The 72,089-nt window shown below is 42.3% G+C and overlaps 1 protein-coding gene across 6 annotated transcripts; it reads left to right on the top strand.

Annotated features, from left to right (window-relative positions):
• Positions 1–20,734: 20,734 nt before the first annotated feature.
• ANKRD50 (ankyrin repeat domain containing 50) lies at positions 20,735–51,487 on the top strand. Of its 6 annotated transcripts, none has more exons than XM_066384933.1 (6): positions 20,735–21,002; positions 22,493–23,431; positions 40,067–40,296; positions 46,288–49,841; positions 50,819–50,864; positions 51,158–51,487. In XM_066384933.1, exons 2-4 carry the CDS (start codon positions 22,920–22,922, stop codon positions 49,836–49,838), a joined length of 4,293 nt encoding a protein of 1,430 aa, XP_066241030.1. In that variant the 5' UTR covers positions 20,735–21,002; positions 22,493–22,919; the 3' UTR covers positions 49,839–49,841; positions 50,819–50,864; positions 51,158–51,487. The 6 variants fall into 6 exon arrangements, with proteins under 6 accessions (XP_066241030.1, XP_066241039.1, XP_066241021.1 ...); XM_066384942.1 differs by lacking the exon at positions 50,819–50,864 and adding an exon at positions 21,711–21,954; XM_066384960.1 differs by lacking the exons at positions 20,735–21,002; positions 50,819–50,864 and adding exons at positions 21,331–21,642; positions 21,737–21,954.
• The last annotated feature ends 20,602 nt before the right edge of the window (positions 51,488–72,089 follow it).

Below are 72,089 nucleotides of genomic sequence, written 5' to 3'. Positions count from 1 at the left end.
GATGAGTTTCCTGTAGGCAGCATACAGTTGGATTTTCTTTTCTAATCCATTCTGCTACTCTGTGCCTTTTTATTGGTGAGTTTAATCCGTTTACATTTAGTGTAATTATTGATACTTGTGAGTTCCCTATTGCCATTTTATATCTTGCTTTCTGTTAGTTTTGTGTCTTGTTTGATCCTTCTCTTTCGTTTTTCTATCTTTTGTTTTTATTTGGTTGTATTCCATACATCTTTCCTCTGTTGCTATCTTTTTTAAATCATGTGCTTCTGTGGTGGTTTTTTCAATGGTGGTTACCTTTGAGTAATGAAAAGGGTCCCTAACCTGTTCATTGTAGTGAACTATTTTGTGAGTACTTTTGCAACTCATCGTCCTTTGCTACTGTTAATCTCCGTCTTCTCCCCCTCTTTCTTTTTGTTGTTGTCACAGTTTAAATTTGGTTTTATTGTGTTCTTCTTGGAGCTTTTACTTGTGGCTCTGTTTTTTTTTTGTTCTTTGTATCTGATTGGAGAACCCCCTTTAGTAATTCCTGGAGTGGGGGTTTTCTGATGATAAATTCCCTCATCTTTTCTGTATCTGTGAATGTTTTTATTTCTCCTTCATATTTGAAGGATAGCTTTGATGGGTATAGTATTCGTGGCTGAAAGTTCCTCTCTTTCAGGACTTTAAATATTGGGGTCCACTCTCTTCTAGCTTGTAGAGTTTCTGCTGAGAAATCTGATGATAATCTAATGGGCCTTCCTTTATATGTTGTATTCTTCTTTTCCCTGGCTGCCTTGAGAATTTTTTCTTTGCTGTTGGTTTGTGTCAATTTCATTATGATATGCCTTGGAGTAGGTTTGTTGGGGTTAAGAAAACTCGGAGTTCTGTTTGCTTCTTGAACTTGAGGCTTTAGTTCTTTCCACAGGCTTGGGAAGTTCTCATCTATCATTTGTTTGAGTATGTTCTCCATTCCATTTTCTCTCTCTTCTCCCTCTGATATACCTATTATTCTTATGTTATTCTTTTTGATGGAGTCAGATAATTCTTGTAGGGCTATCTCATTTTTTTTAATTTTTGAGTCTCTTTCTTCTTCTCTCTGTTGTGCCTCAAGTTGCTTGTCTTCTATTTCACTAATCCTCTCTTCTATCTGACCTGTTCTATTAGCTAAGCTTGTTACTTCGTTTTTCAGCTCGTGAATTGAGTTTTTCATCTCTGTTTGATTTGTTTTTATAGTTTCAATTTCCTTGGACATATATTCTTTGTGTTCATTGAGTTGTTTTCTGAGCTCCCTAAATTGCCTTTCTGTGTTTTCTTGTATATCTCGGAGGGTTTTTAGGATTTCTATCTTGAATTCTCTGTCATTTAGCTCCAAGGTTTCCAATATATTAAATTTTTTCTCCATAGATTTTTCCTCATTAGCTGTGTTACCTCTCTTTCTTTTGTATCCATGATATTTGATTTTCTCTTCCTTAATGGCATCTGAGGGTGGTTTTGTTGATAGTATTAATGAGATTTAATAAAGAATAAAAAGTTAAAAATAATAATAATAAAAAAATTAAAAATCGGAAAGAGTTTTTTTTTTAAAAAATTAATAATGAAATAAAGAAAAATAAAATAAAATAAAAATTTTTTAAAAAAGGAAATTATTTCCCCCTCCTTTTTTCCTCTCCTATCCTCTCCCCTCTTTCATGAGAAAAATCTTGTGGTGAACTGTGAATTATAACAAACAATGCCTGTGATGGAGGACCTGAATTGGGGAAAAGTAATAAAGGGGCAAAAAAAAAAAAAAAAAAAAAAAAAAGAAAAACGAAAAAAAGAAAAAAAAAGAGCGTATGGACCCACAAAAAGCAAATAAGGAAAAAATTTGGGTCAAGAATAAAATGATTTGCTTTTAGGTGTTGGTTGTCTAAGAGTTATGATGAGAGGAATAAGAGGAAAACGGAGAAATGGGGGGACAATTTAAAAAATTACTATTGTATTTAGTGGAACAAGAACTAGATAAAATGGAGAGCCAGGGATGGGAGCACTGCTAGTGAGTTAAAAAGGTGAAGTAAAAACCGCCCAAAATGCCACAAACATAAGTTTGGGTCCCAGATAAGATAATTTGTTTGTTATTGAGGTTTGAATGAGAGGAGATGTAAAGGAGAAAGGAAGAAACTAATATAGAGGGAGAAAAGAAAGAGAGAGAGAGAGAGAAAAAGAGGGAACCACTAAAAGAAGAAAAAAAAAAGGAGAGAGAGAGAGAGAGAGTTAAGGGTTTTGGAGTGCAACCCTCATAGAGAGAAAGGAAGAGAAGAGAAAAGATAATGGGAGATGTAACACTTATGGGTAGTGTAGTTCAAGGAGAGGAGAGAGTAAGACCGGTAGAGAGTTAATCGGCCAAATTGGAGGAGGAAAAAAAGTATCAAGAATGAAGATAAGAGAAACAAAGGAACAAATATAATAAGATGGGATAGGTTATAAAGTCTGCAGATTATTCTTGATTTTGAGAGGTTATCTTCTTGCTTTTTCTTTTCTTTCCCTCTTCCTGGTCGGTGACTCTGTACCCCGGGTTCTGCCCCTTTGGCACGCTCAGGTAGAGGTTTGCAGTTGATAAGTCTCTATGGCGATGTCATGTATTGTGCTTTAGTCTCGTTGGCAGTCGAGGCTCATTAGCATTTATAGGCTCCGCCAGTGAGAGAGTCTGCGTTCCTGGAGCCTTTCTCCTAGTCTTTCCTTCCTCAATTAGTAGCCTGATAATCCAGCTATGGGGTTGCTGCTGCCTCTGCCTGGATAGTAAGAGGCTCAAAGAGCTGGCAACTCCCCACTCTATTTCCACTCAGCACAGGGCTCTGGGTAAGGTTCAGTCAGTCAGAGCTGCTAGCATAATCAGGCGGGCTTTCTGCCCACTCAAACACCTCTGGCTCTGTCTGCCACTCTGTCCGGTAACACAGGCGGGCGCCCACTTCCGAGGCGCTTGGAGGAAACTCTCACTCACTGGCTGCGCGCGCAGACCAGGATATCCTGCCAGCAGTCTCACGCTCTGAGTGAAACCCCCAACCGCAGGGAAAAGTTGCAGCGTTGGAATTGAGTCTCGTTCCGTCCCCATGCGCAGCTTTTGCAAGGCGTTGGGGTGGCCCGAGATTCCGCTTTGGCCCACACAAAGGCCCCTGACTCTGCCCCTCTGTGCGATAACACGGGCGCGCACTGCCGAGGCACTCGGAGGAATCTCTCATTCACTATCTGCGCGCAATCCAGGATATGAGGCCGGCCGCGTTTTCCTCTGAGTGAAACACCCTCCAGCACGGAAAATTTCCACCGTTGGAATTAGTTCTCACTCCCTCCCGTGCGTGGCTTTCCCAGGGCGCTGGGGCTGCCCAGAGACTCTGCCCTCGGCCCACAGAAAGGCCTCCGACCCTGCCTCTCTGTGGGGCAACACGGGCACCCACTCTCGGGGCCTAGGAAGAAATCTCTCGCCCACTAACTGCGCGCACGCCGACCAGGAGACCGGGTAAAATGGCCGCCCCGCTTGTCTTTCTTTGTTTGGGTTTGGCGCAAGTGTTAGCTTGTATTGCCTGGGTTGCCACAGGATCAGTTTTTTCTCGGCTTGGATCTCCGTGCCACAGCCTGGTTCGGCCGTTTGTGCCGCGGCCTGGATGTATTCACCCCCTTTGCCCGCCTCAGTTTCTATATTCACAGTTACCAGAGAAAGCCGCCCTGTTTAGGTTAGTGAGGAAGGCGCAGCGTTTCTTACTCCCTATTTCCTTCGGGGTTTGGTTATATATTTAGCCAATTTTTCACTCGACCATACCTTTGGGTGTATTGCGAAGCATCTGGAGGCTCCAAGTATAGGTTTTTCTGTTTCTGGTTGAAGATCTTGTTGAGTTTGGGGGGAGATTTATCGGTATCGCTTCCTACCCCGCCATTACTCTGACGTCATCAGAGAACATTTTGATAGTTGCCAGATGGGAAAGGTGTTGGGAGATGGTTAAAAAGGTGAAGAGAGAAAGAAGTACAAATTGCTAGTTATGGAATAGTCATAGCGTATAACAGGGGTCCTCAAACATTTTACACAGGGGGCCAGTTCACTGTCCCTCAGACCATTGGAGGGCCAGACTATAAAAAAAACTATGAACAAATCCTTATGCACACTGCACATATTTTATTTTAAAGTAAAAAAAACAAAATGGGAACAAATACAATATTTAAAAGAAAGAACAAGTAAATTTAAATCAACAAACTGACCAGTATTTCAATGGGAACTATGGCCTGCTTTTGGCTAATGAGATAGTCAATATCCAGTTCCATATTTGTCACTGCTAGCCGTAACAAGTGATATGACATGCTTCTGGAGCTGTAACGTGTGCATCCCGTGTCACCGGAAGTAGTACTGTACGTGAGCGATGCCGCGCTTTGTATCCGCATCCCGTGCTCCTCTCACTGACCACCAATGAAAGAGGTGCCCCTTCTGGAAGTGCAGTCAGGGCCAGATAAATTACCTCAGGGGGCCGCATGCGGCCCGCGGGCGGTAGTTTGGGGACCCCTGGCATATAAAGCACAGCACAGGGAATACAGTCAATAATACTGCAATAACTATGAATGTTGTCAAATGAGAACTAGATTTATCGAGTAGATCACTTAGTACTTTATACAATGTCTAATCACTGAATTGTACATCTGAAATTAATATATTATTGTATATAAATAATAATTGAGAAATAAAAAAAATATTTAAAATAAAATAATAATTCTTATAAAGAGGAACATGGATTAAATTGATATCTCGAAAAAGAAACCTAATTGTCTTGGACCACGTAGTCTCAGAACATGGGAATGATCTAAGCAGCCTCTAAAGAGAGGGATTTGTGGCATTGATTATACCCAGTATGGGCCCAAGGAAACACTCTTGTGTGGTGTCTCGCCGTTTTATTCTAAAGTTTCAATCCAGGGGCTTTTGAAGTTTTATAGTCAACTTTTATTTAGTTCCACCAATAATGTCAAGGCTAATTTTTTTCAGACTTATCTCAGATAGCCTTCATTCCATGCACTGAGAGGAACATCTGTTTCAAAGATTCTGAGACATCCATCCAGCCATAATGGCAAAAAAAAAAAAAAAAAAAATGACATAAATTTTATTCTTACAATTACCACATCTTATTAACTAAATCTGTTACTTTAATTTTACTCCTTTTACCTGTCTAAAAAATAAGGATAATAATACGTTTGTTAAAATAATGAGGATAGCCCTGGCCAGTTGGCTCAGCGGTAGAGCGTCGGCCTAGCGTGCGGAGGACCCGGGTTCGATTCCCGGCCAGGGCACACAGGAGAAGCGCCCATTTGCTTCTCCACCCCTCCGCCGCGCTTTCCTCCCTGTCTCTCTCTTCCCCTCCCGCAGCCGAGGCTCCATTGGAGCAAAGATGGCCCGGGCGCTGGGGATGGCTCTGTGGCCTCTGCCTCAGGCGCTGGAGTGGCTCTGGTCGCAACATGGCGACGCCCAGGATGGGCAGAGCATCGCCCCCTGGTGGGCAGAGCGTCGCCCCTGGTGGGCGTGCCGGGTGGATCCCGGTCGGGCGCATGCGGGAGTCTGTCTGACTGTCTCTCCCTGTTTCCAGCTTCAGAAAAATGAAAAAAAAAAAAAAAAAAAAAAAAAAATAATGAGGATAATAATACACTGTTAAAATCAAATGAGGAAATTAGCATAAAGAGCTTTCCAACTGCAGAGAACTTTACAAACTTAGGCAATTATTGTGATAATTTTCACCAAAGTGCTATGAATAAAGGCACAAGCCTAAAGGATTTTGCTCATAAAGTTGTCTAATGTGTTAGTGGCGGGACCATTATTCCCCACTTTTAATAGTCTCCCATTATGACACTCCTGGCCTCCTGCCACTCTCTCGTTCTGCTCCAGGAGAACCGGGATCATGGATCAGAGTGTTGAGTCTGGCCTCACCATCCTCTCTTTTTTGTTGGTGAGTTCGGTGAAAGTCAAGCATTTTCTCTACTGGGTTCGCCCAGTGGCAGGTCCAGGGACTGATGCAGGAGGCGGGCCCCAGCTCTAGACCGCCTGTGATGGACGGGAAGGTTGAGTAGCCAGCACCCAACAGGGCCACCAAGGATCGCTTTCTCTTAGCATCCTTGCCTTTGTGTAGTCCCCTCCCACACCGAATCTGCCTGACTTGTCTGATCAATAAAATAATGCAGAAACGCACAGTGTGTGACTTCAGAGGCAAAGCTGTGGAAGAAATTCTGGAATTTTCTTCAGTTATTCCCACTGGGGGAAGCTACTATCTGCCAATATCCTGAACACATTTAAATATCCCAATGGAAAGAGACCGAGGCCTCCTGCCCACAGCCAGCACGTCCTTGTCAGAGCTGTGAAAGAGCCCCTGCCCCCCCCCCCAGGGGAGACAGACCCTCTGGTCCCAGCCACTACTCCCGCAGCTGCCCAAGCTGACATCCTGGGGCATCCTCACAGAGGACTCTGAGGCAGCACCATCCGGCCCCACCTCTCCTGAATTCCTCAGCACTGAAAATGGGATTCAGTAAGTAAGGGTTTATTGTTGTTTGAGCTGCTAAGTCTTGAGATGTTTGCACAGCAACAGATAATTAATATAAGAGATTAAGTGCTCTTAAACTTTACAGCTGTTGGCAGACATAAACACCATTCCCTAATATCAGCTTGAAATATCAGAGGTGAAATTTTACTTTCCAAGCACTGAATCTCCTGTCTTTATTGCATGACTTCAGAACTTGAACAGGGAGGTGTGATTCTGGTTATCGAACCCTCTGAAACATCTTAATACTATGCTTTACATTTTCTCACTTGCCCGTCTAGTCAACAAGCCTGCTATGGAACGTCTACTAAATTCCAAGCACTATACAAAAGCTCTGACTACGGAAAGACTTAGAACTTGAATAAGAACGTCCCCTGAATCGGAAGATTCCAGAGTCTCATAAAAAAAGGGGGGGAGGGGTTGGCAGAACTACCATAAATTACTAAATAATGTCACAGAGAGTCAAATTTTAATTAACTCAGCAATGGAGAATGAGGACAGGAAGAAACGTCAGCACGTATACAAATGATGTGCTATCTTTAATTAAAACTCACTCCTCTGCGCATACAGCACGTGTCACCTACTTGAAGAACAAAGTGCAGTGTTGAGAGAATATAGGCTCCGGGGCGCCACTGTCTGGGTTCTGCCTCTTGGGACCTATGTGATCTGGGGCTACTCACTTAAACTTTCTGAGCTTCCTCACCTGTCAAATGGGGATATTTGAGGACTTCAATGCTTATTACATGTGAAGTATAAATATTAATATTTAGCAGAGTGTCTAACACTGTATTATTGTTTTACTTCATTGTCAGGCTTTATAAAAATAATGTAATCATGTTGACCTGAGTTAGTCTGCACTTCCTCCCACTGGCTGATGCAGAGGCAAGTCCCTCATGAAGGGGGTTCTCATCAGTGAGTTTGCCAAAACATCTGTGAGCAGATGTTATCTCACACTCCATGAGTTTTCACCTCTTCAAACTGTTGTAAAACTGGATAAAAATGCAGAGGAAATAAATCAATCGTTTTACCTTTTTCCAAGTAAAGAATAAATCAAGCAATCTTTAATTCGTATTCTTATTCAAGTTGTTTGGTAGTCCCTTATTTGTATAGTTGCTCTTAACAATTACTTTTTTATTTTTTCGGAACATAATACACCAGATATTTTCTATTGAATCAAACATTTAAATCACTGAACTATGTAGCTGATGGGCAAGAGAGAAAGCTTTCCCACTCTGGATTAGCTACAATACTGCATCTTTTGTTCATTATCATATAAAATATTAAAAGTTTTTACTGTTCATGGGAGTATGAGATGTTTCACCGACACACTCTCTGTTCTTTGACTTCGTGTAATCCGAAAGCTAGTGCATCTATCCCTGAATGATCAAGAGGGGACAGGGCCATCAGCCAGGTGATGGAAAAGTTTTCTCCCTTCCTCCCGCCAAAGAACAGCGGTCTGACAATCACTCATGAACAAGAGTAGTTGTAGGGGTACAAGAGTCCTGCTAAGAAGTTCCCGCACACCATTGCAGAAAAGAAAATCTGAGGTTAGAAGAGGGTCGTAGGTGGAGTTTCATGTTATCCGTGTCACCCCACGTAAGGCAGCACAACTCAGCGCTGAGAGGGATTCTCTCCCGAGGGGAAGTGAGAAGGTGTGAGCACCCGGCTCTCCAGTGTGTGGGGTCCTGACAAAGAGACCCACTTCTCTCCTGCCCCATCCACAACCCTGAGGGGATCCACACGACTGGGGGCCAGGCAGGGGTCAGGAGCAATGCCTCAGCATCACTGATTATCAGAAAAGTGCAAACAACTGAGATGGCTGTTGTCAAAAAGGTAAGACATAAACCAGCAGCAACCTCTGCTCTTTGAGACAATGCTCTCACCAACCAGACTATCTGGCCAGTGCAGAAAAAGAGTTCTTCCAAATAAAAATAACTTAATACAATCATCCCCCCTTATCCTTGAGAAATACATTCCAAGACCCCCAGTGGATGCCCGAAACGACAGGGAGGACTGAACCCTGTATATATTATATTTTTCCCCCTATACATACAAACCTATGATAAAATATAACTTATAAATTAGGCACAGTAAGAGACTAAAAACAATACCTAACAATAAAATACCTCAATTGTAACAATACACTGTATTAAGAATTATGCAAATATGGTTTCCCTCTCTCTCAAAATATCTTATTAGAGGGTGTGCATCCTTCTTCTTGTGCAGATGAAAGATGATACAAAATGAAGCCTCTTCCTGTGTCTGTCTAGCTATCCCTTGCTTGCAGCAAATGGCCTGGTGTCACTGGTGTCAGGGGCTCCCTTATGGAAGTTTCTGTGCGGGCTCAGTGGTTTCTAGGGCCACACGCTGCCGTGCCTCGGAGCACATCCTCTGTGCACGTATCCCACCCACAAACGTGACTCCTTCCCGTTTTCACTGAGCACCAGGCATGTACTGTGGCCATGGCTTGGGCAATGTGAGGTGTGACAGCAAATTAGCATGAGCTTCTTTTTGCTTAATCACAGTTTCACAAATAGAAGATTCACTCTTATCACGGACCTTAGCATTCTCAGCACACCTTTTTTTTCTTTCTTTCCTTATTAAGTAGAAAACTTTTCGCTGTTCCCTAAAAGAAGCACTTAACAGCTTCTCTTTGGTGTTGTGGAGTCGCCACATCATTGTACTTGAATGTTGGGGCCTCCATGGAGTAAAATAAGGGCACGGCCCTGCCCTCCGGAGACGGTCCATTTGATAACCAGACGGCTCCTGTGGGACTATGGGGTGGCGCGGGCGGGAGGGGTTACATCCCAGCAGGTCATGTTAGGTTTCATCACACTCCTGAGAAGGGTGCACAACTTAAAACTCATGAATTGTTTATTTCTGGAATTTTCTGTTTACTATTTTCAGACCTTGGTTGACTGTTGAAACTGAGACAGCTAGAACACAAAACTTTGGACAGTGGGGAGGGGTTTTATACATATTATCTAATTTAGAGTAAATATTATTTTATAAATCCATGACCTTAGAGTAGATAGCATCTTAACCATCAGCTAAATGTGTGTGTATACATATATGTGTGTGTGTGTGTATATATATATTATATATATAGACATTTACTTAAACAAAATAATTAAGATAATGAAGAAATAAAGGAGACAAATCATTTTTAGTGGCGAATGAACTGGAGAGGCGGCAAGGTAGACGAGCTGGAACACAGATTACTCTTAGATGGGCCGGTGCAAGAGAGTCCGGAAGAAGCCAACAGTCACTACCCAGGCAGAGAGAAAAAAATGAAAAAACAAAACAAAACAAGAAAAAAAAAAACGTTACCTATGAAAATCGGATGAGTTATAGAAAGAGGGAGGGTGTCGAAGAAGAAAAAACCACCCACGTCACAATTTTTCCTCGCATTCTCTCTGGGCTTACTGGATACTTGGATGCTTGAAAGAGCCGCCTATGTAACAGCTGCAAAATGTTAAAATGAATCAACTTGTCGAGGGCTGATGGTTGTGTTCAGTTACAACAGGGACAGCCCTAGTTAGCTCCAGTGTCATGAAGAGAGAAGGAAGTGGACGAATCTTAAGAAACCTTTGGCAGGAAACTTGAGAAGCGTGTCGGTGCGGCTCAACACGGCATGCCCACGGACAGCTTCCACAGAGACGTCCCCGTGAAAGCTGAGTGCATGGAAGGTTGATGCTTATTATTTTTTATACTTGAATGATATTTTTATTCCGATAATAATAAAAGCTTTACCAATGGAAAGTAGCTGACTATGAGCGAGAAAGAATTACAGCACCCAGAAAAACTACCATTCACATTTTGTCCATGGAATAGCTCCCCTCATAGAAAGAGTGCACATTACTGAAAAATGAAGAGGGGCGGAGCCTCCGAAGGGCTGTGCTCAAGCGAGGGGCCCTGGAGCTTAAGGATCATGAGCTTCCACCTGTATTTACATCACTCACCAGCCGAAACAAAGATTCCATCAAATTATATCCTGTGAAATCTAATTTTACAGAATCCACCTAGTTCTGGTTTCTATTTAAATGGTGTTCATGGCACCATTTGTTACAGGATGAGGATAATTTCCAATAATGATTTTTAAGTTTAGTTTTATTTGCCAACAAGATGGGGAGAAAGGAAACGTTTGCTCAATCAAGTTTGCTCTTGGCCAGGAATTAAAAGGAGAAATCAGTGGGAACCGGTGTGTGATGGTTTTTTCTTCCCTTTTCCAAACACATTGCATCATTCATTTAACCCCGTTACTAATCCTCTCTGAAGTGTTTTCTTGATGTGATGCACAAGGGACTCTGGGTCCCTTTTTTCTAATCTAGAGAACGGAAGGTCTTTGATGATGCGACGGGAATGTTTTCAGCAGAGTTCTACAGTCCGATGAGATCAATGTACGCGCTATCTCACATGGCACGGCCCTCCCTATGTGAAGGCCTCTCTCTGATAATATGGAAATGTCCTGCAGTGACACAGGACCACGGGAAAATAAGAAAACACAAACCACTGTATATTCAACCTTTTCTCTACTATATATTCAAGTCAACTAAAAAAGGTTATAAAAAGAAGTCTCAATGGCCTATCTCTTTGAAACAAAACAGAATAAGCTATTGGAAAACAAGAACTGAGCCTCGCTACATTCAAAATGGGAATTAATGTTTTATAACACAGTCCTTGAAAATAAAATGCTAAAACTATTTTGAATAATCAGAATACAACTTGCCACACATACACACACACACACACACACAAAATGATTGTCCATCTGCATTTATATAGATCAGCTACTACTACTAAGCTTTAAAAATAAACTAACCATTGTCTTGGTAAAGTAGATAGCAATCCACATTGTAAACTTTGATAATTCCCACCTTCCTCAAACTGTTTTCCCCATTATTTTTCCTGGTTCCCCCAAACAACCTAGAGGACTGGAAAGTCCTGGTGTTGGACTGATGAAGCTGATGTTACTTGAATGGAGGTTGGCACAGAGGCTGATCCTCTGTACCAATGTTTGTTTCATTTTCCCCTTTTGCTTCCAAAAACCACTATACAAATGGACGCATTGTCCTGGGGTAGAGAGAGATATATAATATGATAACCCTAGTGATATTGGATGGCCCTCATTTTTCGGCACATTGGTGGCAACTTTTTAAATGTTATTCATTTAATAACAGCATCCAGACTGTTACTGTAAGCATCCAGACCTTAAAGAAAGTAATTACAAAGCAAAATTGTTTATGCCACTAACTGAAAAGTACATCTGCCCTAGGATAAGAAGATTAGATTGTAGACATGAGAGCACCCTCAGAAGTTGCTTGGGCCAAAGAGGAAGAGGAATCATGAAGACCAAGTGGGAATTGTATTTTTATCTTTGAGTGGCTGTGCTCTTTGTGATGACCTCGCTTTACAATGTGTTCTTAAAAGTTTAATTGTATTTATCGTGTGTGGACCATGTTTCACATGTTTCTTTTGGAGACAAAACCATGCTTATTGACTTCATAGAAAAGAGTTCAAACACAAGAATAAAAACATAAAAAGACTGAATTCTTGTTTTCCTGTTAAGTAAACACAAGTCAGAAAACTTCTCAGGGAGTCAAGAAAACACCGGCATGAGCTCCGGTGTTTTGAAAAGTGGTTATCGCGGAGCGCAAGCAGTCAGTGCCTTGCGGACCTGTTGTTTTCCAGAGCGCTTCCTGGGAAGAACAGCTTTCGTTGTTTTATTTTCTAATCCCCTGATTTAATTAACTGCAACTGCAAGCTAAAGGGAACTTGAAAATTATAAATGCACAGAATGCTGAACACTCCAATGGCTCATCAAGCACATTTTGCCATTTCTCTCCTATAGTGAGTTTATGAAAAGAAAACTCCATCTGGGTGATTCATCTTCTAAAGTCTTATTCAGAAATGATCCTTTCTTCTTCTCTTTTCACAATAGAAACACACATTTCTTAAGAAAATATGAAATGAGTGTGTCCCTTGGGCACATGCTCTGTGCCGACCTGTCTCTACACAGCTCAGTGCCACACAGAGCAGGTCACCCAAACAGCTCCTGCCAGCTGTCCTGGCTGTCGTTAGTCTGTTAGAAATTGCTGGATTTTCATTTTCCCTCCATCAACACAGTTCACTGATCCCGCAAGCTTTTATGAGTTAATGGAATTTTTTTAGGAATGATAGTCCTTTTTTAAAAAAACCTTTACTCATAAGAATTAGTATAGCAAGGTACCCTAGAGGTCTCTGCCCTGAGCAGGCCAGCCCTGACCCAGGGTGGGCCACCATCTCCTGCAGCTGGCGGTGGGTGTCCGCCAGGTCGCACCGGTTCGGCAAAACTAATACTTAATTTTCTGCGGCATTCAGCGAACCGGTTGTTAAAATGGCACTTGTCATCAAGGTTCTCAATGTGGAAATCACAAATTTACATTCCTTTTAACATTCATCTGCGCAACAGCGTATTCTAAGCACCCATAGTCATGTTCATTCTGTCCACAGGTGAAAACAATTGTGAGGACACTGATCAAGATGCAATATGGAAATCTCGTAAATTAACAGTTTTATTGTTCTTTGTCACGTATTATTTAATATTTTTTCATTAATATTTTAAATCTTTTTCTTATAACATAATCTAGTTTTGTGTACCTCTTTTATCATTTTTATTTAAGCATTAAATGCATAAAATTATAAACTATTTTTCGGTATACCTTTTTTATATACTGCTTACAAAAATTGGGGGATATTTCAAAATGAATATGAAGTGATAAAAAAAGAAGCATTTGATATTTTTATTAAACAGGAACATTAGAAAAGCAAACAAGTCAAAGAAGTTGTCTGATTATGCAAATGAGGTACAAAACCAACTTTTATTTCATGGGTGAAAATGCACTAGACAAAAGGCTGAAAGTACTGGATTATCTGCACAGTCCCTGATCCCCTCATTTTTGTGAGCGGCATATTTAAAACGGTCATTAGGACAGAGAATCAATTGTTAAATTATTTGAATCCCATCACTGCCTGCAGGATATGGAGGGAATAGTCTTAGCTTGACAGGATGAAAACTTTATGCAGTGGAAATTACCAAAAAAAAAATAATAACTAGGAAGTTCAATATTAAATATCATCAAAGAAAGGCAGAATGTGAAATGAACATCAATTTAGCTATTGTGGAGAAATAATACTTATAACTTGATAATAGTAAGATTTATGGAGCTACGAATACTCTAAAATTACTTCAGAGTATTTCTCGTCTACAAGGCGGGAGCCATAGATAGGAGATTGCCCAATTCGACTGTCGTGGTGTAAAATATAATATATATATATATTTACTTTTTGTTTAAGTACACTTCTTATTACTATATGATACAGTTTTTTGTTAAGGATATAAAATGTACCTATCGTGCTGGGGACACACTCTCCTTCATCCTTTATCTTTAACAGGTGTAGATTTTAAGGGTCCTGGGATGACAAAAATGATGGAAATCTTATTGAAAAAAGCCAGCTCACTTGTCTTCATCATTGAAAATGACCTCCTGTATGTTTTCAGATGTCACATTCAGAAACTATAGAATGTTGTGTGCTCTTTATTTAACTTTGATAAAACAGCAAATTTTAGCATAATCTAACATTCTATGTGTAGTGTTAGTTGTGTAGTATTGTTTACTAATTTTACCTTTTAGTACTAATGGAGGTAAAAATTCTGGCTTTATTAATTGTTGATTTATGTTATAATTTTTTTCATAGTTCTTCCTTTGCAGTGAACAAATACATTGCTTTTTATGCCCTAGGAGATGATTTGACAATGGAATATATGACTTAAAATTAAAAAGTATAAAGAGGTTCATTTCTTATAATCCACATTAATTTATTCCTCAATTCTTTTCCACAAGAATTCATCATGCGCCTGTTGCATGACTATGTAAAAATACATTCCACTAGATGGAAATGCACACATATTAAAAAGAAATGTGTTCCCAAGGGGTCTAATAACAAAGTAGATAAACACCGTGTGACTGCTTTAATGGGACAGGCAGAACATACAGAATGTGAACACAGAGGGAGGATCAGCCAAGACTGCTGGAGGGGTCGGGAGAGGTCTCACAGAGCCACTGAAAGCTGAAGTTTATGGAAGAGCTTTTCTGGTGAACTGAAGACGTGAGAGGGAAGTATTCCTTCCAAAGGCATGGAGGCATCAGGACCTCACGTAAGTGAGTGTGTACAAAGTGTTTGTGGGAAAAAAGACAGATAATTTGGACTGCAAGTAAGTGCTCAATCAGGAAGAGCTGTCCAAAGACACATCTACAGAGGTTAGGAGCAACCAATAAAACACACACACACACACACACACACACACACACACACACACACCAAAAACCCAAAACATTAAGAGCATGAAATAAGCTTTTTGTTCTTAGCAGGTTGCTTCCGTGGTAGTGTGGGAGATGGGATGCAGGAAGTTGAGACTGAAGTAGAAGGACCAAGAGAGATGGGAGTCTGAACCAAACAGCAACAAGAAGCAAAGGAAGGACAGTCTGGGAGAAATGACAGTGGGGAGGAAAGAATAGAGCTTAGGAGGAAGAGCAAAGAGAAGGAAGGCGATTAGGGTGATTCCAGATTTCTGCCTTGGGCAACCAAGTGGATAATGTAGCCCAACAGGACGAGCAAAAGCAGAAGGAAGAACAGATTTGTGTGGGACGGGAAGATATGTTCATTTGAATTCAAATGAAAATATCAGGTTCTGGGTATAGTCAATGAGGCTGCTTTTTTATAAAAGGAGTCATATGCTTGCCTGTGTGAGTTCAGGTACATTTATTGATTAAACAGTCTTGCTGAGGGATGAACAAGCCAGGGCGGGGCCATGGGTCAGGATGGACAGTACAGTGTGAGCAGTGGTCATGGTCCCTGCCCTTCAAGAGCTTATCGTTGAGGGGACAGTGGCAGTAACACACACCATCATCACCTCATGTCAAAAGAAACGTCCAAAGCGATGACTGTGAGAACGCAGGTGATCCTTGTGCAGGGAAGGAAGATGCTGTTTGTAGCTGAGTGGTGCTACCAGCCCCACTCTGTGCCCCGTGCGGTCCCAGCTGGCGGGGCTCCTGTTGACACAGTGTGACCAGGGACCTTGTGGCTTCTTGTGGAGTTCACTCCCTTAAACAAAAGACTCATTTACAGATTTTTTTTTTTAATAATTCCTTTTCTATTCTGGGCTTCAGCTGTGGTGGCCGAGAGACACTGCCAATAAGCCTTTTTAAGGCTGCCTGCTTTGAGACCCACGAGGCACCCCTTCATCTCTAGTGATCTATACGTCCCTGCGGGTGCAGCCAACCACTGTATGGACGCTGCAGCTCCTCCTCTGCGTGCAATGTCAGGCGCAATCTTTGCAAGTTCTGTTGCCTCTCTTGCTGTCACTAGGGTGAGAATCTCCCAAATCGTCAAGCCCTGGTTCCTTTTTCTGTGACAGTTCTTTCTTCAGGTTCTCTCCCTCGTCTCACATTTTATTTTACTATAAACAGAAAGAAGAAAGTAGGCCTCGCCTCCAACACTCTGCTTAGACACCATCTCAACTCCATGTCCAGGTTCATCATGGACAAGTTCCACTTGCTGCAGCCAGAGGCGATTCTCCGAAGCTCCCCACTGAGACCTGACACGAACCGCCCTCCCTCCGTCTCCAGTAACATGCTCTTCCCTTCCCTCTCGCCCGTACCCACGGCGTCGGGGGTGTCCTTACTTCTGCTCCCAGTTCTTTCGAACCAAACGAGGCTGAGTCCAGCATGCTCCTTTGACATCCTAACAGCCTCAGTTCACAACCTCATTCCAAAACCCCTTCTCCATTTTTGGGTGTCTTTTACGTTAACTCCCTGGGTACTAAAACATGCATTCGTTTTCTACTGCTACAAAATAAAGGAGCACAAACACGGGATTTTAAAACAACACCCACGCGTTATTTCACAGTTTCAGCACAGAAGGACTCCAGGCAGGCTCAAATGGGTTCAACCATGCAAGGCTGACACCAAGGTGTCCGCTGACTGCATTTCATCTGGAATCCAAGGTCCTCTTCCGGGTTCTTTCTTGTTATTGGCGGAATTTAGTTCCGTGAAATTAGAGAGCTAAGGTCCCCACATCGCTGTTGGCAGCTGGCCTGGGTTCACACGCCACTCTCTGTGGCTCCTCCCGGTTCCTTGCAGATGGCCCACCCATCTTCAGTCAGCAATGGAGCACCACACCCTTCAAAGTAGGATTTTCCATTTCAATTCACAGTATAATTTGTGGGCTTTGATTCTGATACAAACTCCCTACAATGACTTAAAATTTTTTAATTGAATTTATTGAGGTGATATTGGTTAATAAAATTAGACAGATTTCAGGTGCACAATTCTACCATAACACATCATCTGTACACTGCAGTGTGTTCACCACCCCAAGTCCAGTCTCCCTCCATCACCGACTGTCCCCCTCTACTTCTTCCACCCCCACAACCCACCTCTTTTCCCTCCTGCACTCCCCACACTGCTGTCTGCAAACTTTTCAAGAATCCTTTCAGCCTAGATCTGAGAGTGGACTTTGAGATTTTCCAAGAGATTTTCCTCTCTCCAGCCTCCGGCTCCGGCTCTTAAATGGGAGCACCTTGTTCTCAAATTCCAGGAACCCTATGAGGGTTTCCTTTATGCAACCCGTGTACATATCTGAAAGTCTTGCTTTTATCTTATCAATGACAGATTACAGACTGAAATGCCAGGCACTCACTGAAGTGACATTTCTAAATTCTTATGGAAGCAAATAATAAGTGTATATACACAAATACAAGTAATAAAATAGACTTCATTCATTTTAAGTGGAATTTAGCCAAATTAAACTACTACCATGTAGTATAATATTTGTTAACATTGCAAAGATACATTAAATAAGAAATATATTTTGAGACGATATTATGGATGTCAGTTATTAAGTGAGAATTTTTTTGAAAAATGTTCATGTTGATGTATGTACATTTCAGTACACACTAGTTAATTTAGAATTCTATAGATGTATAAATTTTATACATTTACATATATTTGGACTGTATTCCTATTTATCCACATTAGTGGCTGACTGAATTTAGGGGAAGTTGTTCAGGTTAGAGTTTCTGATTCTGTAGTCCTGTGACATAGAAGGGCATTATTCCTTTATAATAACACAGACTTTGTGTATGTTTGCATTTTCTTTTTTCTGGTAGAGAGTTTAAATTATCTGTCAAATTCTCCAAGGTTTCCATTTGTGGTACTTAAAAGACATGACCATAATATTTTGTAGCACATTCCATCAAGAGGCGGAGCCTCTCTCACCCCTTGCATCTGGCCTGTCCTTGTGAACTGCTATGACCTGCAAAACTTGGCAGACTTGCCCGGGGGTGAGTTCCAGAGCAACACTTCAGGAGGCTCTGCAGTCCGCCATCTTGATGTTAGGACGCTGTGGGGAGCAGGCACATACACCCCAATCTTTGCAGCCAACCTAGACTGCGACCCGGACATGGGAGAGAATCCAGCTGAATGCAAGTGCAGGAGGGAGTGCAGGGGAGACCACCCAGAACCACCGGTCAGTCCACGCAATTGGGACAAACTACAAATCAGTGCTGCTCTGAGTCACTAAGCTTTAGGTTATGCTTGACGATGTAACAACAGACAGATAACTGACACACCGAAAATCTAATAGCTCACAAAAAGCCGACTGAGAGGTGAAAAGCAAGTTTAACTTTCTTTTCTCTTTACTACAGAGCCTTTTAGGCCAATGTGCCAGAAAAGGCTCTTGCCAACATTTAAATGATATTTTTCTTCTATTACTAAGTCAAAAGGTGGTGCTGTTGTTTTTCAAAAAGGGTAATATTTTACAAGATTTTTGTAATTAAAAATATTTTTGAATTTTTATTAAATAAAAAGTATATACAGATTTTGTCGTCTTTGAAAAAGTCCAAATGTCCAGGATCGTTTTATCAACACAGGGGCGCATAGGCCTAAATCCTTGTTCAGTTTCCCCAGGTGAGGCAGCCAGTTGTGCAAGGGATAGCTGTTCTGCTCTATTGCTGTCTGAAAGGTAGGAGGGGAGGCCTGAGGGCACAGTAAGTCTATGCAAGCCATGCCATCCAGCTTTTCATTACGTAAGAGAAACAAACCCTTACGTATCAAATTGTGGGAAGTGGGTTTTGTTAGTCGTGCCCTGCACACGCTACCTGACACACTCCAGTCTGTGAAGTGCATCACAGTCCATTTTGAATGGGGTCACCTGCCGCTGTGCAGGGCTCAGCCCAGGCCGCTGTATATGGTGACTGACCCAGACCACCCTTTCTTAAAGCAGGAACCTCCTAATGTAGCAACGATGATCCTACCTTACAGACAACGAACTAGGGAAAACGGAAAGCCCTTAAATTAAAATATGAAATAAACTTTACAACAAAACAAGAATTCTAAAGGAGTCTGAAGATAAATTACAGCTTATCTATGGCTGATGTTACTGTATTTAAAACAGCATCCCATGATGGTTAGTTACCATAAAAAAATATAGACCCTCTAACCCAGAAGTTTTCTGTAACTTCTTTCTATTGGGAAGCAATTATTTTGATGATCATTTTGGCAAATAGTTTAATGGGAATGATAATATGGAAATAATGCATATATTTCTTAAGCTTTTTCCCCTGAAACAAAATTTTACAGTCAGGAACCTGAAGGAATCAACAACTACCCAATCTCATACAAGCTAGCTCCATAAATATCTATTCAATACTTGGGCCCTGGTGGGACAGCTCAGGTGGTTAGAGAATTGTCTGGAAATGCAGAGGTGACCAGTTTGATACCTGGTCAGGACACATACAGGAACAGATCAGTGTTCTTGTCTCTCTCTTGCTCTTTCCCTTCCTCTCTCTAAAATCAATAAAATAAACCTTAAAAAAATCTACTAAATTCTTTATGCAAACAAAACTGTTAGATTTTAAAGATCTATGTCCACTACTTTTATTCTAGAGAACTTATACTATTCCGCCTTTTCTGCTTGTGTTTTGGAAAAGAACCTCAGAATTCACAGTAAATGAATAAGTGAAATATTAAGATCGAGGATCCTCCAATGCCGTGGATAGGACGGGAGTCAAGAGAATGGAAGAGCAGGCACAACACTACCCACTTCGTTATCCGTTTGTCTAGTTAAGTTCACACTTAACTCTACTGAGACTACAGTGAGACTCTACTTTGAAATTCCTAGAACCATAGGAAATTGGCTTAATATTTGGGAAATAAACATATTCAAATTAGTGGTGAATGGGAGGTGGGGAGAGCGCAGTTTTAGCATAAATAATAAAGTAATAGATAGTACATTTTCCATTCGACCCGTTGACAGTAAGTACATTTACTTTTCCAGCAGAAGTCGTAAATCTAAACAATTCGAGTCCACGGGAGTGCAAACAACTGGCCTCACTCAACAGCCCCTGCCCGTGGTCAGGCCCCCCAGGGCAGAACCCGACTCGACCTTCTGACCTCTACCATGGACTTTCTCCCCTACAGTGGCCCCTGGAAGTCATCCAACTGTCCAGGAATGGCTGAGACCCGGACGGCTTTCAGCCTCCCTCTGGCGGAGGCCTTGTCCTCTCCCTGCGGCGGTGCGAACGCCGCCCTGCACCCCCCCCCCCCCCCCCCCGCTCTTTTTATTTCAAGACATTCTTCCCATCTCCTGCTCTCCTCCTCTAGTCCCAGGTTGAGAAGATACAAGAATCACCGGATTTAAGGGACTGAAAGGGAACCCCGAGTGCAGGAGGACGGGTCTGGAGCGGCCCTTTGGGGCTAGGAGGTTAAGGGAGAGGCAGCGGGGGCATCTCTCGTAGCCCAGCCGCCCCCCCTACGAGCTGACGGGGCCCCCAAAGCCAGGGAGTCCCTTGGGTCTGGAAGACAAAGGAAGCTCAGGGCCGAACGGTGACGGGGTGGGTGGGAGCAGCGACTCGCGTGAGCACGGGGACGTGAGAACGCAGCCTCCGCCCCGGGAGAGGCGGGGCCCCGAGGCCGCCCCGAGGAAGGTCTCCCGGCGGTGCGGCCAGCGGGTCCCAAGCGGCCACACAAGCCCCGGCACCGGCGGCCACCCGGCCGCGCTGTGGGGGAGGGGCAGGGGGCGGAGCCGGCGGCGAAGAAAGGCTGCGGGCCGGGCAGGGGGCGGGCCTGTGCTGGAGGGCGGGGCCGTGAGTGGGGCGGGGCCGCGAGTGGGCGGGGCGGAGCCGGCCGGTCCGGGGCTGCTTGAGACAGTCACTGCCCTGGCGGCGGCGGCGGCGGCGGCGGCCGGCCGGTGGGGGCTGGGAGAAGTGCGACCTGGGCTGCCCGGGCAGCTGGACCTGGCAGTTGCCAGGGTCCACGCGGAGAATAGAGGGCTGGAGTCGCGCGTGGAGCCGGGCGGAGCCGGCGGCTGCAGCGGGAGTCCCGGGAGCGCTGGCGACGGCGGCGCCTCCGCGGAGCTAGTGTCTCGGGCTGAGATTCGGAGGCGGCCGAGGTAACTGGGGCGGTGGCGGCGGTGGGAGCCCGGGGGCTGCGGCCGCGGCGCGGACCCGAGCCGCCCACGCGCTCTCTCTCCACGCCGGGACCGCCGAGGGCGAGGGCGAGGGCGAGGGCCGGGCGGGGGCGCGATCCGGCGCGCGGGGTGGGGGCCACGGAGCGGAGCAGGGCGCAGACCCGGAGGCGACCCCTCGGCCGGGATTGGCAAGGACGTCGGGCACCCCTCCCCCTTCCAAAGACACACCCCAGTGCCGGGGCGGGGCGGGCTGGCGGGGCGTTCCCACCCGGGCGAGGGAAGACCTAGGTGCGGGGGCTGCCCCTCTTTACGCGGCCCTTCCGAGGCGGCCCCCCAGGGGCTCCGTGGGGCTGCCCCCGCCGAGGCGGCCCTGTTGCCGGGGATGCCGGAATGCCTTTTGTCTATCAGCTGAAATCGGCGGCTGGAACTGTCGGCGGACGCCCGCCGGCGCCGAGGGCTGCTCCCTCCTTCTCCCTTTGCGGCCTCGGAAGGAACCGTCCCCGGCAGCCTGGCCCCGGCCCCGGGAGCAGATTGCACCCCTCGCCCCCTACCCAAAACCTCCCCCTTTGGCGCACGGCAAGGAAGGATTCACGTTGTACTTGTGTTTGGATTGATCATTCATGTGAGATCAACCTCCGCCTCCCCACCTTTTATTTATTTTTCCTTTTTCTTTAACCCCTTGGCATCCAGCCTCCGCCCTTGGAATCATCCCCTAGGTTTTTGCACACTATCAACAAAGAAGCGTGGCTCGTCGCGGAAACAGAGTCTTTGGGACTGTCTGGACTGGGCCAGTTCCAGAGCTTCCTTAGTCGGCGCTGTTCTCCGGAGCTCTAGTGTAAAAATCAAGATCGTTCTGGTTAGGTGCTTCAGGGTCTTACTGTACCGGCACCTCGTCTCTTTTCCCTTTCAACAGTTGACGTTTTAAAAATCTAGGGTGAGTTGATTAAAAGGTAGCTCTTTGGGAAAGCATAACCATGGATGGAGAAAAATAGAGAAAGAAAAATGTAATCAGGATTTTAGGGGAAGGGTCCAACTTTCTGAAAGTGCCAAAAATGAAGTATGTGGGTTTTTGAACATGAAATAGATGGTAAATCATATTCTTTGATAACTTTTTAACATATATTGATATATTTTTTGCACTAAGATGTTTTTGTCAGTTTCATTTCGGTTGCTTGTGGGAATTGTTGATTACCCGGACATCTGATAGAACCTGTTAAGAATCTGTCATGAGACACGCATTTTATGAATGCTTTGAATTAAGAGGTGTTAACAGTGTCTTGTCATTTCTGCCCAATGAGACCATAGTCTAACAGTTGTCTCCCTGGCAGTGGTCCATACGCCTGGAAGTGGTAAGCCCTTCACTTTTGAGGGGCTGTCCTTCAACAAGAAGTATAGAGCTACCTACCTACTGTATCAGTGGAATCTCTCATAACATTTACTGTAATGGACACCTTCTCTGATCTAACTTTCAGATACAGAATTAACGCTTGGAATTTGGAGGAGCCTTTGGTACAAGTTGAGAGACGGCTTTCTCTCTAGTGTCCCAGATGTACTGTCTCATCTGCATACTTGAAAGTTCCACAATCACATAAACTCCAACTGTAACCACGGATGTATGTGACCCATCAAGATCTAGAAAAAGTGCTGCAGAGCCTGGGAACCAGGCAGTTGTTCACCAGTTCAACAATTAAACTGATACAGTTGCCACTGATAATTAAGAGTAAGGAGCCAAATAAAGTCATGCAGTTCTGTTGACAAATGCACTCTGTGGCTGTTGAATTTTATTGGAATTGGTTACCCATCAAAGTCAACCTCATATGCAAGTGACAGCCTCATGGCTGGAGAGACCTGTGTTGATGCATCCTGATTTTAGCCAGACTTGAGCAGAAGAAATCTATTATGACTAATCCTTGGGAAGAGAAAGTCTGCAAAATGGCTCAAACGAGTTTACTGCAGGGGAAGCAGTTTTACTGTAGGGAGTGGGTTTTCCACAAGCTTCAGCACTGCCTCCAGGAGAAAACTAACTGCTGCAACAGCGCTGTCAACACACTGCCCCTCTTAATGAATTCTGGGAGTCATGCTAGTGTTGCCTCCGGAAAGGGAGCTGCCTGGGGTGTGCTGCTGGTAGGAGGGCCTGGCAGTGGGAAGACCGCCCTGTGTACTGAGCTCCTGTGGCCAAGCTCGCCTGCAGGCCTGCAGAGAGGTTTACATCGCCAGGCCCTGGCCTTTCACTTCTGCAAGGCCCAGGACTCGGACACGCTGTGTGTTGGAGGGTTTATTAGAGGTCTTGTCGCCCAGATCTGCCACAGTGGACTTCTCCAGGGATATGAGGACAAGCTAAGGGACCCAGCAGTCCAAAGCCTCTTACAACCTGGGGAATGTGAGAGGAACCCAGCTGAAGCATTTAAAAGGTAACAGTAAGAATATCACAGTGTTCCAGTTTCTATGCAAAACTTAAAATGGGTTTTGATTGTTTTTTAACTTTGTGGGTGGGGTACCTGTACCGCTGCTGCCAGTGGGGGAGAGGGTAACCTGTGGTTGTGAATAAACCTGTTTATTTGAATGTTGAAAGAGACAAAATGTAAACTTTGTTTGCACAGGGTATGGTTTAAAAGATTTTGAAGCACTGTAGAAACAAATTATTTTTCAAATTTATGCCAATTACTTATTTTCTTTTCTAATATTACTCATAATTGGTAAGGGATATCCATCCTTATGGTAGAGAAGAACATTTAGCTACCTGGAAATCAGGCTGTATTTTTAGGAAAGACAAACTATAAGTGGCCCTGAATTTTAGAGGAATTCTAAATTTATAGAATCAACTATCTTTTTTGGTTATAGTATTAGTCCTTTAAATAAGAGAAGTTCTCTTTTTAAAGAGACCATTGGCCATAGAGAATCTGAAGAAAATTTGTGTTTTGGGATGTATTCACCTATCAAGTAAATGAAAATAGAGCGATATTTTGAAATTTGTTATCTTTATAATATAATGAAAATTTGGCATCACCTTAGTACTTTTAGGAAATGATATAAAAATAATTCTCATCTCAATTAAGCATTTTTCCATTGTAAAAGGATTGGTCTTGGAAGTGATTTAAGTTGTTTTTCGGAGTGGTTACCAGATTCAAAATGTTTGGAAAAAAATGATTCCTTGAAAAGCATTTTTTGCATATCAGCACTCTGCTCGGTGTAAGAGGAGACAAATTGCTATTTTGTGCTTGCTGTTGTTCACTACTGCTTTAGTCATTCCGTCACACACTTCTATCCCACGCAGTATATAGTTCTTTGCAGGCGAGTTGGTTTCCCAGAAGATGCAGGTGTACTCTGCACTGAGGGTTATTGTGAGTGTGTCTGTGTGTGGGCTCTGTCTGTGGGACTGTTTCTCGGAGTCATCTGAGCAGGAGTTGAATTGCTTTGAAAGTGATTTTGTTCTTTTTAAGTCCTCAGATCTAATGGTATGAAATCTCTGAATTTTGGTGTATATTGAAAATAATAATAGTAGCAAGTACTTGGTGTGAGTCACTGTTCTGAGTATTTTGCCAATAGTAAATCATTTAATCTTCGTAACAGTCCTTTGAGGGAGGGAGGATTACTAATTCCATTTCACAGATGAGGAAACAAGCACAGAGAGCCTAAGTAATTTGTCCAAGTGGACAGGCTAGTCAAGGGCAGAGCTGGGATTTGAAAGACAAGGGTATGTTTACAGGTTTGTAATCACAGAGATTCTTTGGATTTGGAGGACTTAGGGGAAGAAGAATAGTTTTGAAGTTTGTGTAGAACAGAAGTGTGTCGCAGTTGTGGCTTGAGTGTAGTTTTCAGGTCACCCGTATACGTGACAAGTGGTAGGTCTGGAATGATCAATAAGAATAGTGGTATAGAATTCAAACAGGTGAGGGGTTTATTAAAAGGTAGTGTCTTTGAAAGGGGTGATAGTCTCGTAGAACTTTAAATGTGTAAGTGCCATCCAGTAAAACTCAGGTCAAATCTATTCTCTTTTTGCTGCTAGCCTTCAAAGTCTGGGTTATAACTATGATATCATTCTTAAATCAGTGAGGAAATCTGCTAGTTATGCCTGTGGCACAACTAGGAGATGCCAGGTTTGATGGACAGTGTTCAAAAGGAATCGCTCTGTAGAGAATCAATAATGTAGTCTTTAATATAAAATTTTACTTTATAAGAGGCTTCAAGTCTCTGTCTATAAACAACTCTTCCTCCTCGTGACTTAATGCTTTTTCTGCAAAGATTCTGACCCTGAGCAGATCTTTATCCACAGTATTACAGGTTTTCCTGAAAAAGATCCTTCTACTCAAATGAACTTACTCTTTTTTTCCTGTGCAAATTTTAGTTATCAACTAATTAGAGAGAAATAAGTTCCAATTACACACGACTGGAGTTGTGTGTAAAATCCACACCAGTACTGTTTATCTGATTGACAGAGGGAGCTAACTACAGGAACACTTTGTATTCCCACTCTACATTTTGCTAGAGAAAACCTAGTCTTTCTACTTGGACCATGGTGGTACTCTAACTTAATCTCCTACTGGATCTTTCAAAAACCTAGGTCACTTGTTTTTTTAATCTTTAAAGTACTTAAATACTAAATAAATTAGGTAATTTCGGTATTGGAACAATTGTTTCTGTGAATTCATTACATACATACTTCCTCTATGACCTTGAAGCTCTACTATAACTGTGGGCAAATGAGAACACAATTCAAAGTTAAGACAGTTTTGCATGGTCTGTGGTATTAGATGAACTAGGTCTCTGCTTGTGAACAAATAGTCAAGTTTTATTGTAGGCTCTATTAATGAGTGTGACTGAGTGGGAAATAGGTCCTTTTGAGAATTTTAATCAGAATGTATTTTGTTTAGGCAGGAATAGATATAATTCAATAGGTAGACAATTGGTAAAAGAAGATCATTTTGTTTTCAAGGAGTTAACAGTATTTGGAGGAAGGTGGATATCAAAGTAGCTCATTATAACAGACCAAGGGGGGATGGGGCAGTGGTTGTGGGTCTTGTGCCTGGTTTACAGGAACAACTGAAATGGCCATTTGTTTCATCCAACCAGAAACTCCTTTCTGACCCTGCTGTCCCTCTTACCACAGACCTTGAACACAAGGGTCTTTCTGGAGATTTAGGTGGATGTGGTAAATAAAAGCCTTTGTTCCAGTGGTGGATATCATTCCTAACTTTTATTTGTTTAACAATCTGCAAGGTCAGGTGTGATTTTTCCAGGTACCAATTTTCCCCATGTCGAGTAAAAAGGTTTTATTCTGTGTGATGTTGATAGGAGTTCATTAAACATCTTAAAGGTTACCACAAATTAAATGTAAATGGAATAATATTGTGTGGAAGGATTAAGGTTGAATGGTTCTAAACTTGGAGAGTTTAGCAGAAAAGCTGTGTAAATTATTAAAGGTAACAATGGCTCCTTAAGATTGGAAACAGGAAGTTTGAACTCTGACCTTTGTTTTTTATTTTGAACAGGAATCCTTAGATAGTAGAATCTTTCTTAGTTTTATCTATCTACTTCTCCTTGAACATTTCTAGCTCTGCATGTGTTTCTTTTTGGTTTTAGCTTCTCTTGTATAACTACTTTATACATATAGCTTCAGTTATCTCTTCTATTAGGCATATGCTTCTTCATGACATTATTCATGACTGGTTTTTTATATTTACCATATTGCTTTGAACAGCACTTTTCACATAGTAATTGCTAAATGATTATCATTTGAATGACTGAATAATGCTACTTACCTATCTAGAATATGTTTAAATCTAATTGAAAGACAGCTGAAGTCCATGCATATTAAAGGAAATTGAAATGTTTTGTCATTTGGGTCAGCTTTAAATGCAGACCAGACTGGTGTAGTGATTATTAATTTATTAACCTGCTGTCTGCTCTTTAGCATGTATGTATGTGGCACTGGTCCAGATAGTTTTAAGTGGCCAGATGTCTTCTGTCTGAACTGGCTCCAGGGAGAGTTGGCGAACTCAGTAAAGAGCTAAAGAACACAGTGGGACTGGCACTGTGCTTCCTTCTTACCCTCAGTTGTGGGGAATTTTCAAGGCAAAATGTTCCCTTTCCATTATCTGTCTTGTATAAACAAATAATATTATTTAAGATATGTGTCATTATCCATTCTTAAGTATTGTCAGATTAAAAGACCTTATAAAAGTGTCTTTACTGGCCCTGGCCGGTTGGCTCAGTGGTAGAGCGTCGGCCTGGCGTGCGGAAGGCCCAGGTTCGATTCCCGGCCAGGGCACACAGGAGAAGCGCCCATCTGCTTCTCCACCCCTCCCCCCTCTCCTTCCTCTCTGTCTCTCTCTTCTCCTCCCGCAGCCGAGGCTCCATTGGAGCAAAAGATGGCCCAGGCGCTGGGGATGACTCCTTGGCCTCTGCCCTAGGCGCTAGAGTGGCTCTGGTTGCAACAGAGCGACGCCCCGGATGGGCAGAGCATCGCCCCCTGGTGGGCATGCCGGGTGGATCCCGGTCGGGCGCATGCGGGAGTCTGTCTGACTGCCTCCCCGTTTCCAGCTTCAGAAAAAAAAAAGTGTCTTTACTGTTCACATTTTGAATAAAATCAGTGAATAAATATAATTTCATAATCAAAAGTCTACATTCCCTTTCATCTAAGATTGTCACTTTTCACTGAAATGTCTTTTGTTTCCAACTTTTAACAGTACTTTCTCTTCCTAAGACATTTCCTTCATACTCTATGTGAGCTTTCTCTGTCCCACTTCCTGTCTCAGGGCACTTCCTTGGGTTCCTGGTGCTCTGTCCTCTGCCCAGCCGGTCTTCAACCTGGAATCACTTCTGCCTAATACTGGCATATCATTCCATATTTATACTGTTTAATGTCAGCCACATCCTTAGTTTTGCTGGGCCATCATTTTATTTAAGTACTTCTTGATAACTCAGATTTTTTTTCTTTTTTAGACCAGAGAGAGTAAAGTGGTACTCTACAGATTGATTGTTTTTTTACCCAATTCAGGAAATTTCACATATATATCCAGATTTTTGGTCTTTCTTTCTCTCCCTCCCTCCCTTCCTTCCAAGTTTAAACAATATTAGGTTCTCCTTCCTTTGAATGTGATCTGGTTGAGAAGGTAATCAGATGGCCCTACATCATTCTCTGTTCCTCTGTTCCTGAGACCATTTCATACGTGTCTATATCCCAGCCTGGTTCGGATGGGCGTTTTCAAACGCGAACACATTTCCTATTCCTCTGAAAAAAGCAGCACTGTGTTTTTACCTCCCCCTATATATGGCCTCATATTATCTCCAGTGTGTGTATGAAGGGCCTCTTCCTCGCTGCCTTATTTTCCCCGCCTTACTGATGTCTGACTTCTCTCCACGGTCACAGAAAGTTGTTTAGGGATCGTAGCTTCTGAACTCACTGCTCAATCTATCTTTAGCCTTAGATGATGTATTTTAGAATTACTTTTCATTTCTGGAACCCCCTCCCCAACTATTCTGCTCACAAAAATTAGGGGATATTTTATTGCTTCATATTCATTTTGAAATACCCCCTAATTTTTGTGAGTAGTATATATTCTTTGGTGGCTGTTCCTCTAGATGGGGCCTGGGTGTTTGTCCAACAAGCTTACTTCATCCATCTTCTCTTCTAATACTATTTCTTCAAATATTGTATTTATTTACATGGATACCAACCCTTGTATCTAATAAGATAGCAATCAAATCTGCATCAACAGCTTTTATTTTCACTCTGATCGATACCTGTCTTTTACTGGAGTGTCCCTCACATACCTTCCAGTGTTCAGAACACATCCCTTTCACATCGCTGTTCCCTGACTCATTCATTCCTCGCTTAAATCTCCAGTGCCAGCCCTGTGCCAGATCTGCGCTGAGTGACAGGCTAGCAGGGTGAGCCAAGCAGGACACTGAATTAAGTGGGGAGAAGACATTGGACAAATAAACACAAAAGTCAATGTAATTCGCAGCTTTTGTCAGTGCTAAGAAAGAAGGACACCGGATGATAAAAGGTGTGTCATGGGAAGCTTGATCAGTATCTGGAATTCTGGGAAAACTGGTTATCTAAGTTGTTCCATAATTATTCTTATTTCTTAGACCTTTTCGGCTTAAAAGTGTGATCCTAAGATCAATGATATTGGCAACACCTGTGAGGTCATTAGAAATGTAGATTGCCAGGTCCACTCACTCGGACTCTGCAGCTTAGGCCCCAAGTGGGTCCCTGGCACGTTGAGTCTGAGAAGCACTGCCCTGGGCCAGTGTAGGGTGTCCTCTGTTCTCTATCCTATTTTATTTTATGGTATTGAACTTTTTTCTTGGAATGTTTCCTGAATTCTTTTACCCTAGTCTAGAATTTTTATACACATACTCCTAGTTGGTCGACTTGACATTGGCCCCTCTGTTCTCATCTGCAGTGGTCACTGTTGACCAGTCAACCACGTGAAGCAGTGCTTTCTTTCTGTCATGCCTCTGAGCCTGTGGTCATCTCCACACGTTCAGATTTCTCAGCTTGGAGCGCTCTTGATAGTTTGGTTCTGGGCCATCTAAAGTATATATATTACGTTTCCAAACTCATCAAAGCACATTAAGCTTGTTTCTTCTTTCAAGAAATATTTTTAAGCACATGAGTTAGTGTTAATGCTGATAAGAGAGATGACTAAAGAATCTTATTTTTCTTACCATTTAGTAAGAACTCGCCTACATAGGAAGGACCTGACCTTTTATTTGTTATAGATGTTGCAGATTGTTGATTTTTGGCCCTCCAATTTCTTTTTCAGCAATTTTGCTTTCTTAAAAAAATTGAAATGATTTTTATACAATATGTAAAATAATTTGATTTTATGAAGTAAAATAAGTTATTTTTCTGCCCTTAAAAATCTTTGAAGTGTATTCTGGTTGCAGGCCTGTCTTTACTCTGGTTGATCTAATGATCTCCGACCATACCACATGTGTAGATGTGGGAGCTACTGAGGCCGAGAAAAAGCCTCAGTTATATTATGTCTTCCCTGTGGCGATCCTGAACGATCTGTAGCCTTGCAGAAGCCGGTGACCTTTCACAATTCTGACTCAGGATCTGATCCTGCAGAATCCGCTGTACATTTTGAGTGTGCTGTGCTCCTCCCCTCCCGCGCCTGCGCAAAGGATCCTGCTGGGGAAGGTGCGCTGCTCTGCGTGGGGGTGTGGCCCACCACGTGGTGTGCTTTGGCCAATGGGATGTCAGCAGACGAGCACCACCACAGGAATGGCTGGGCCTGTCCCCTGGGCTGCCCTCTCTGGAGGGCCCTGCTCTGCTGAGCCTGTTGGTTCCAGGAGAAGGAAAGATGCGGACCAGGTGGACCAACCCGCAGTGTGACTCCAGGTCCAGAACAGATCAACACACAGGCACGGGAGGAAGTGGGAGTGGCTGTTATTTTGGGCTAAGCCACTGGGTTTTGGAGTGGTCTGTGACACACCAATGATGGGAAAATAGCTAACCGTATACAAACGAAGGAAATAGTGTTTTAAATAGGAAGTCATTAATTTTCATCAAATATCTCGCAGTCTTCGATTCCTCGATCTCACTCATTCCGGCTGTGTTCTGTCCGAGGTGAAGCAGATGCCTCTACTTTCTCCACCTCCACGCGGCTGCCCCTCATCTGGTGCTGAGACTGCTCAGTGGCTCCAGACTGGTCCTGTGCTATTGTGTCCTTCACCGTACAGCCAGAGTATCAGATCATGATACCTCCTGTTCTAAACACCTGCCCACAGCTTCTCACTGCCGTCAGAATGGTCAGAATGAAGTCTGAGCGCTACATTGTCCAGCCCTTGCCTGGCCTTTGTTGGCCTCAGCTAGGGCGGCTTCCACCCTTGCTCACTGCTATTCCTCCGTGCCCTCATGGGGTTCTGAAACAGGTCCATTTCTGGCCAGCAGAGCTTTGTCTGCTTACTTGGGCTGGTACCACTTAGGTGTATCAACGTAATGTCACCCCAGAGAGCTTCGCCAGTCCATTGAGTCTTTAAAAGACTCCCTACCGGGTCACCTGCTTAAATCACACCATTATACATGGTTGGTTTCTTTCTTAATTGTCAGCATCTTTCATGTCTGGAGTTCTTTTCTGCAGTTGTTTAGTTTGACTTCCTGCCTACTCTGGAATGACCTCATATCTCCAGGGTTTAGAATATAGGAGAGACTCAGCAACTATTTCTTGAATTAGCAAATAACTATATTGTCATTTAAAACATTAGGGTTTGTCACATTGATCATTTGTATTTTGTTATTTAAAATTCATATTCACTTAGAAAGGAGAAACAAACCTTTGTAGCTCAAGTCTCAGTGAATCTGTTAAATTGGTGCTTTACAGAGACAAGCCACTGACAAACCCTTGGGTCCCAAGGGAACTGGAAGGGAGAAGCGATGGCAACAAAGGGCAAGAAACCGGAGAGAAAAATCTGTGGGGTGTATAAATTGCTGCTACCCTCCAAGTGTTGCAGCTATGCAGGAAAGTAAATAAATAGGAAAACACACATGCATGTACCCATTTTGCCACATTTACTTTAAGTCTGATTTTCTTTTTTGTTTTAAAGAAAAATAATCCACATCGGAAGCTCCCCAGGTATCTCTGCCCAATTCTGATCTGCTCACACCTTCCAGGGGCCCCTCCTGTAAATTTATGTTTGGTAGTTTGATAGTCTCCGCAGTTTGACCACATAGCCAGACGTGTATGTTTACACACACACTTGAGGTCCTCTCTTAATTTTGTATACTTTCTGATTCTGTATCAGCAGTTCTCAAACCTTTTTATTCCACATCCCATTTATACTCTTAAAAACTATATAGGACTTCAGAGAACTTTTGTTTATGTGGGTGTTATCTATAAAATACTTGCTTATTTGAAATTTAAAGAGCTAAATTAAAAAATACGTATTAATATATATTTAATAATAAACCTATTACATATTAACATAAATACCATTTTAATGAATAAATATATTGTCTGAAACAAAAAATACTTAAAAGAGTGGCATTGTTTTATTATTTTTTTATTTTTTCTTTTAATTTGAATTTATTGGGATGACTTTGGTTAATAAAATGACTTAGGTTTCAGGAGTACCACTGCATAATACATCACTACATATCTGTCACCCCATTTATCTATGAGCTTTTTATTTCTTTGCTTCATCCCTTCATATTTTCACCCAGCCCCCAACCCCCACCCCTCTGACAGCTGTCAGTCTGTTCTCTGTATGTATGAGTCTGGTTCCATTTTGTTTGTTAGTTTATTTTGTTCATTAGATTCCACAGGAAGTGACTGGCTTCTTTAACTTAGCATAATACTCCCCAGGTCCACCCATGCTGTCACAAAAGGTAAGATTTCCTTTTTTTTTTCTTTTTCACATCTGACTAGTATTCCTCCATGTAAACATACCACAGCTTTTTTTTTTATCCATTCCTCTATTGAAGGGTACTTGGGCTGCTTCCAAATCTTGGCTGTTGTAAATAACAATATGGTAAATAACACTGTTATTATAAATATTGTAAATAACACTGCAGTGATTAAATATTGTTTTACACAGTGGCTGCACCAGTCCCACCAGTAGTGCACAAGGGTTATTTTTTCCCCCACATCCTCACCAACAGGTGTTGATTTATTGATGATAGCCATCTCACAGGTATGAGGTAATATTTCTTTGTGGTTTTTTTTTTTTTTTTTTTTTTCCTGAGCAAGAGGTGGGGAGGCAGAGAGACAGACTCCTGCATGCCCAACCAAGATACACCCAGCATGCCCATGCCCACTGGGGTGTGATGCTCTGCCCATATGGAGCATTGCTCTGTTGCAACTGGAGCCATTCTAGCACCTGAGGCAGAGGCCATGGAGCCATCCTCAGCACCCGGGCCAACTTTGCTCCAATGGAGCCTTGGCTGTGGGAGGAGAAGAGAGAGAGAGAGAGAGAGAAAGGAGAGGGGGAAGGGTGGAGAAGCAGATCAGTGCTTCTCCTATGTGCCCTGGCTGGGAATCGAACCCGGGACTTCCACACGCTGAGCCAACACTCTACCACTGAGCCAACCGGCCAGGGCCTCTTTGTGGTTTTGTTTTGCATTTCTCTGATGATTAGTGATGTTGAACATCTTTTCATTTATTCATTGGCTATCTGTATGTTCTCTTTGGAGAAGTGTCTATTCAGGTCCTTTGCCTATTTTCTTAATTGGATTATTTGGCTTTACTGGTGTTGAGTTTTGTAAGTTCCTTATAGATTTGGGATATTAATCACTTATCAGATATATCAGCAAATATGTTCTCACATTTAGTGGGCTGTCTTTTCATTTTGTTGATGGTTTTCTTTGCTGTAGTTTTATGTAACCCCATTTATTTTTTCTTTTGTTTTCCTTGACCAAGGAGATACATCAGAAAACACATATTGCTGCGACAAATGTCTGAGATTTTGTTGCCTATGTTTTCTTCTAGGATTTTTACATTTTCACATCTAACATTTGTCTTTAATCCATTTTGAATTTATTCTTGAGACCTATTTTGTAAAACTTAAATATTAGGCTTAAAAAAGACAGGTGGATTATCATATCTGCTTCTGCGTGCATTCTCTGGAAAACTCCACTCTATTCTTGAGAGAGAACAAGAGCAAAAATGGCAAATGACATTCGAGTTATTTTGTGACCCTGAAAGGGTCCAGAGTATTGGAAGCTCCTAGTGATCCGCAGGCCACACATTGAAAACCACGGCTCCATATGAATGGTATGTGGCTAGCTGTTCTGCCACGTTTTGTGACTATGTTTACCAGCGCTGTTCCTTGTGCATCCACAGTTTCCGTTAACTAGTATGTAGTATATAAGTCCACTCTTTATGCTGTGATTCATTTATTATCATGTTGATACTCACTTAAGATGTAGTTAGCTTTTCAACTTTACAACAGCGCTGCTAAGAACGTTTGGGTGCCCTCGTGGTCACATTCCAGGAACAGTGAAAACTGATTCCTACAAGTGAAATTTTAGATGACAGGTGCGTGTATTCATTCTCAGCTCTGCAATAGGACCAAACTGCCCTTTAAATCACTTCAGCTGACACTGTAGTAGTAGTGTGTACTTGGGTCGCCATGACTTGACTTTAGGTCATCAATACTTGCTCTTTTGTCAAAGTTCTTTATGTTGTGTGAAGTCAATATGAAGTAGTACATATCTTATTATGTTAAAAATCTCTGATCTTGTAGACTGTCATACTGTGAAAATTTTTGTTTTGAAGTACAAAAAATGAATATAGTAAAATATATCAGTCTTTTTCTGTATGATTTCCTTTATGGTTGGCCTTTTTGGATCTTAATAGTTCAAAACTTATTTTCTACCTGATCCAGCAACATTTGTTGAGTGTTGAATGGCTGGCTCATCTTTCACAATAACTTATAATACTGCCACAGCAAGACATACCTATATGCACGCGCGCGCGCGCGCGCACACACACACACACACAAATGTATGTATGTATTTCTTTTTCTTTTTTTTATATTAAATGAGAGGCATGGAGGCAGAGAGACAGACTCCACATGTGCCCCGACAGGGATCCACCCAACAAGCTCACTAGGAGGCAGTGCGCAGTGCTCTGCCCATCTGGGACTGCTGCTCCACTGCTTGGCAATTGAGCCATTTTTAGCACCTGAGGGGAGGCTATGGAGCCATCCTCAGTGCCAGGGACCAATTTGCTCAAACCATATGAGCCATGGCTGTGGGAGAAGAGTGAGAGAGACAGAAGCAGAGAGAGGAAAGGGTGGAGAAGCAGATGGTTGCTTCTCCTGTGTACCTTGATGGGAACTGAATCCGGGACTTCCACACCAGGCTGACCCTCTCCTGCTGAGCCAACTGGCAAGGGCCTGTGTATGTATTTGTGAGTTTTGTATTCTGTTTTGGTTTATTCATTCATTCCTTGACTTACCAAATACACACTGGATACTAGGAATGCGCCAGATGCCATTCTTAATACTGGGATATATTAGAAAATAAAAGTGACAAGTGTCATCTGTATATATTTGATAGAATTTGAGGGTTGGTTGGATGATTGGTAGAGAATCTTAAAAAGTTAAGAAGATACTATATAGCAGTATTTTCAACTGTTGGTCCGCTGCTGGCTCAGCTGCTGGTCTGTGAAAGAGTCAACCATCGTGATATTTTATGAAGATTATATTTATGTTTCACTCTTTATGTCCTCCCCTCTCCCCCTTTATAGCTTCAAATGCTAACAGATCTGTTGAGAGAGATTGGTTTGAGTTTAAAGCAAGCACCTCCCTTGAGCAGAATTTTATCTGCAACACACAGACTGTGGGAAACATGCTGGTGAGACTCACTTGGCTTAGTTCCCCAACTCTTGAAAAGCTCAACCCAGAATTTAGCAAATGTACTATAGGAAAAATCAGCCTCTTGTTGGGACACTATTTTTTTTGCATTCTGCTCTGAAAGAAACATGACCGAACTCTGCAAACCATGCTGGTTTTATTCCTGTGGTGCGGCATGTCGGGGTGGGCCAAGCCTGAGTCTTAAAATCAGTGTATGCCTCCCAAGTCAGCAGACTGCCCATGAGAACCAATCAGCAGGAGATTTCTGGCTTATTTTGTAAGAATTCCCAACCTCTCAAGTTCTACTTCAACTCGTTTGTTCTCTTGCTCCTGTCTTTACAAACCTAAGGTCTGTATCACCCACGTTTTGTAGTTGTAGCGGTGGGGTGTGGGGCCACTGCCCCCAACATTCTCTCTGGCAGTGGCCATCCCAGTGAGGAGTGGGGTTCTAGTTCTCTGCTGTTTATTTGCTTGTTAAATAAATTTTTTTTTAAATAAATTTTATTCCTTTTTTTTTCTTTGAACATCACAAATACAGTTTCTTTAAATTCTTTGGCAGTTTTACAAACTGTCATTTGGAAGTGAATGCACATTCTGGTCATTGTGTTTGCTGCCTGCATTCTGAGCAGTCTGAGCCCATGGCTGTTGTCACTGCCCTTTGGTTCCATCTCTGCTTCTACCACGTGGCTCTCGCTGTACTAATGGCCACCAACTGCCTCCAGTACTACTTACCCTGTGTGCTCTCGGCTAGGGCCCAACAATGAAGACAGGGTGCTCCTGCTCCAAGGTGATGCTAGTGATTTTGTAAATTTAGGCACTAGGCTGTGGTCTTTAAAAAAATTTTTTTAAAGATTTTATTTGTTCATTTTTAGAGAGGAGGGAGAGCGAGAAGGGGGGAGGAGCAGGAAGCATCAACTACCATATGTGCCTTGACCAGGCAAGCCCAGCGTTTTGAACCGGTAACCTCAGCATTCCAGGTCAACGCTCTATCCACTGCGCCACCACAGGCCAGGCAAGCATGGTCTTTCTGGTTCAGTGCCTGTCCCCACTGAGGCGGGCGCTGTGTCCTCCCTCAAAGCCAGAACCCAGAGTGGAGGTCAACGTGCTTTTTCTTCCTGTCTTTCCATACTGACCAGCAGGGCCCTCCAGCCCCTGCTGTCAAACACGGCGCCAGTGCTGTTGCCCGAGACCAGAGAGTGTCCCCGTTTCTTCACCAGCCAACCCTGGGCTGCTGGTGTATGCTTTTTGGGAAAACCAGAGTTTTAGGTTCTTTTCTGTTTCTTATACATTGTAATGTTTATTTTTGGCTGATTATATTTTCTTTTTCCTTTTTGTTTTCTTGTTCCATAGTTCCACTCTATATTTTAACAAAGGGAGAACAGTTCATAAAAGCATCAAGTTACTACAACATCTTGGACAAAGGTTCAGAGAGAAATTTTACTGTATCTGTTGGCCAAACTTCTGACCTGATTTTAATTATAAACTACTCTTAATATTTGAAAAAATGAATAAATACATAATATTTCATTCTTAACTGACTGGGGATAGTGATTACACTTTTATTCTTTTACCCTCTGTTCTGTGTGCTTTAATTTACTGGATGAATAATTTTGTTCTTAAGAAAATAGGGAAACAATTTACGTGTCTATAGGCAGATGAATGGATCAAGAAATTGTGTCTGTATACAATGGAATACTATTTGGCCATAGAAAAGAAGGTAATCCTGCTGCTTATGACAAGTATGGACCTAGCAGGTATTTGATAAGTGATATAACTCAGAGAAACACCAATACCATATGATCTCACTCAGATAGGGTTTCTCAGAGGAACAAACTCATAGAAACAGAGATTAGATTTGTGGTCGTTCTGTTGTTAAATTTTGCCAGATAATAGTGCGATTCCAGGCTTCAGAAGTCAAAATGGGTAACCTGGTAATGTTACATATAATCTCATTCTGAAAGTTCCTTAAATATCCAGGTAGGTAATGCAAAAGATGAATGCAGAAGAAAAGCAGATAATTATCATATATTGAAAAGCATTAATTATGAGGGTCCTGCTTTGGTCAGTCACCATTCATACCTCCACTGTGTCCAGCTGGTTTAGTGGGATGAGTACAGTGAGGCACATGGGAGTCACATTCACGTACTGGAAAGGTGCACTGATGTGTCACCTGGAGTCAGCTACAGGTTCTCGAGCCGTAAATAACTTACAACCCTGACGTTAATCATGTAATAACTACCGCAGAATTGTCAGGGTCACCTACCACCCAATTTTCTGGATTTTCAGTTTTGAGGAAAGGGACTGAGTATAGTATCTGCAGCAAACAAACATGACTGTTTAATGCTCTCAGGAAAGTAAAATTTGAAAAGTAGCATATTTAGTTAGAAGACTGTAAAATATATAAATTTGTTTTTTCTCCTCCATGGAAATGTTCTCAGGTAATTTAAATGCTAAAAAATTAGGCACTTGCTAATTTAGTCAGGCTATTCTAAGAACTTTCTTGTTTAAATTGGACCTCAAGCTTTTTATATAACTTCTGATATTTTCAGAAGCAGTTTAGCATAATAATTAAGAAGAGGAACTTTGAAACATCACATTCTGTTCCCACTTCTGCCGCCTAATTCGTGTTCCACTTTGTTTGGCCACTCTGTTTGTTCCTTCGTCTGTGAATGGAAGTGACACAGAGTCCAGGTAACAGGACAGGTGTGAGGGTGCACAGGTGGGTCCACAGAGCACAGCGCTCCACACTCAGTGTGAGCGCTCAGTCAGTGTGGCGACGACTGTGCTTACCTGTCTTTATATTCTAAATGTTTGGTTTCCCAAAGAGAACATAAATTATACGTTGTACGTAGACTTGCTTTAGAAGACAGGTGCATTATTACATCCTGCAAACTAATCCTCGCCCATCAGAGAGCCAAGCTGCTTTGACATAGCTTACGTTCAGTCCTTTTCAGATCTGTATCTTGGTTTCTGATTTTGAGCATTTAGTACTTGAGAATTTGAGTTTGTTACCAACTTCTAGAAGCAAAGCAGCTTGAAATGATATACTACTTTCAGGGTGGTGGGAACCAGTCATTTTGATTGCTGTTGTATGTGTATGAATAGAACTTCTATAAACATTCATGTACAGATTTTTGTATAGCCTAAGTTTTCACTTAAGTGAATACCTAGAAATGGGACCACTGGGGTGTGGGGGAGGGGACACTGAACTCTGTAAGACACTGCCAAGCCTTTGCAGAGTGGCCTCACCGTCTGGATGCATGGCCACACTGGGGTTTTCAGGGTTTTCTCTCTCCCACTGTGCAGTTCTGACAGGCGCCCAGTGACATCTTCTGTGCTTGTACTCTGCATTTCCCTCACAAGTAAGTTACATGATGAGAAAAGGGAAACACATACCAGGCAGAGGAAACTGGAAACACAACGGCCCTTGTATAATTGTATCTAGTAAAAGTCATAGAAAGAAGGCCACTGTGACTGGAGTCACATTTTGAAAAGGGTACTCAGGCCACAGCAGGAGCTCTGGCAGGGAGCATTGGGGGACATGTGGTCATTACTGGGGCCCATGTGAACAAGATGATGGGAGTTGGACAGCGACCAGTGTGTCGCAAAAATGTTTTAAATATGTAGTACCTGACTCTTTAGTCACAAACACCGACCTCTTTCCCTTCGATTGTCAAAAACATGACAGCAGCCAATACAACAATAGCTGTCCAGTGGGAATGATCAAAATTATACCTTTTTTTTTTTTTTTGGTCAGATCAGCAAAATATATTTTTTGGTGTGCTGCATAATTTTAGTAATTAGTTTATGTGTGCCATGAGATGAAAAAGGCTGAAAATTTCTGGACTAGGGTGATAATGTTACAGGCTGAGCTGGGTTTTAAATATTTGTTTAAAAAATATTGATTGGACACCATGAGAAAAGGGGGTCTCGGGTGACGTGGAATTGCAAGTAAGAGGGGAGTTGTGGAAAGGGCTGTCTGTACATTTCTGGTATTCCTAGCTAGATGGACATGTCCTCTCCACTGTACATATTTCAGCACATTATTCGGTGCACGCACGCCGTTACTGAGTATCTGCTGAAAATGAATGAGCGTTTTAGCCATGAAACGTTTTATCTAACTGCAAAGTAAGTTATGTGAGTAGGAAATACATTCAGCGGAATTATACCCAAAATTTATTCTTTACAGTGAAATTTAAAAATACATGTAATGGGACCTAGACAATACTTCACCTTTGTACAGTCTTTCCAAGTAAAATTTGTGTACAAACTAGCATATACAGTGTGGTCATTTTGTAAGAGAAATGATGGTAAAAATACGTCTAAGTTATACAGAATCTTCGGTCTTTTTCTTCTTATTAACATGGTCCCCAAAGTTGTCCCCCCACCCTTGCAACACATTTTAGCTTTTTATAAAGAATTCAAGGTTTTTTCCAATTCAAAAAGTTAGAGAATACTGAAACCTGGTTTCCTCAGGGTCCTACCGCTCTGCTCCTTAATTATGCTAATTACTAATCCACTCTTACATTTGATTCTGAAAGTGTTCCTGGCAATGCAAACTATTTTTGACAAGCAGTCTTCTTTAAGTAAGGAACTGAAACCTGTATAGTATTTTTATTCTAAAACCTTAATTCATTTTTAAAAACACTGATAACTAGTAGTGCTGATGCTTGAGTAAGAAATGCCAACATCACAGCCGACAACACTCACACCGCTTATTTGAATGTGCCTTACAGGTGTGTTCTGCTCCCTCTTTTGGGAATGAAGCCTCCCCAGCAAAGCCTGTACCTACTTGTGGATTCTGTTGATGAAGGCTGTAACGTCACTGAAGGTGAACAGACGTCCACCAGCTTGTCTGGGACTGTGGCCGAGCTTTTAGCTGGTCACCATGAGTTCTTTCCACCATGGCTCTTGCTTCTTTGTTCTGCCCGCAAACAGAGTAAGGCTGTTACTAAAATGTTTACTGGTAAGCATTATTCCTTACTGCCGTCTTCAATGGTTTTCACTGACACACCAGCTGACAGGGCTCTTTTTTGAGTGGAGAGTATCCAGTGGACAGTCTGGTGGTTTCTTCTATCAGCTATTCCCGACCGTACCAAGCCACAGAATGTTTGCAGATCCTTCAACTACCTTTTCTGGGATTCTTCTCCTAACTTCCTTAGTAAAGGTTAGGAGTATTTCGTGCCATGGAGCCGCTACATATCTGTAGGGCTGCATTTATTAGGAGGTTGTGTCACTGTCTGTTCCTGATGTGTCTTCTGACCAGACTGAACATCTTGAGAGTAGTGCATATGCCTTTTTCAAAAGCAGTGGCAGTTACCAGGACAGCTGTCCTGCTGTGAGAGGAGAGAGTCAGCAGCGTTTTGGGATATGTCTTGATATAGATCCTTTAAAAAAAAAACTTTTCTGATATGTGAGAGAACAATCTATATAAATGTATCAAGTCTTTTTTTTCTTTTTTTTACCCCTGACTTTACTATTTTACTTTTCTTAACACCACAATAAAGCTGTGGTGACTCCCATTTCATTGGGTGAAGCATTGTTTGTGCTTTTTAAAGTGCACAGAGTATGAAGCAAGGACCACACAGGACTTACAGCGAATCTGGGGACCAGTGGCCGTGGCCACTGGAAGTGGCTCTACATCTTGTACAGTGCGGTGAAGCTTCTCAATTTGTTAAAGCAATCTCCTCCCTTGATCAGGTTGTCTCTTCTAGACTTCTTTGCTGCTGATGGCAGCTTTTTGTTTCCACGTGCAATGTTCTTTTTTGTTGTTTTTGATAAAAACGCAGTTGAAACAAGTTAAAATGACAAGAGCTAACACTGAAGTGAAGTGGCCCTCAGCATGTGAGGCACAGAGAGCTGAACCCCTTTCGGTCCTTGTCACCTCATTTCTTTTTCTCCCTCACTAGAGGCAACCAGTGTCGTGAGTTGTGTTTAGAGCCTTTCAACTCCTGTCTATATTCTGTGTACTTTGATAGTTTATATCAACGAAACACTGCATGCTGTTGCAGTCTCTTATGTGTAATCTAATGTGTCGTCTTTACGCAGAGAACGTATCGAATCGCAGATGGTTGTTAGCACTGCCGATGGGTCCCTTGACCCTAGCTCGTGACCCTCCCGCACCACCTGTCAGGCTTGGTTGTGTGCACATGATGTCAGTGTGCTGTGATGCACTTCCGAAACATCTGCTCTTCAGAACTGTCGGCATTTTTGTGCAAATGCCACACCTGTTTAACATTTCTAAATTTCTGGTACAGTTACATCCTACACCTCTTTGCCACTAATGTTATTATTCTAAATTATATGTTTTCACCTGTATACCTTCAGATTGAGTTTAATAGCATATTTTCAGAAATTATAACTATCAGTGATATAAATGAAAAATATTTATTAAACTTGGTTTAAATTTTTGTTTTTATTCACAAAGAGTTGGATATTTACAGTATGCTCTGCTAGGAACATAGCTTATTTTTTTTCATTTATTCATCTTTTTTCTTAGATTTTTTGGTTTTTCTTATATATTTCCTGTATGTTGCTAGTTTTAAGTTGAAGTATATGGGTTTTGAATTTGAAATTGCAGGTGCCTGACCATAGACAGTAACATTCTGATTTTTACTATGTCCCAATCAGTTTCATCTTCTCATGTCTGAGCATTTAACATTTTGTAAAGAGAATTTCTTTCCTCATACATATACTGTACTGACCAATAGCATTTTTTTAGCAGCTTAAAGTTAATTTAATGAAAATCCTTTTGCAGAATTTTGATGACATGTGAAGTTATCATAGGCTACTAGCTATGGACACTTGTTACAGAACCAAAAGAAATGTATATAAAAAAATTAAACCTCAAATATTTTGAAGATTTCTACACATGGATTTTATGTGATTAAAAAATAATACATACAATGTTTCAAATGACAACATACTCAAATAGTATATCATTCTGAGATGAGGTAATAACCACTCTTGAATGCTTTGGGCTAACTTGAGTGTATGTTGTCCTACCTAGTTGAGATCATGCTTTATATCAATTCAAATCCTGCTTCATAAGTTTAACATGTGTAAGCCTTTCAGTGTCATTGTACTGTCTTTTTAATAACTATTATAATGAACACAGAATTTGTTAGTATATCGATATGCCAGAATTCACTTAACATTCTTATTCTTGTGCTTTTTGGTGTTATTATTACATTCTCCACCTCCCAGATTATTCGGATACTAAATACCCACAGTGAGCGTCATTTTAAGAACATTGGCACGATGCCTCTCATCCTGTCCCTCTGTCCTCACCAGCACTGAGTAGTCTCACATCCCAAGAAAGGTTTTCAGTAAGAATACAAAAGTGTCAAACATTTCAGCAGGTCATGTTCATGTTCCCCTAAAATTTTAGCATTTTAGCTTCCTTAGAAAGTGTTTTGACAGCAGTGTATTACACTGTGCATGCTCATAGCAGGGAATTGATGTGTATAATGGTTAGAAGTTACCCTGTAAGAACAGCAGTTGTTTTCAGTAACTTGAACTCAAGATACTCAAATTGTTGATTAATAGATATTCCTAGTTCTTTGTAATAAACAGAGAACTATCATTAATGATGAACATAGTAATATGAATTTAAACCAAATCAACTATTAAGTATATTAGATTTGGAAGTACTTTATTTTTTTAATTGGAAACATTTTGTAACTATATTTTATGAAATTTTCTATGCTTTCCTTTAGACTCAATCCTATGGCTCTACCGCTATCCCCCAATCCCCTATCAAACACTTGCAATTTCTTTCTTAATTACTCTGCCTGTTCCCATCTTAATAAAAAGAGCAAACTTCAAAGTCCAGGTAATCAGTTATCCTGGTCGATGACTGACCAGTTGTGCGGCTGTGGGCAGTTATCCTGGCCTTCAGGAGCTTTACCACCTTCATTTTAATTAATTAATTGGTTTGTTTATTTATTTATTTCTGTGACAGAGAGGGAGGGAGAGAGATGAAAAGTGTCAATTCTTCGTTGCGGCTCCTTAGTTCTTTGATTGCTTTCTCATATGTGCCTTGACTGGGGGACTCCAGCTGAGCCACTGACTCCCTTGCTGAAACCCACAACCATAGAGTCATGTCTCTGATACCACGCTCAAGCCAGAGACCTTGGGGTTTCAAACCTGGATCCTCTGTGTCCCAGCCCGATGCTCTATCTTCTGAGCTACCATCTGGTCAGGCAGCACCTTCATTTTTAAAACAGGGAAACCTATCTCACAGTCTCAACATAAAAAGATGTTAGGTATCAGTACTAAAATGCTGCTTTAAAACTAGTTGACTCAATAATTGTTGATTTGTTGTGTCTCAGAAACTTAACCTGTTACTGTGGAGGATTAGCCTAGATTGTGTCTTAGTTATCCCAAGTTTTAGTCATGATATCTTTGTTAAGTAGCTTTAAATTAGGTATTTATTCATAATAGGAACTATAATCTTTTATGTAAAACTATTTACAACATCACTTTGGAAACTTCAAAATGCTATAAAATGTAAGATAGTTATTATTTAAATTTTTTTTATTTTATTAGCAATAGTCCAGGTGTTTTCCAACTTAAATTGTTGTAAAGACTTTATAAAGCCAAGAGCAAATAGACATACAGAAAAAAGTTTCAAGGCAAGTTACCTCATGTCATTGGTAAATGAAAATTGTTACAAATTTCTATGCATGTTTTAAACTCTCCATAGATCAAGAGTGTCTTTATTCATAATTAAAATTTACCTTTTGAAATTAATTCTACTGGCTCTGGTCAGTGGCTCAGTGGATAGAGCATCAGCCCAGTGTATGGATGTCCCAGGTTCAATTCTTAGGGCACATAAGCGCACACCTGCTTCTCTCCCCCTCTCTCACCTCTTTCCCTCCCTCTTCTCTTCCCAGTCAGTGGTTAAATTGGTTCAAGCATGGCTCCAGGCGCTGAGGATAGCTCAGTTGGTCCATGTGCATTAACTTCAGGTGCTAAAAATAGCTCAGTACTCGAGCATTGGCCCTAGAGATGGGGTTGCCGGGTGGATCCCCATCAAGGCGCATGCAGGACTCTGCCTCACTATGTCCCCTCCCTCTCTCCCTCCCTCCCTCACTCTCTCTCTCTCTCTCTCTCTCTCTCTCACACACACACACACACACACACACACACACACAAATTAACTCTATTGAAATAACCTATTATCTGTATAATAATCAGTTGTACATATGCATGTATATACTTATAGATTCAATTTTTATATAGATTTAGAGTTATGCAAGTTGTTATTTCATTATGTCATTCTTAGTAGGTTGTGTTTTCAATAAATTTGTGTATTTCATGTAAGTATTACAAGCTTAGTGTCACAGCACTGGATGTACCAACGTTCTCTGCAGACCCATTATTTCTTCTTCAGTGACCTTTCTCCATCCTGTTCTGTCAAGCAGAACTGAACGTCAACTTGAACCCCTTTCCTTTCCTCCTCCACACTCGTTCAGCCCCATGCAATCTAGCTCTCCCCAGTAATTCCAAACTCATATTTCATCTTTATCTTTGCTGCTGCAGTTGTGTAGGCCCTTAGTGATTCTTTTCTAGACTGGATCACAGACTTGTTAAGAAGTCTTGCCTAGAAGTGTGACTCACTCCAGCTCTTCCTCCTTAGTGATATCATACCAGTCTTTCAGAAGGCACGTCTGGTCACGTGTTCCCGTGGTCTAAACTCCTCACTGATGCCTCATCACAAAATAAAAGCCTCATCTTCTTGCAGAGTTCCTGACATATAGTAGGTGTTTTAGTGACTCTTACTGAGTTGCGTAAGAGTATTTCATTGTTTTAACTTACCATTGCTAATCTTTGCTGAATTTCTAGAGTTATGTCTCTAGAATAGTTCATTTACTCAGCAGTTTTTCTCGGCAAGATGAATACACCTTTGCCTAATAAATTTGTACCTATAAATCAGGATATCATCTTCCTTTAGAAAGTGAAATTATGGTTTCCTTTAAAGAACTTAAAAGTGAGTCTCAAGTATCTTTTTTTTAATTGATTTAAGAGGGAAGAAGGGCGAGAAACATCGACACATTGTTCCATGTATTTATGCATTAAATGGTTGATTCTTATATGTGCCTTGATCAAGGATCAAACCCTCAACCTTGGCATGTCAGGATGATGCTCTAATCTACTGAACTACTGAGCCAGGACCTCAAATATCTTTAGTATGTTCTTATGCTGGTTTGAAATTTATTACGTTGCTTTATTTTTACAATGCTAGAGTTTTGTTAGCATAATTTGACCAAATTATATCTTAAGGTTCAAGCTATATATTGACAACATGGCATTTTGTCATTTAAATTTGGTAACATAATGTTATTTAAAGGCCATGACAGGTGATGTTCTAATTAGATGTGAATATTCAGTCCCCCAATTAAAGCTACTATCTGCATTTAGTTATGCACATGGAAATATATAAATTTTTCATATTAAAAAATCTGCTGTAAAAACAGACAACTCTTTCCTTGACCAGTTAGCTCAGTGGGTTAGAGGGTCGTCCTGATACACCAAGGTTGCAAGTTCAGTCACCAGTCAGGGCACGTACAAGACTCAGCCAGTGATTCAGTTTAAAAAAATCTAGTTTGTTATGTTTCCTGCAACTTTTTTGCCTAATCATTTCAGAGTTTAGAACATCTTAACATGCTTTTATGGACAGGTATGTCAACCTGTCGTTGAGAGGAACACAGAGCCACTAAGATAAGTTGCATTTGTAGATTAGAAAATGAAACCATTTATCTGCCATCAATGTGTTTTTATAGAAGGAAAAGAAAATTGATTCATTTACTAACAGGTATTGATTTACGAGTATTAGTTGATTTACTGATTTATTTGCTTATTCGCTTATTCCATATTAAAGACATTCTGTCTGAGTATATGGCAACTTCTATAACCGTTTTCAAATGATCACATCTACTTTTTGTCTCTTTAGGTTTTCGAAAAATTAGTTTAGATGACCTTCGGAAGGCATACATCGTTAAGGATGTTCAACAATACATTCTTCATCGTTTAGATCAAGAAGAAGCTTTGCGACAACACCTCACAAAAGAGACTGCAGAGATGTTAAATCAACTGCACATTAAAAGCAGTGGGTGCTTTCTTTATCTAGAACGCGTTCTAGATGGAGTTGTAGAAAATTTCATTATGTTACGAGAGATCCGTGACATCCCAGGAACTCTAAATGGTCTCTATCTCTGGCTATGTCAGAGACTTTTTGTGAGAAAGCAGTTCGCAAAGGTGCAGCCTATTTTGAATGTGATTCTAGCAGCTTGCCGACCCTTGACCATCACAGAATTATATCATGCAGTATGGACCAAAAATATGTCATTAACCTTGGAAGATTTTCAACGCAAGTTAGACGTCCTCTCCAAACTTCTTGTGGATGGACTGGGAAACACTAAAATACTGTTCCACTACAGCTTTGCAGAGTGGCTTCTGGATGTGAAGCACTGCACGCAGAAGTACTTATGTAATGCAGCAGAAGGGCACAGGATGTTGGCCATGAGTTATACCTGTCAAGCCAAGAATTTAACCCCATTGGAAGCACAAGAATTTGCATTGCACTTAATTAATTCAAACTTACAGTTGGAGACAGCTGAGCTAGCCCTGTGGATGATATGGAATGGTACACCTGTCAGAGACTCCCTGTTGACGCTAATACCCAAAGAACAAGAAGTGCTGCAGCTGTTGGTCAAAGCTGGTGCTCATGTGAACAGTGAGGACGACCGCACATCCTGCATAGTCCGCCAGGCCTTAGAGCGGGAGGACTCCATCCGGACCTTATTGGACAATGGAGCGTCCGTCAATCAGTGCGACTCCAACGGGAGGACACTGCTGGCTAACGCTGCGTACAGCGGCAATCTTGACGTGGTGAATCTGTTGGTGTCCCGGGGAGCGGATCTGGAGGTAGAAGATGCTCACGGACACACGCCACTGACCCTGGCTGCTAGACAAGGGCACACCAAGGTGGTTAACTGTTTGATTGGGTGTGGAGCCAACATTAACCACACTGATCAGGACGGCTGGACAGCACTAAGGTCTGCTGCATGGGGTGGCCACACCGAGGTGGTGTCTGCGCTCCTCTATGCCGGTGTGAAAGTGGACTGTGCTGATGCGGACAGCCGGACAGCCTTGAGAGCAGCTGCGTGGGGGGGACACGAGGACATTGTCCTGAATTTGCTGCAGCACGGTGCTGAGGTCAACAAAGCTGACAATGAAGGCCGGACGGCCCTGATCGCCGCAGCGTACATGGGGCACAGGGAGATTGTGGAGCACCTGCTGGACCACGGGGCCGAAGTGAATCACGAGGACGTGGACGGCAGGACTGCGCTCTCCGTGGCGGCTCTCTGTGTGCCGGCGAGTAAAGGACATGCGTCCGTCGTCAGCCTCCTGATCGACCGAGGTGCTGAAGTTGATCACTGTGATAAAGACGGCATGACCCCCCTGCTGGTAGCTGCGTATGAGGGACACGTCGATGTGGTTGACTTGCTCCTGGAGGGGGGCGCCGATGTTGACCATACAGACAACAACGGGCGCACACCCCTCCTCGCAGCGGCCTCCATGGGCCACGCCTCAGTTGTGAACACACTCTTGTTCTGGGGCGCAGCCGTGGACAGCATCGACAGCGAGGGCAGGACAGTCCTGAGCATCGCCTCAGCCCAGGGCAACGTGGAGGTGGTGCGCACGTTGCTGGACAGGGGCCTCGACGAGAACCACAGGGACGATGCCGGCTGGACCCCTCTGCACATGGCAGCTTTCGAGGGCCACAGATTAATATGCGAAGCTCTCATTGAGCAAGGTGCTAGAACAAATGAGATCGATAATGACGGACGAATACCTTTCATATTAGCTTCCCAGGAGGGTCATTATGACTGTGTTCAGATACTGCTAGAAAATAAGTCCAACGTTGATCAGAGAGGTTACGATGGCAGAAACGCACTGCGGGTGGCTGCGTTAGAGGGACACAGGGACATTGTTGAATTACTTTTCAGCCATGGCGCTGACATTAACTACAAAGATGCCGATGGCAGGCCCACCCTTTATATTTTGGCCTTAGAAAACCAACTGACGATGGCAGAGTATTTTTTAGAAAATGGAGCAAATGTGGAGGCCAGCGATGCGGAAGGCAGGACCGCGCTGCACGTGTCCTGCTGGCAGGGCCACCTGGAGATGGTGCAGGTGCTGATCACCTACCACGCCGAGGTCAACGCCGCGGACAACGAGAAGCGCTCTGCCCTGCAGTCTGCGGCCTGGCAGGGCCACGTGAAGGTGGTCCAGCTGCTGATTGAGCATGGTGCTGTGGTCGACCACACGTGTAACCAGGGCGCCACCGCCCTCTGCATTGCCGCCCAGGAAGGGCACATTGATGTTGTACAGGTCCTCCTAGACCACGGTGCTGACCCGAACCATGCAGATCAATTCGGACGCACTGCGATGCGTGTGGCAGCCAAAAATGGCCACTCTCAGATCATTAAATTACTGGAAAAATATGGTGCATCCAGTTTAAATGGCTGCTCCCCGTCTCCCGTCCACACAATGGAGCAAAAGCCTCTGCAGTCCGTGTCTTCAAAAGTGCAGTCTCTCACAATCAAGTCCACCAGCTCCGGCAGCACCGGCGGGGGTGACACGCAGCCCTCACTGCGCGGCTTACCCAACGGGCCCGCACACGCGTTCAGTTCTCCTTCTGAGTCCCCGGACTCCACAGTCGATCGGCAGAAGTCATCCCTGTCCAATAATTCCCTGAAAAGCTCGAAGAATTCCTCTCTGCGGACGACATCGTCAACGGCAACGGCACAGACGGTGCCAATGGACAGCTTCCACAGCCTGTCGTTCACGGAGCAGATCCAGCAGCACTCACTGCCGCGGAGCCGGAGCCGGCAGTCTGTCGTCTCCCCGTCCTCCACGACGCAGTCCCTGGTCCAGGGCCACCACTCGCCCTGCAGTGAATTCGAGTGGAGTCAAGTCAAGCCCAGTCTAAAGTCAACAAAGACAAATAAAGGGGGGAAGTCAGAAAATTCCAGCAAATCTGGGGGGTCAGTTGGGAAAAAAGCCAAACAAAATAATTCCTCACAGCCAAAGGTTTTAGAATATGAAATGACTCAGTTTGACACCAGAGGGCCGGCAGCCAAATGTGGGCCCAGCGCGCCCCCTAAGCAGACACCCTCAGAATCCCAGTGCAAGATCGTGATACCATCGGGCCAGCAGGAGATCGGCCGGTCTCAGCAGCAGTTTCTCATTCACCAGCAGAGTGGGGAACAGAAGAAGAGGAACGGGATCATGACAAACCCAAACTACCATCTGCAGAGCAACCAGGTCTTCCTGGGGAGGGTCTCTGTCCCGCGGACGGTGCAGGACCACGGGCACCAGGAGGTGCTAGAAGGGTTTCCTTCCTCAGAGACAGAGCTGAGCCTCAAACAAGCCCTAAAGCTTCAGCTCGATGGCTCTGATGCAAGCTTCACCTACAAGAAGGAAACACCATTATAACAGGTACCGTGTCAAATGTCTAGTTGCCTCTCCTGAGGAGTCTGAACTCTCCACACCCTTATCACCCCCTTTCCTGCTTCTGTTGTCCACATATTTGCTATTTCACATCTTTTTTATGTTTTATTTATTGTGTTTATTATTTGTTTCCTTCCAACTTCAGTGTAACCTTGGTGAGGGTGGGACTTTTCATCTGTTTTGTTCACTGCTCTATTACATGAACTTGGGGTACCGCTTGGACCTGTTGTAGTTTCTCAGTAAAACACGTTGAATAAGCAAAGGATAAACGAATGAATGAATATACCATTTATGAATCTCAAGTTAAAAATTCCTTCCTATACAGTCATTTTCCTCTTAAAAGTTTGTCGATGGTAACAGGGAGGGCTATTTCTGTTACACTTCTTGGTTTGACTAAAACCATGTATGTGGTGCTTAGTAGATGGAGTGTAAATGTTAATTTCCTAACTTTTCATTCTGGAAGAAGTCAATGATTTAATCAGCAAAAGATAATTTTAGTATGACAGATTCTTAAGACTCATCCAAGTAAAGTCTGCGCACACCGTGTTGGGTGTGGGCAGAAATGAAAGGTATATTGGCAGGAGTTTTCAGGGCCCGCTATGTTGAGACATAATTCAATGTGTAGTCATATTTATTAACAAAACATTTATTTTCTTTCTGCCTCAGTGGATGCTTTAATAATATATAGGGGAAGTTACTTTGAAAATAGATATGTGATTTTATTGATATTTTATGCTTCCATTGTCTTTGGAGATATATTTTAGGAACATTTTAGCTGACATATTATCATAAATTTCCTATACCTTCTGATAGTAAGCAGCCTTAAATGTGAATCTAGGGACAAGTGGTCAAATCCCATTAAAAAATAATGTACAAAGTGGTTAATTCATTCTCCAGTGTGATTTATTTTTAAAATATTTAGTTCTGATGCTACCATTCTCTAACTCATGATATCTTTTATAAAGGTCAAATATAAAGACGTATATCAAGCAGCAAAAGACATGAATTAAGGTAAACATTTTGTAGAATCTTTAAGTGGCTTATAAGTTAAGTAACAAAGTTCTAATAAGTAGTCTACTTTGTGCTTTACATAGTAAGTGTATATATATATATATACACACACTGCTCACAAAAATTAGGGGATATTTCAAAATGAATATGAAGCAATAAAATATCCCCTAATTTTTGTGAGCAGTGTATATTCTTATGTGGAACCTTAAAGCTGTAGATAGTTCTCTAATAAGAGTAATACAGAAATAAACGTATGTATACACATGTTTTTAACTCTCGCGTTCATTCCCTAGTCTGTGAAGCAGAAGTGTGGTGGGAGCGGTCCCCCAACCACTGGACCACAACATGAACGCCTGTTGATCGCTGAAGCAAATGAAGAATGTGACACCTGCAGCTCAGTGACCTTAATTACTGTATGTGCCTCACAGTCAGGCTGCCTTCTCTGTGCTGAAACCTTTCATTTGTGTGCTTTGTCCTCACTACACAAGAATAAGCACTTTTTTTTAATGCAGATATATATATTGCAGTTCCCTGATAAACGCTGAAAAAATGTTGAGTAAAGTATTTTAAGTTAAGAATTGATAAATGTGCATGTGCCATGATCAAATATATATGAAAAGGCAGTGTTCCTTGTATTTATTATTTTTCTTTTTGTGGCAGACGGAACGTAAGCCTACCGTTTCAGTCACGTCATTGCTGTAGTGTATGGCTTGTTTCTTGTATCTTTAAAAATGTCACTCAATAAAACAAATTTGTAACTATTTATATTCACTACACCTTCAGCATTGGTTAAAAATGAGTTTCTATTTAATGCCACACTGAGATGAGGAAAAATGGTTTCTTCGTAGGTTTAAGCAGAATTTCTAGTACTTTAGGGAGCTGCTCTGACTAGTTTACATTTGGATTTCCCAGTAGAATCCTCCTGATTTCTGGCTAAAGGTGTGAGAAAGCAAAGACTCTGGGCAGAACCAAGTTCTGCTTCCACCTGCAGCTCCTCCTCACCCCAGCTCCGCCTGAGGCAGGGAGTTCTCAGGCAGGCCATGCCTCCGCGGCACATGTCGGGAGAGATGGACACCTGTCCAGCGAGGGTAGATTTCTGATCCCTGCACAAGTCACTGACTGCCCTTCTCTGTTCCGTCCCATTGAGTAAAATACAATTTACCCGTGTGAATTTCAGTGCTGGCGTCTCTCTCAGTTGTAAGCTGCTGCATGATGAAAACAGCCCCCACTCAACGTCAGCTGGATCAGTTTTAACGGTTAGTTGGATGAGTATTCTTGGTGAATGCAGTATGTGCTGTCCTTCACAGATGACACCACTTAGCTCTCTGTCATAGCACACACGTATTTTTTATTGGCATTTGATGAACAGACTTTTGTCCACATACTCTTTCCTGCTTTCTTCTCTGGACAATTGCTTGCTGGATGACTAAATGCCAGGGTTAAGCAGGAGGTCCGTGACCAAGATAAACAAGGTTGACCGGCTACGATGAGCATGTGACCCCACAGCCTTGGCCTCTCCGAAGGATTCTAACCCAGTGGAACCAGGTTGGGTGGGTGTTGCCCGCCTGTCTGGAAAGGTTAGAATGTATCTAGAAGCCAAGAGTGTGGGTTGGATCTTTAAACAAGCCTTGAATTTTTTTACAAAACCAGAAATTCTGTTCTTTCCACATACTGTTGATAAGGAGGAGGAATGAGGAAAGAGAATTTGGAGATTCAGCACAAAACCGTTACCACCATTGGGAGGGAGTACTGAGGAGCTGTCTCAGCTAACAGAGGTCAGGAGTGCCATCGTGAATGAAGGCACGCGTGCAGCATTCACACAAACAGAAACATGGAACGATCGTGGTGACATTGCACCTGAATCTTTGTGTAAGGCTTTCACTTTTGCTTTTGTTTTCTAAAGTCAGCAAAACTCATTTTGTTTATGTCATCAAATCATAATCAGGAGTAGTAGATACGTCCATAAGTTCAATCCCTGTTAAGGTGACATGGCAATATGGATAACTCGAATGTGAATGTTTCAAGTATTGAATTTTTGTCCCCATGGGACATTTATTAAATACACTTAATAGGACTCTTACAAAGTAGCCTTAAAAGTGTTAATGATTCTATTAATAAATATGAAAACTTACTATTATGAGAACCAATCTTACTCATATCTCAAATACAGTGCATTTACATTACTGTAGAAGATGAAGCTCTAATTTCTTATTAGGTGTATTTTTTTTAGAAAGAGAACCCTGAAAGCCAGTTTTTCTATTAACCTTGAATTATTGGAATTGTATTTATTTAATTTTATTGTTTTGGTTTTTTGTTGTTTTTATTTTTACAAAATGCACCTTGTGGCCAAAGGGCAAAGATATGATTCATTACATAAGGGATTTATGTTTTTCATAGAGCTTAATGTTTTCATATTCATATTATAATAACACTTGAAACAGTGGGTAGGATGAGAACCTGTTGGGAAAATAAGATTTTCAAAAGTAAGGATTCCTCTGGATGTCTTTATATTAGTTTTGGAACAGGACAAAAATGGCTTTTAGTTAGGCGGAGGACGGCAGGGCACTGAGACTCCCCGCCCTGCGGAGTTGTCTGCGGGATTTAATACTATGATGGAAAATGGCTTTCAATCCATTAAGAAGAGTCAACATCATCCTCCAAATATAAAACTAAATAGCAATTTTAAGAACTAAAATGTTTCAATGTTGTAAATCACCTGACGCCACTATCCACCTATGATGCCATGTGCCTGTAACATCCGAATGGTACCGTCTGTGTCCCTCCCTAAAAGTCATGAGTTGACAAAAGGGGACATGACAGACCTGCAGTAATGAAGAATGAAAACCGGAACGCTTGGGTGGCTGTGACCAGAGCTCAGTGTGCGCAGCCGCTGTCTTCTGGCCCCCCTCCCGCCCCTCCCCTATGGATTGTCACCAAAAATAACTGACGACTTAAAACACAGGAGTAAATACTTTTCTCAGTATTGTCTGGTTATACAAACGTTTGTTTTGCTTAACGTCCCCCATTTACATGTCTCTGCAAATGTAACTGCAAACAAATGTTTCTTATTTCTCCGTTGGTTTGGGATCTGTAAATAGCCTAAAATGTACATTGAACTTCACATTGTAAAAGTTTTATTCCTTGTATTATATTAAGCAAAAATCCCTATGTACATGAAAGTGCATAATAAATATATTTGCTTTACAGATGGCATCATGTTTTAATTTCATTCTTGAACCACCAGAACACGCATGACATGCTTTACCATAAAACAAACTGAGTTGTTTTACATTAACTTAGTTTAAATAAATACATACTGAATAAATGAACTTGGGACCATTTTACGAAAATCAGAAAAAATCAGAATAACTTTCCAAAGGAAGCCAGAGAAAAATATCTAGACTGTAAATCTTCCTAAAGTTTTACTGCAAACATGGTCATTCATTTTCCAAATAAATTTATATGTATTCTTCACTCAGTAAACTTGAGTCACTTCATGACCTCTGCTTCCTGGACCAGAATGGGTGTGTGTGTGTGTGTGTGTGTGTGTGTGTGTGTGTGTGTATTTTCTGGTGTTCTGCAGTAATAATCTTATATTCTTTAAAAATTTTGTTGAATTAATAGAAACCTTGTTCTAAAAGTTTTTAATAAAAATGTTTGAATGGAAATGAGTGATATATTATACATGGAAGATTTTAAAACAGAAATGGAAATTTCTAGCTGGTGGCCCAGCGAAATACACTATGAGAACTTGGCAACGACTAAGGCTTTCACTCCTTTGCTCTAGTAATTGGAAGCATTCCTACTAACACTAGTGAGATACACACTGAAGGCTTAGATTCCTGAATTTCTGGGAAAGTTTCAGTCATCGTGAAAATATATGCACTAATCTTATTTTCAAGAGGAATCCTTATCTAACCTATCTTGCTATTATAATAAAATTTAAAATACCCAAATCAAGCCCTGGCCAGATAGTTCAGAGCACCGTCTCAAAGCACAAAGGTTGCCGGTCCAATCCCTGTCGGGGTACATACAGAAACAGACCAATGTTTCTGTTTGTCTCTCTCTCTACCTGTCTCTAAAATCAATCAGTAAATATATTTTTTAATCACAACTCACCCAATCACCTAAAAAATTATACATATTAAAATGGATTCATTTCAAATTTACTGCATGTTTAGATTTCCACACTTTTAGTTTACTTTTCAATTACAGTTTACACTATTACATTAGTTTCAGGTGTACAGCATAGTGTCCAGACAATGTTTTTCAAAGTGATCCCCAATATTTCAAGTACACACCTGACATGATTCATAGTTATTACAATATTATTGACTATATTCCCTATGATGTAATTTACATCCTTATTACTACTTGTTGTGGCTATATTGATAGATTTTTACATCTTAATATCTTCACCTTTTTCACCCACCTCCAACCCCTCCTCTCTGGCAACCATCAGTCTGTTGTTCTCTGTAAGCATGAATGTTTCTATTTTGTTTTCTTTGTCTGACTTATTTCGCTTAGCACAGTACTATCTAGATCCATCCGTGCTGTCACGAATGGTAAGGTTTCTTTTTCATGTCCAAGTAATATTCCGTTGCATATATGTACCAGAACTTTTATCCATTTGTCTATTGATGGGCACTTGTACAACTCAACACCACAAAAATCCAATTAAAAGGTAGGCAGAGGAGCCTGATCAGTGGTGGCACAGTGGACAGAGCATCAACCTGGGATGCTGAGGTTCCCGGTTCAAAACCCCAAGCTTGTCTGATCACTGGCTCATCAGCTTGGGCACAGCACCGCTGGTTTGAGGGAAGGTCATTGACACAATCCCAAGGTCGCTGGCTTGTGCAAGGGGCCACTGGCTGGCTACAGCCCCCAGGTCAAAGCACATATGAGAAACAATCAATAAACAACTGAAGTTATGCAACTATGAGTTGATGCTCCTCATCTCTCTCCTCTCTCTCTTCTTGTCCCTCTCTTGCTCAAGTCAATTTTAAAAAGAAAAAAATAGAAGACCTGAATATACACTTCTCCAAAGAAGACAGATGGCCAACAAACATATAAAAACATGCTCAATGTCACCAATCATCAGAGAAATGTAAATTAAAACACAATGAGATACCACCACCTATGCGTCAGAATGGCTATCAATACAGTCACAAGCGTCGGTGAGGATGTGGAGGAAAGGGAACCCCTGTGGACTGTTGGGCGTGCAGATGAGTGCAGACGGGTGCAGCCACTGTGGAAAACAGGATGTAGGGTCTCCAAATAATGAAAAATGAAACTCTTATGACCTAGTGAATCCACTTGTGGGTTAGTATCTGAAAAACCCAAAACACTAATCTGAAAGGATTTATGTACTCCGATGTTCTTTGCAGTGTATTTACAATAGCCAAGATAGTTTTCTACTCTTAAACAAACACCTCTGTCCTACACCAGGTCCCCTTACATGGTTGGGCCTTTCTGTCCTTCCTTGAGATACTATCAGACCCATTAAATTACTGTGGCTTTATTATAAGTTTTACTGTCTGAGAGTATGAATCCTACTTTTTTCCTCCAAGTTTGCCTTGACCCTTCCTTAGCATTCTGTATTTCAACAGAACTTTTAACACTGGCTTCTTGATTTCATTAAAAAAAGAAACTTGTGCCCTGGCTGGTTGGCTCAGTGCTAAAGTGTTGGCCTGGCATGTGGAGGTCCTGGGTTTGATTCCTGGCCAGGGCACACAGGAGAAGCACTCATCTGCTCCTTCACCCTTCCCCCTCTCCTTTCTTTCTATCTCTTCCCCTCCCGCAGCCAAGGCTCCACTGGAGTAAAGTTGGCCCTGGCACTGACAATGGCTCCATGGCCTCTGCTTCAGGTGCTAGAATGGCTTTGGTTGCAACCAAATGGGCCGAGCATCGCCCCCTAGTGGGCATGCCGGGTGGATCCCGGTTGGGCACATGCAGAAGTCTGTTTGCCTGCCTCCCTGCTTCTCACTTCAGAAAAATACAGAAACAACAACAACAACAAAAAACAACAAAAATACTTGCTGCGATTTTGTTTGAGACTGCATTGAATCTACATACCAGTTTGGAATTGGGTACATTGATTTGTTTATACATTTAGTCTTCCAATCAATGAACTGCCACTATCTTTATTTAGATCTTCTTTATTTTCATCAATGTTTCTTATTTATAGTGATGGGTGCATCTATTCCTAGGTAATTTGTTTCTTATTGATGCTGTTGTAAATGGTATTGTTAAAACAAACTCTTAGCTTAACCGGACTCAGACGGATCAAACTCAGTACAAAATAGTATATATTTTCTTATCACTGATTTCCCACCTGTTCTGTTCACTCTGTTTGTATTGTTAGAGAAAAATAGGCACATCTGTCATTGCTTATTAGTTTAAACAATGTAATTGACTGCTTGATTGCTTTTCCCTGACAACCTGACCTGACCTCTTTGTCTTAGAGACAATTAAGTTGAATTCAGCTGATTGTTTTAAGAAGAACTTAGTTGCTGTCACTAAGTCAAGAAAACATGTCCATGCCCTTTGGTTACCCAGCAAGCATGGACAGCCACCCACATTGGGAGATGCAGAACGAGTGATTGTGGGCTCTCGGCCCCAGTCCACATCACGGACCCACCACTGTCCTGTCTGACCGTCCCCTTCTCTGAGGATCCACCATGTTCTCACAGTGCACTAACAACAGGCATTTGGTCCGAGACCTGGCAATGATGCACCTGATGGAAATTTTAATAGATGCTGACAGCGAAACAGAATTGTAGCTCATTCTACATGAAATAAAATTGGTGACATAAAGAAGAATAGTGTACCAGGATGATAAAATAAAACAAAAATGTAATTTTTAAAACAAAGATAGAGACTAACAGAAAATAAAAGGAGAAATGACAAAAATCAATCAAGAATATAATTTTACCTTAAAGTTATGGGTTATATCTCATTTGCTTTGTGGAAAAGAAAATACTTTCACTGAACTGTGGATTAAATTCTATTTCAATATTTTTCATTTGTATTTCTCACATTTACTACATTTTTCTATTTAACTGTAACCGTATTTACTTTCTACTTAAACTCTTAATAAAGAATGATTTATTGTCCATTAAATATTGAGAATTTGTCACATTTATATTAACTGAACACTATTAGATTGGCTTCACTTAAATACGAAGAGAACTTATTTCCTCATCCCTTTGGGTTCTAGTGTTTCTCATTTCTGTCTTGGAAACTAGTTTGTGACGAATAATGCTGATATTCAGTGATAGAAACTCCTCAGTGAAAGTAAGATTCATTTATTGAGTCAGGAAATATTTACTGAATACTTAAAATCTACTAGTCACCAAAATAGAAAGTTATAAACAAGAAAAGCAAAGTTTTTGCCCAAAACGAATTTGTATTTGAACAGTCTCTTTTTAAAGACAGAGTAGAAGTTTGTTATGACAAGACTAAGACTGTAAACCCTACAATAGGAGACACATTTTCTCTTTGGTTGATTGCCATATTCCCAGCATTTCTCTGTATAAAAGAAGCACTCAGTAAATACTAGTTAAATTAATGAATGAATGCTTTGGAATGATTTGTAACTAGAGAGGAAATCTACAAAATCTAGATATTTAGGGTGTTTCTTGTTTGTATTTATGCATCTAATAGTGTCTTATTTCTAATTCCCAAACTATAGGAAAAAACCACTATGCTACATGAAAAATAACCCACAACTCACAGAAAACACATGAACTGTGAGGTGATAGACCTACACAGGCTGATTATGTTAGAATCCTTTGGTTGAAGGAAAGAGAAACCAACTCAAGCTGCAGGACAAGTATTTTGAGGATATTAGAAACTCACAAAACTCGTGGGAAATATGAGAAAACAGTCTGGTTACAGGCAGAGTTCAAATAATGTACAGATTCTAGAAAAAGGATGTGCAGAACTAGCGGGAAAATTTGTTTAGGGAGCTGGGATAAATGAATACCGTTTTCACTCTTTGTGTCACTCTGGTTAAGTTTCTGTGAGGTTAGCTTGGAGCCTGGACCACGCCCCCTCCCTTACCTAGGAGAGGACAGAACATCTAACTACATTCTTGAGACAGTATCCAACAGGGAATACAGAATTCTCAACAGGGAATACAGAATTCTCAGGGTGTCATTTGGAAAGGGAAAAGAAGGCTAGAAAGTGTCAGCTATATGGCTTATGTCAACGGAGGCACAGAAAGAATTGTGAGGACTCTGCGAAAGCCCCTCACAGGCTCACAGGTCAACCTGCCCTGGTTCCATAGTGGCCAGCAGGAGACACAGCCTTGGGTCGAAAATAAAGGACTTGATCACTCAGAGCCCAAAACGCATCATGGGCTTCGTGTCTGTGTTCATTATCCCTGCCCTCAGGCTCTGCGGGGACACCGCCTGGGCAGCCCCAAAGCATGCTGGACGCCGCTCACAAGTGGGTGTGGATCGGCGGACCTCTGAGCCCTGCAACTCTCAGTCTCATAAAGGGCTGCTCGCCAGCGTGCCCAGCCTTTGCCCTGCACAGAGCCCTTGTCTCTGTCATCTTGGACAGAAACAGCAACAACAAAAGCACCCCGCCCTCTGCACTGAAGGGCAGTACTGCATTTCCAAGGTTATTTGCTCCCCAAAGTCCATGAGAAGGTGGGTCAGAACACGAGATGCCACGAGGCAGGCAGAAACATGAGACAGCCACGGAGAAGGGCCCACTGGCAAGGTCTGATGGGCTGAGAGGAACAGAGGGACACTGAGAGATGACTGTCTGCTTCAGGTCAAGGATGAAGGCAAAGGGCAGCATCCCAAACATGAGAACTCAGGTTCGGAGGGACTCGCGGGGACATGTCACCAAGGGAGTCGGGGTTTCAGTGGTTCAGAGGACAAGATAGCACTGCTGGTGCTGATGTCAGAGGGGCCCACAGCCCTGGCCTGAGTCTGCTGCTGGGGGGGGGGGGGGCGGGGCGGTGGGTGGGTTGCAGTCTGCGCATACATCTGTTTGGCACAATTCGGAGAATGGTGTGAATGTGCTCACAAAGAAGAGGCAGGAACGCGTGCCACGCAGGCAGAGCTGAGTTTGGGACTCAGCCAGGAGCTGAGCTTCACACACTGAGCTGACAGAATGAAGGCCCAGAAGGGCCTCGGGGCCTTGGTTTCCTCACACGGCAGGAGACTGGCCTGGCCGTCATATTTGGAAATATACTCACCATCCAAGCCTCCAATGTGGGAGGCAGGTCTTTTCTTTTCCCCAGCTCACAGGTACTTCCCGGGAGAAAAGAAACCAAACCCTGCCCCCGGGGCAGTGAGGGCAGTGCGGTCAGTGCGGGGCTGGAGCCAAGAGCGAGGCCCTGTACCTTCATGGGCAAAGGCCCTTGTCCTCTGCCTGTATTTTTGTCCTCAGTCGTGCGCCTCTCAGGAAGAGCTGAAAGAATCGTTCTTGATTAAAAACGTATCAGTGGCTTAAGGCTAAAAGTCAGTATTAAATTTTAAAATATCTGAAGGTAATCTTTTTTTTTTTTACATTTTTTTTGTTGTTGTTGGTTTTTTTAACCAACGCGTATGGTACTATAGACTGAAGAGAAAGTCGGGACTTTGAGCTGTTAGCCCCATGTAAGTGGATGCTTCTACCTAAATAACTTAAAATTGTTCTACTCAAACAATTTAGAACATACATTTTAAGGGAAAGAAAAACTATTGTCATTTTTAAAATTTAAGCAATGGAAAGCTAGCAAGAGTAGAAACTAAAACTTACGTTAAGCAAGATATGTGTTATCACTCACTCATAAAATCTTATAGAAGCTTTATCTAAAGTAGTTCCTTTTTTTTTTTTTTTTGGTAGTGGCCCTGTTCAAATCTTTCATATTAATGAAATTCTTCATAATATCTCAAAGAAAATTTTAACTTCATTGCACGCAAGTTGCAATTTAGGATATATTTCAGTAAAATACACTCTCAGGGAATGCTTAAGAATAAAGATTTAAAAGTGATCCAGTATTCCTCCCTTCCCTTCCTTTCCCTTCCCCTCCCCTCCCCTCCCCTCCCCTCCCCTCCCCTCCCTTTCCTTCCTTTCCCTCCTCCCTCTCTTATTTTCCAATGATTTGCAGGGAGGGAGATGGAAAGACACAGAGAAAGAAAGAGAGGCATCATCTCATTGTTCCATTTGGTTGTTCCATTTAGTTGTGTGATACTCACTGATTGCTTCTCTTACATGCCCTGACCAGCAATCGAAACTGTCACCTCAGTGCACCAGTGTTGGTCAAATAAGTTTGTAAATACGATATATATGTTTGCTCACTTATAGTTTGCATTGGGTGTGGGGGACAGGCTGTAAGCAGGCAGGGTCATTATAGCCTAAGGCAGTGTTTTTCAACCAGTGTGCCATGAGACATGGTCAGGTGTGCCGTGGGGAAATTAAACATGGGTCCCCAAACAATGGCCCAGATACGGCCCACCGAGGCTATTTATCCGGCCCATCGCCAGCCACCTCCATCCGAACATAAACATTCCCCTCACAATCCCTCCAGCTATCAGCGACAGGAAGAGTGGAGGCACAGGGAACGCTCACTGACCAATCACCTTCTAGGATTCATCCCAACCACTAGGATGAACTGTAAAGCCAGAAGCCAGGGCCAGGGCCACCATCACAGCAGCCTTCTGGCCTATGTATGCAGGTTCGCATTGGATTCGGACAGTCGGTAAAGAAACAACGGAGCCAAGAACTGATAGGCCATTTTCTTTAATTCTAGCTTGCACCTGGCAGGCAAGTAAAAACTACACACTGGGCTCCAAAACCCACTCACATTCAGTGCTCACAAAGGCACTGACTTATCCGAGTTTCCTAGAATCAAAGGTTTCTAGCTCACCAGCCTTATACTCCTCAGTTCCCCATCTCCTTCCTTATCCCAGATACAAACTCTGCACAAACTGGCATCTCACTCAGCACTCCGCCATCTTGGCTGCTTCTCCTGGCTTACTCCACGTGGCCTTTCTCTGCTCTCTGCTCTGCTCTCTCCTCTAATGATAATCTCAGGAACCAAGAGCGCAAGCTCCCGCTCCGTCCCCATTTTATAGTGTAGAAATCCAAACCCTTAATCCAATAAAATAGGGAAATCTCTAATACAAAGTCACTTCTTTGAGGCATGATTGGATTGTACCACCCCCCATCAAAAAGGGTGGGAAAGGCTTAATCCCAAAACCAAGCCCCAGGCTACAAGGATTCTGCCTGCCTTTAGCCCACCCCAACACACATTAATATCACCTGGGCGACGGCCTCCTCATGGGCAGCATAATCTTTAACAAAGTGAGCATAATACATTTTATCTGCCCAACATGAACCAATAGTAGGCCGCCTCTCATCCACACCCAGGAAGGTCCCTGCTCGGGCTGCCGTGCACTTGTCATTGTGTGGCCGTGGCGAGTAGTTGAAGCTGCTACTCCTCCCTATGGTCCCGATTTCTAATCCTGGTCAGGACTCGAGGTAAATGTTGCCACCACTAGATAAAGCCTCAGCCTCAGCTGGTTATGTCTATCCTGATGGTGTATATAGATATTTGACCATTTTCTTTTTAAAAGAGGCCCCCGCAGAGGGTGATATACAATGCATCACAATGCATTACAATGTTATCTAACTTTAAAGCTAAAGTTTGCTGATCTTCCTTTGGACAGTTTTTGGTTATCTGTTCCCAAGGAGTTCCCCATTCTGGCCAACAAAGCTATTTTGACATTGCTCCCATTTTCAACCACATATCTATGTGAGCTGAGCTTCTCAAGCTTGACTGCGATAAAAACTAAAAACAGAGAGAGACTGAGAACTGTTGAGGAAGAGCTTCGTGTGTGTCTTTCTACCATTCCTGCCAGGATATCCTTTTTGTGTTCATTGAAACAGGCCCAGGTTTCACACTAAATGAGTATAAATACATTTAGAAACCATATTATTAACTATATGTATAATATGTACTGTGTGTTAGAGTGTCATTTTGGTAGGTGGTGTGCCCCAGGATTTTGTAAATGTAAAAAATGTGCCGCGGCTCAAAAAAGGTTGAAAATCACTTAGGCCCTAAGGCTTAGTTTTAAGACGAAGCCTTTCCCACCCTTTTAATATCATACTAACATCTTTTTAAAACTAAGCTTTCCCCCACACCCTTGACTGTTGCATGATATGGGGTGGTGCACTCTCATTAGGAATCCCATTATGCCTCAGATAAGTGACTTTGTATCAGAGACTTCCTTGTCTGTATATTGGATTAAAGGTTTTGATTTCTATACTATAAAATGAGGCAGAGGAGCCCATGCTGGAGGAGAGCAGAGAAAGGCCACATGGAGGAGAGGAGAAGCAGCCAAGATGGCGGAGTGCTGAAGGAGAAGCCAGTTTGTGCAAAGTTTGTGAAGAGAACAGAGGTGAATAAGGCTGGTGGGGTAGGAACCTTTGATTCTAGGAAACTTTGGGAGCCCTGAATGGAAAGGGAAGTGTTTCCCACTGTGTATATTTCCTGCCCACTGGGTGCAAGCTGGGATCAAAGCTAATGGCCCACCAGTTCTTGGCTCCATTGTTTCATTACCGTCTATCTGAATCAAGTGCGAACCGGCATGGGCCAAACGGCTGTGATGGTGGCTGAGGCTACTGGCTTTACAGCCAGGAAGATGCTTTGTCCACTGACCCAGCCAGCCAGGGCCTAACCCAACATTTCTAATGGATAAAAAGCAATTCAAAAAATAATTCATTCCCTGAGGTCTGATCATGCATGTACAGGTCGAGCTCTCCCTTTTTCACTTGATCTTAGCCAAAAAGCTGAGCAGCAGTGAAAGCTCTCGATTTCTCAATCAGCTGCTCATTGGGAAGATCATTTATCTCTGCAGTGGATGCTACAGTGCTGCTTAAAACAATAATTCATGCTGTAAAATTTATCTTGGATCAGTGGATTTCCAAATGCATCTAGTTCAACTTCCTTCTTTAACAGAATGACTCAGAAAATGTAGACTCAATCAAATGACAGATCATCCTAATCCACACTGAGTGATTTCCCAGGCCCACCTCACCCTCTAAGATGTTACCTTCTACCTTTCACACCAACTGTTCTAACATTCTTCCTTCCCCACAAGGGAATCCGCAGTGAAGTCTGATTATTTCAAAGGAAAACAGATCATATGTCCTTCTTCAACCTGCACACGGCCAAGCAGCGATAGCTCTGTTCTCCTATCGGAGGTCAGTACAGGAAACAGCAGCGTATATCTCAGTTGTGAATAATATTTTATCTACTTTTTCAAGTGGACAGAGATAACAATGCTCTATGAAAACAGAACCATGACACGTAGGAAACACATACAAACCCTGTATGTGCGCAGACAGAGCAAGGTTACTGAGCTTCCTACTATTCATGAACATTATCTTAATATCTAAAAGGTCTAAGTTTTTATGCGAAGAAATCAATCTAAGAATTAGAGCCAGATTTGCTCAAATGCAAGCAGACGTTTTCTTTTACTTGCAAAGATGGTTTAGAGTTCTCTCTCATGTGTTCTTTACCTGGGTCCTTCCAGAAATAAACTATCACATACCCATAGTACACTTATGAAAACCAGAAAATTGACACTGAAACAATATTATTTTAAAAGCTGTAAACCTCAATTGTCTTTACCAAGTTCTTACACACACTCGCTTTTTCCAGATTTTTATAGTTCTATGAAAGCTGATCTCGTGCACAGACTCCGAGAATCACTACTAGTCAGGATACTGAACTGGTCCACCCCCCCCTGCCAAAGCCTTTGGGCCAGCCTTGTATAACCACACTTTTTCCACCAACCTGGCTCCTGGCAGCTACAATAACAAAACAATTCACGGATAACTTGGTTTTAGAAACCCAAAGTTATTGAGCTAAGTGGACACATTCAACGATACGATGATCCAGCTTTGTGTGGAAAAGCGTGATCACTTCCAAGACAGACACAAAGAACATGACAGCAATTTCCCCTGCATCTTGCTGGACGTTCTTCCAAGTGACAAGATGAACACTGACACAAGCTGCCAGCCTCATGGTCCGTGTCATTCGTGACAGACACGATGTGAGGACGCAGGGTCTGCTGAGAGCGGTGAGAGCCAGAGCCTGCGCAGCTCTGGGGGACAAGGGGCAGTGGACGCTGCGTCCCGGGGAGGGGACAGGGGCTCAGACAACAAAAAGAGGGAGGGAGAGCCGCAAAGGTGCACATCTGTAAGATAAGGAACCGTCCTGAAGTGACCTACCTACGTCTGACACACACCTCGAGAGCTTTTTACTGTTACCCAATTATGTTCGAAAACCTGGATGAAGTGAGTCATTTTTTGGAAAAATAACTTTCCATTACTGATTCCAGAAAACGTTTCAAAACTCAGAACATCTTATTTCTGTAGAAGGACCATACAGCTATCTTATTAACAAGAAAACAAAAACAGCAAGAGTTGGTGGTTTCGTAAGGGAATACAACCTGACAAGGAGAGCAGAAAATTCAGTTTTTAAAACCGTTCTAATATGCCCTGAAAAAACACTTTTAAATCTTTTGTATGCAGTCTTCACAGTACATGGTTCTGAGGCGCATGCCCTTTGTTCAGTTAAGTAACACTAGTCCCTGGACAGCGGGGTTCCGACCATGGTCACCATGATGCACTCACTGAGCGCACGGCATGACAGGAGAACTCGGCTGCTGGCCCTCGGCCTACAAGTCTCTATGCACACACCAGACAAACGTGAGAATCAGGGCCCTCACGTCACCTCTTCCAGAGCCGGTGGCTGATTGGTCCCCGAGTCTCTGTGACTCAACTCACACATGACCACGAAACACGGGGCTATGTTGTTTCCTTGTCTCCCACGATAAACCCCTGCGACATTTAGAAAAAAAATTTTATATATATATATATATATGGATAATATATATATGGATTATATATATATATGGATAATATATATATGGATTATATATATATATATATATATATATATATATGGATAAAAGAGAAAATTGGCCAACAGATACTGAAGTGCAGCCAAGACGTGAACACTGATGAGGCTGGGGTAAAACGGAACGTGATCAGATTAGAAAGTAGCAGCAGCAGCAACAGAAAAGCAAAGACAGGACAAGGGCCAGGCTTGCACGACGTTACGGCACAAACCACGTGGGACACGTTTGATGGATACAAACAAAAAGCTAGAGTTCCTTTAACATTTTTCAGCTGTTAATGATAGGAAGCCATGACGGTGAAGGTCAGACACGGTGAAGGAGGAAACTGAGGAAAAACTTTTCATTGCCACTAAAGGTCGGTTTTCTTGTCTGAGAAGCTGGCACAAAGGGACTGATATCCCTACCCAGTGAAACCATCGGCACAAATCAGGGTGCTGGTGCGGAATTTACACCCAGGTGCCGGGGAATGCTAACGTCATCTCTCATGGTTTCAGTACACGCCGGCATTTTGAGTTTCGCGCTACAGTGCAAAGTAAGGACCTCCTGTGTAAATGGGCACCACAGCCTGGCACAGATCACGTGGAAGAAACAGACCAGCAGACTGATCTCACAATGTCTGCTGCAAAAATCTGAATTGAATACCAGCGACCCAGAAGCCCACACACCACATTAAAAAATATTTTATCATCACCAATGGGCTTAATTCCAGGAATCCAAGCTATTAACATAATAATTTTTTTAAATTACATACCTAACATGAAAAATATATATATTTCATGTATCCTGAAAAGGTATTTGGGAAATTACAACAACAGTTCTTGTTAAAAACACTATAACAACAGGATAAAATACACATTTCTCCATATAAAAGTCAGCTTTATGCTTAATAAAGAAATATAAGACACATTCCACTGAAATCAAGAATAAGTCCAAAAAATTCACTCTCACCACCATTATTTAATATTGTTCTAAAGTTAGTTGCCACTACAATTAGAAGTGAGGAAAACAGTTGAGGCTGTAGAGAAGGTAAAGTCACCACTTTGTGCAGACGCTGCCATCCCCTTGCTGGCAAAGTCTAAGTAAATCAACTGAGAAAACCATCTTAAGCAATGAGAGATTTCAATCAAGCCGTGAGGTCCACAATTAATACCTATCTACAGTAGTTTTCCCATATACAAACAATTACCAAATGCACCATAGAGTGGAAGAAATTAACGCTATCACGGGCATTTTGTGGTCTATCAGAATGGTAAAAATCCCAGAATTTGATTTCTTAAAAACCTCTTTTTGGCGAGCCTGTGAGAAAATCGGCAGCTGGAAGACAAGCAGCTCCAGTCCTTGAGGAAAGCCCCACTTCTTACATAAGAAAACAGCAGAGTCACCCAGTCTTTGATCCATAAATCCCTGTTTGATAGTTCACCTACAGCTATGCCTCCACATGTCTGAGATGGTGAAGGCACTGGTTTACTCACTGAGAATCGCCCAACAAAAAGTACAAGTACAGCAGAGAAACAAAGATTGAAATGGCAAGAAATATGCAAGATGTGCCCATCAGTAGGGGACGGATTCAATAAATTATTCACAGTAAGAGAGCTCCAAGAGATTTTGTCATATCAGGAAGACAGTTGGGAGCAGAGCAGTGTGTATCTTCTGCTGTACCTTTTGCAAGAGCAAGGTGACAATCAAGTCTGCACGCAACCACAATTTACGTGTGAATGGAGAGAAGGGGGGCTGAGCCCAAGGGCTCAAGGTGGAGGCAGGCTTTTCCCACGGGGCACCTCTTCTTTATTTACCACGTGGACTTATTCCCAATTCAGAAAGAAAAGGCAATGAAATGCGGTCACTTGATTTTTTTAAACTTATTCTTCAGCTCAATATTTAAAAATATTCCTTCTTCATCAAGGGCTCATTTAATCTTTTTCATGCACGTTAAGTAGGCCTCACCTGCCAACTTGTATGCTGGCTGGGCTGTACCGCACCAGGATGACTCATAATGGCATCACGTTAGGGTACCGTGGTTGCCACCCCACGAATTAGCTAAGGATGCGAAACTGCTTCCTGCCCGGCCAGCCACAGGCCACACAGGGAAGGCATGAACTTCTCCAGTCAGACTTCACTTCAAATCCAGTATCTACTACTGCCTGGCACCACGCCCTCGGGCAAATCACTTAACCTCTCTTAGCTCCAGTTTTCCTTTTGCAAATTAAAGATAATAATACGTTCCCAGCAAGGCTGTGAACATGAAAGGAGCCAGCATTTGTGAAACACCTGCTGAGGCACAAAACACGTGTTAGTTGCCTTTTATTTTTTTTAATGTTTTTCCCCCCACATGACTTGTTATGTTTGGTAAATGATATTCTAAATTAATTGACCTGAATCAAATAAATGCCCTTCCTTCATCCATTAATAACTTTTTTAACCACTGATGATCAGATTCAGTGTGAGGAGCTCAGATTCAACTCTTTAGTCTGAAGGGGACCCAAGCTTTGCCACCCTCGAATTACCTTTTGGGATATTGATTTGAAGCTGGTTTAATAAGAAGCACAGGACTCAGAAGGAATGCTGGACCCTCCCCCTGCCCCGCCCAAGAGATTCCGGTGGAAAGACCTGCTCTCTGAGGAAATCTCAGCTTCTTCACCTTTGCTTAATTTAAGCATGGGGGTGGGAGGGCCCCAAGCAGGGGTCTGTTCACTGGATTAGCCCCTGTGCCATTGTTTCTAGTAAAAATTTACCTGCCAAAATGCTCTCTCTTCCTCAGTGGCTTGTAAACTGCCTATTTCCTTTGACATTTCACCCCTGATTCCTCCTTCCCCCCTTCTCCTCTGGCCAAACTGACATATACACCCTGTTTTACCTCACCGCGTTTGGAATTTTCATGTGAATTCCCTGTACATAGGTATTCAAACTGTATTTTCTCCTGTTACTCTGATGTATGTCATTTGAATTACTAGGTCAGCTAAAATAACTTAGAAGGTGGAAAGAAAAATATTCTTGTAGCCCCCAAAGTTTATACCAATTTTTTAGCATTTTCTGGTCTTGTGACCCATCAGGGGTCGGGAACCTTTTTGGCTGAGAGAGCCATGAATGCCACATATTTTAAAATGTAATTCTGTGAGAGCCATACAATATGTTTAACACTAAATACAAGTAAATGTGTGCATTTTATGTAAGACCAACACTTTTAAAGTACAATAAGTCTCTGAATTCTTTTTAATAACATTGTTATGCTGTTGCTAACCAATGATGAATAAAGTACTTCTTACCATTAATGTGACTTCTGGTGCTGCATGGTTTTGCTGATGGCTTTGTAGTCTGTTTGATACGTGGTGAGGTTAAGCTTCATGCAGGCATTGAGACTTCCATCTGTTAAACGTGATTGTAGGTTGGTCTTAACATTCTTTAGATGTGAGAAAGACTGCTCACATGCATACGTAGAGCCAAACATCATCACTACAACAATACTCACACGCTGCAGTATGTGGTATGTGACGGAAAGCATGTTCCAAGTTTTGACAATCAGCTGGTCTGCAGGTTGAAGTTTTTTCATTTCTCCCCACTTGTGTTTGCTCACCAACTCTGCTTGCTGTTGTGCAAGTTTTTCCAAATCTTCATTCAGTGACTTGAACTTATTCACCCACATGTCTGAGGCCTTCGGGTCAGCAGCTTGTAGCTCAAAATCTCTGACAGAGACACTGGGGATGTAACTCAGGTCAGTGCTGTCCACTGCACACTCGTGTGGATGGGTGATGAACTTAAAAAGATGAATGCGCTCATGAAATTCTCCAAAGCGTGCTTTGAATGACTGCAGGAGATTAGATGTGAAGCCCGCTAGCTGCTGGAGATCAAGATGTTGAGTACGGCCATTTGCTGTGCATGCATCTTTAAATTCTCCCAGTTTTTCAAAGTGTAGTAAAGGACCTGTTTCAATGTCAGTGATGAAGAGTTCCAGCTTGTTTTCAAATGCAAACACTGCTTGTTGAAGAGATAAAATTGTATTTCCAACATTTTGCATTTTCACATTGAGCTGGTTCAGACGTTCAGTCATGTCCACGAGATAGTAGAACTTCAGGAGCCACTCAGTGTTAGCTAACTCAGGATGCTTGACATTTTTCATTTCAAGAAAAGTCCGAATTCTGCTCAGACAAGCCATGAAATGGCTGAACATCTTCCCTCTTGACAACCAATGCACATTGCTGTGCAGAAGCAGACCAGGATAATTATTCCCAACTTCATCCAGCAGTTTTAAAATGGCGATCATTTAAAGCTCGGGCAACAATCAAGTTGACTGCCCGAATGACCAGTGACATCACCTCACCAAGCTGCTCGCTACATATCTGAGCACAAAGCACCCCCTGATGTAGGATGTGGTGAAAACTTATGATGGGTCTCTTTTCATGTTCAAGAAGAAGCACTACGAATCTTCTGTTTTTCCCCACATGCACGGAGCACTATCAGTACACACCAAAATAAGTTTATCCATCGATAGATTTTTTTTCTTTAGTGAACTCAGTGAAAGACTTGAATAAATCCTCCCTTCTTGTTGTCTCTTTCATAGGCAAAACAGTAAGACTTTTCTTACCTAGTGTGTCACTGACAGCATACCTTGCAATCACGCTGAACTGGGATAAATGGCTTACATCTGTTGACTCATCCAAAGTGAGAGAAAAGAATGGTGCTGCATTGGCCCTGGCCGGTTGGCTCAGCGGTAGAGCGTCGGCCTGGCGTGCAGGAGTCCCGGGTTAGATTCCCGGCCAGGGCACACAGGAGAAGCGCCCATCTTCTTCTCCACCCCTCCCCCTCTCTTTCCTCTCTGTCTCTCTCTTCCCCTCCCACAGCCGAGGCTCCATTGGAGCAAAGATGGCCCGGGCACTGGGGATGGCTCTGTGGCCTCTGCCTCAGGTGCTAGAGTGGCTCTGGATGCAACAGAGCGACACCCCAGAAGGGCAGAACATCACCCCCTGGTGGGCATGCCGGGTGGATCCTGGTTGGGCGCATGCGGGAGTCTGTCTGACTGCCTCCCTGTTTCCAGCTTCGGAAAAATGGAAAAAAAGAAAAAAAAAGAATGGTGCTGCATTTATGACCTTCACTTGTGTTGCCTCAATTTGATTTGCCATCATGATGGCACGACCGTGAACAGTTCTTGCCGACAGAGGCACATCTTTTATTTATTTGATTATCTTGTCTTGATCTGAAAAGTCGTCAAAAAGTTCATTGGCAACATCAAGCATGAATGTTTTGGCATACTCCCCATCTGTGAATGGCTTTCCCTTTCTCACAATTGCTAAAGCACCAGCAAAGGTAGCTGAATTTCAGTCACCTTGTTGGGTCCAAACACAGAGTTGCTGCTGACTAGCTTGCATTCTGCACAGTAGCTCTTGACATGTTTTCTTCCTGCTGTCCCCCGCTGGATATTTCGATGCAAATGTAGTATGGCGTGTGTCGAAGTACCGCTTTATATTTGACTGTTTCATCAATGCAATTTTATCATTGCATATTAGACACACTGGAGAACCTGTTCTCTCCACAAAGGCGAATTCCTCTGTCCATTCCTGCTGAAAAGTACGATACTCCTCATCTTTTTTTCTTTTAGCCATCTTCTTCATTTAAAGCGTTTCTGCAATTAGTTAGCTGATTACTTGATTAAAAGGAGGGAAGTTTACTTCCTGACCTCACAACAACCCGTGTACATTATGCATTATCCAATAAAAATTTGGTGTTGTCCCAGAGGGCAGCTGTGATTGGCTCCAGCCACCCACTACCATTAACATGAATGGTAGGAGATGAATGGATTGTAATACATGAAAATGTTTTATATTTTTAATGTTATTTTTTTTTATTAAAGATCTGTCTGCGAGCCAGATGCAGCCATCAAAAGAGCCACATCTGGCTTGAGAGCCATAGGTTCCTGACCCCTGCTGTACATGTTCAATTTATGTTATTATATAGTTTAACTGATACCATATTCCTTCACAGAATGCTGACCTATTGATGCTTTATGGATTTCTTAGAACAAGTTAGTTCCATCAAAACAGCTAAATGGATATTCGTGTCCACACAACTTCCTTCCCCCAAGCAGGACCAGCTGTAGATTACACTGCTGTACACTCTGATTTAGCTACTAGAGGAAGCCCAAATTTCACACCGGATGAATGACATTAATAATGCAGGTAAAGCAAAGATAAATAAGAAATAGAGAAAAGGAGATTAAAAGCCAAATTAGCATTAGCCGTAAGGTTTCTCTTCAAAGGCTAATAAATATTCTGAAATATTTTATTAAAAAAAATGAAATTGT

The sequence above is a fragment of the Saccopteryx leptura genome, chromosome 1 (assembly GCF_036850995.1).
Source record: "Saccopteryx leptura isolate mSacLep1 chromosome 1, mSacLep1_pri_phased_curated, whole genome shotgun sequence".
NCBI classification, from domain to species: domain Eukaryota; kingdom Metazoa; phylum Chordata; class Mammalia; order Chiroptera; family Emballonuridae; genus Saccopteryx; species Saccopteryx leptura.
The sequence above is the reverse complement of the archived record's forward strand: the minus strand, read 5'-3'. Positions and strand labels throughout refer to the sequence as shown.

Excerpts from the sequence above, each read along its gene's own strand:
- ANKRD50 (XM_066384924.1), top strand. The coding sequence starts at position 22,920 with ATGACTAATCCTTGGGAAGAGAAAGTCTGCAAAATGGCTCAAACGAGT. Across the intron at positions 23,432-40,066 it reads CCAGCTGAAGCATTTAAAAG|GTGTGTTCTGCTCCCTCTTT; the intron begins GTAACAGTAAGA and ends TGTGCCTTACAG. Across the intron at positions 40,297-46,287 it reads TGTTACTAAAATGTTTACTG|GTTTTCGAAAAATTAGTTTA; the intron begins GTAAGCATTATT and ends TTGTCTCTTTAG.